Raw genomic sequence first — 72,088 nt, 5'->3', positions numbered from 1 at the left:
GGTCTGTCTAGTCAAGGCTATGGTTTTTCCTGTGGTCACGTATGGAAGTAAGAGTTGGACTGTGAAGAAAGCTGAGCGCTGAAGAATTGATACTTTTGAACTGTGGTGTTGGAGAAGACTCTTGAGAGTCCCTTGGACTGCAAGGAGATCCAACCAGTCCGTTCTGAAGGAGATCAGCCCTGGGATTTCTTTGGAAGGAATGATGCTAAAGCTGAAACTCCAGTACTCTGGCCACCTCATGTGAAGAGTTGACTCATTGGAAAAGACTCTGATTCTGGGAGGGATTGGATGCAGGAGGAGAAGGGGACGACAGAGGATGAGATGGCTGGATGGCATCACTGACTCGATGGACATGAGTCTGAGCATACTCTGGGAGTTTGTGATGGACAGGGAGGCCTGGCATGCTGCGATTCATGGGGTCGCAAAGAGTCAGATATGACTGAGCGACTGAACTGAACTGAACTGAAGAATCTTTAAGAAGACCAACCTTCTGTACTCTTCCCCTAACTTACAAAGTAAAACTGTGAACTATGGGTCATGATAATATTTTTCTGGTTCTTATGAATGCACTTGTTTGATGATCAGTCTAGAATGAGAAAAAAGAAGAATATAATCGTCCTTCTTTTCCCAGACAGCTGCTTGTGGATCTGGTTTGAGGCCTCTGATCTGTAGGAAACCTACTGTCTCCCTCAGATCTGCAAATGTGAATCCACATACTTAGGTCTAAGGAAAGAAAAAACACTTTTTGTATCATTGGATCTGAAAAATTTAGATTACTTGGGGTTACCTTTTATTTTCTTTTCTAGATTTTTTTTAATGATAATTTGAAATATTTATTTGAGTCTTGTTTCTTTTCTTATATAAAATCTTTGTATATTTCACATATGTATTGCTTGAGCTGAAAGTCATTCACTTTGATATATTTTATCCCTGAGTTTGAAATATGTTCTTATTTTTCTGTGCCTTTGTTAACTTCTATACTATTTAGAAAACAGTGCTTAATTAACATATATTTGGGATTTAAAGAGATATTTCTTTATCACATGTTATTTATTTCTGTTGTCAGAGATGATATATCTTATGATTTTAACTTTGAAATTTATTACAACTATGTTTATCCAGCTTTATTGATATATATTTGACATAAAAGATTGTATAAGCTTAAGATGAGATGCTTTGATATATGCATGTATTACAAAATGATTCTCATAATAATATTAGTTGTCACATCTATCATCTGATACAAGTACAATTTTTTGTTGTTATTATTTGATGGTGAAAACCTTTAACATCTACTCTCTTAGCACTTTCACATATACATCATATAGTTAAGTGTTGTCACTATGCTGTATATTAGATTCCCAGAATTTGTCTTATAACTGGAAGTTTGTTCCTTTGGCCAACTTCTTCCCATTTCCCTAACCTCCAGATCCTGATAATCATAGTTCGATTCTATACTTCTCTGAGTCTGATGTTGGAGATTCCACAAAAAGATCATGCTGTATTTAATACTTTTCTTTCTGTTTGTCTGACTTGTCACCCTTAATGTAATACCTTCAAGGCTCATTTATGTTGTAGCAAATAGCAGTTACCCTCTTTTATTTTGACTGAATAATATTCCATTGTATATGTGTTTATATATATATATAAACACACACATATATATATATGTATATATTCAGTTCAGTTCAGTCACTCAGTCATGTCTGACTCTTTGCGACCCCATGAACCACAGCACACCTGGCCTCCCTGCCCATCACCAACTCCCAGAGTTCACCCAAACCCATGTCCATTGAGTTGGTGATGCCATCCAGCCATCTCATCCTCTGTCCTCCTCTTCTCCTCCTGCCCCCAATCCCTCCCAGCATCAGAGTTTTTTCCAATGAGTCAACTTTTTGCATGAGGTGGCCAAAGTACTGGAGTTTCAGCTTTAGCATCATTCCTTCCAAAGAAATCCCAGGGCTGATCTCTTTCAGAATGGACTGGTTGGATCTCCTTGCAGTCCAAGGGACTCTCAAGAGTCCTCTCCAACACCACAGTTCAAAAGTATCAATTCTTCAGCGCTCAGCCTTCTTCACAGTCCAACTCTCACATCCATACATGGCCACTAGAAAAACCATAGCCTTGACTAGACGGACCTTTGTTGGCAAAGTAATGTCTCTGCTTTTTAATATGTTATCTGCTACTGCTAAGTCGCTTCAGTCATGTCCGACTCTGTGCGACCCCATAGACGGCAGCCCAACAGGCTCCCCCGTCCCTGGGATTCTTCAGGCAAGAATACTGGAGTGGGTTGCCGTTTCCTTCTCCAATGCATGAAAGTGAGAAGTGAAAGTGAAGTCACTCAGTCGTGTCCGACTCTAAGCGACCCAATGGACTGCAGGCTACCAGGCTCTTCCATCCATGGGATTTTCCAGGCAAGACTACTGGAGTGGGGTGCCATTGCCTTCTCCGAATATGTTATCTAGGTTGGTCATAACTTTCCTTCCAAGGAGTAAGCGTCTTTTATTTTCATGGCTGCAGTCACCATCTGCAGTGATTTTGGAGCCGAAAAAAATAAAGTCTGACACTGTTTCCACTATTTCCCCATCTATTTCCCATGAAGTGATGGGACCAGATGCCATGATCTTCGTTTTCTGAATGTTGAGCTTTAAGCCAACTTTTTCACTCTCCTCTTTCACTTTCCTCAAGAGGCTTTTTAGTCCCTTTTCACTTTCTGCCATAAGAGTGGTGTCATCTGTGTATCTGAGGTTATTGATATTTTTCCCAGCAATCTTGATTCCAGCTTGTGCTTCTTCCAGCCCAGCATTTCTCATAATGTACTCTGCATATAAGTTAAATAAGCAAGGTGACCATCTACAGCCTTGACATACTCCTTTTCCTATTTGGAACCAGTCTGTTGTTCCATATCCAGTTCTAACTGTTGCTTCCTGACCTGCATACAGATTTCTAAGGAGGCAGGTCAGGTGGTATGGTATTCCCACCTCTCTCAGAATTTTCCACAGTTTATTGTGATTCACACAGTCAAAGGCTTTGGCATAGTCAATAAAGCAGAAATAGATGTTTTTTCTGGAACTCTCTTGCTTTTTTGATGATCCATTGGATGTTGGCAATTTGGTCTCTGGTTCCTCTGCCTGTCCTAAAACCCACTTGAACATCTGGAAGTTCAGTGTTCATGTATTTCTGAAGCCTGGCTTGGAGAATTTTGAGCATTACTTTACTACCCTGTGAGATGAGTGCAATTGTGTGGTATATATATAATATAAACCATAGTAAGAGCTTTGATTTCAATATATCCTTCAGATGATATGTTCTACAGAAAGATTCACCTATCTCCAGATTTTCCAGTTAGACTAAGAACTTCTTAAGCACATGGTTTATACCATTTTTATTTTTGCATCTCTTGAGTAAGATAATTGAATACTTCGTAAATGAGAAGAAAATGCAGTCATGCTATCTTCACCTTTATCCTGTATATTTTCATTTGCGGTCAAATAAATAGCATTGCTAAATTACATGCTCACAAGGTTTCTATAAAATATTACTTTCCAACACCTGGACCTCACATTTTGCACTGACTTTATGACAACTCATTATGATATGTTGTCCAAGTGATTTTTCTCCCTGTGCCTTATAATTTAATCACTTTATTCTGGGTATTAAAGTCTTTTTGACAAGCATTCACTGAATAGTAATTTAGGGGGAAAGCACTTACAAAAACACCATTCAGACTGAAATGGTAACACAGAAACATCATAGTGTATGAATTATATAATCATTTTATACCTTTATTAATTGTTCTATTGACCCAATTGAAAAAAAAATGGTGATCCACAATGCAAAAATCTCTTGACAATCCAAAGCCATCAGTTCAAAATAACTCAAACTGATGAAACAGCATTGTGAAAATCCCAAGACTCTAATGAGTATAAATTCATATAAATTACTATTTCTCAGGAGATTTCTCTTGCAATAACATTGCAATTATTTTTTTCAGAGTGTGCTGAAAAATGCTTTAGGGATAAAAGCTCCAAATTATAAGGTGGGTATAAATCATTCTTAGCAAACACATCACTTGGGCTACTTAAATCTCTGAGAGAATCTTTCCTTCGGTCAGGTAGGAATGAAAATTCTGACTTCTGTACTTGCACTTTCTCTTACTGTTTCAGTTTTGGATCTTCAGCCAGTAGGAGTCAGATGACAACAAAAGCAGTTTTGAAACCTATCTTAATTTCTTAGCTAGTTAAAATGAGTCACTGTGCATAAATTTCTTATTTAGGTTGGTCTGTGTTTACACTCCTCATTCTACAAATAACATTATTTTCATTCATTCAGTAATTTAACACACATCAAATAACCATATTACAGTGAGCACTTGACAATCATATGTCTTTTTAGAATAATATCTGTTGAAAGAATATCCCACCACCCTCAAAAAAAAAAAAAAAAAAAACAAAACTGTATGAAATAATTTAAGAGAGAGACAGATTCAACAGGAATTATACTCATTGTAGCAAAAAAATAAAACTGATTTAAAAAATACATAGATAAAGTCTGATATTGAATAGGTGAGGACTCTGAAGTCCCTGGGAGAAAGTCATCTATAGCAAGATAAAAAGATTATTTTATAAATGAAGACTCAAGAGAGATTTACTGATATAGCATTGGGTAGTATGAAACCACTGTGTGTACTGTAATCAGATAATTCACTTTGCCCTTACATTGTGAGATATTGGACTGGAAAGACATAGGAGGGAGAAGAGCTGGGTTTATTATGGCACAGCAGACAAGGGCGGCTCCCCTTGGGAAGTTTATATTCACTTGAGATGCATGAGTCCATCAACTACATGACTCATCTGTCTTCTTCATTTACTATCTTAAAATAGCATTACTTGCTAAGCTATTCTTAGAGACTTATCTCTGTCTTTATGACAAGTTGAGATAGTTTCTAGACTGAAACTGAATTTCAGTAACTCACTTCCACTTTCTGTTGTCCTTTTCTGGGCTTCAGTATACCCTAGTCTCCTACTCATTTCATCTTAAATGGCCACAAAATTGTAGATTTGGGTACTTAAATTTTTTAGCAAATGTGACAACAGTTCAAAATTAGTCTGCTACACTATTTTCAATGGACCCGGAAGAGGGCAAACTTTTCTCCTATAAGCATTTCAATGAGTAGTATTCCAGGTAATAGTGTCACTTGAAGAGGTGAGTTTTGTACTTTCAGTGATTGATGTTTTTCTTGTTGTGATTTGTTTTTCTTGGAGAGGGAGAAGAGGAAATTCTTGGAACTCCAAGATTCTACCAAATATTTACTATGTTTATCAATTTACCATAAATAGCACCTCTGGTTTTTGGATCAATAATTCCTACTAAATTGCAAGTAAAGCTTTTTTTCTCACACCTGTGCATAGCAAAGTATAAACATATATGAATATCAATATCTTTGTGAATCAAGTTCATTAGGATAAACAAATCTATATTTTCTCTGTTACCTAGCTTATTCTGGTTTATTCCAATCCAGAGGAAAGCAGTTTGACATTATTGAGCCAGTGAAACCTAATGTGGAGTTTATTTCAGTTATATTTCTTGAGAAAAGAAAAGTAACCTAGACTTTCAAAAAATGATAACTATCTACCTTGACTACTAATGACCCAGAATTTCAAACTGGACATTAAAAAAAAAAAAGTATATCAATGTCCCATGAGAAAACCATTTTTAGAAGGGTGTCTAGTTCCTTGCCTTACCGAAGCTTACTTAATGTTTGTGTGTGATATTTCTCCAACAGAGAGCAAAATATTCATGGTTATTTTAAAACGAGTTCAGCAATGACTCCAATAATTTTTCCCCAAACTTTAAACTTTTCATTTTATATTGAAGTATAGCTGATACAATTATTTAATACAAATTACTTAGTATTCCATATCAGAAAAGGAGTTAAAAATGAGAGTTGTGGAGGATAAATTTAGTTACTACTTTGATAAGTATCAAATGAACAATATTTCTAACCATAGGAAATACCGGGTGCAGTAAAAATTAAATGGAAGGCTATCAAAAGTCATTCTCATAGCCATTGGACATGAGTCTTTGACATATCTCAAGCTCTATAACCATTTGCTTATGGAAACAGAACGAATCTTCAATTGAATTTCTATTAAAAGTTCAGATATTTTCAGTGGGAAAAAAAAACGCTTTAAATTTTCAGTGGGAAAAAAAAAGGCTTTAACTCTAAAGCAATGCCTGAATTTATCAAAAATCTTTAATACCATTTATATTTGCAAGATGCACATTTAGGTTTTCAAAGAATTTTTAACTAAGATGTTGAGAATTATGTTTTCCAGTTACCACAGGCCATTAAAGTGTGAGTTAGACCAAAAACGTAATTAGAGCTCTCTTGTGGAGAAGGCGATGGCATCCCACTCCAGTACTCTTGCCTGGAAAATCCCATGGATGGAGGAGCCTGGTAGGCTGTAGTCCAGAGGGGTCGCGAAGAGTCGGACACGACTGAGCGACTTCACTTTCACTTTTTACTTTCATGCATTGGAGAAGGATATGGCAACCCACTCCAGTGTTCTTGCCTGGAGAATCCCAGGGACGGGGGAGCCTGGTGGGTTGCTGAGCACTCTTGATAATAGTGTCATGGATGGCAAAATAGAGGTGAAAAAAGAGAAGCGGAGAAACTCAGGCAGATATGATTTAAAAAGAGCTTAATATTACTAATTTCAACACAATTTAAAATGTGTGAAAATTATAAATATTTGAAAGTCCTTAAAATATTTGCTTTCACAGTAGTTGTAGTGCACAGGCTTAGCTGTCCCTCAGCATGTGGGATCATCCTACCATGGATCAAACCCATCTCCACCGCGTTGACAGGTAGATTCCTTACCACTGAGCCACCAGGGAAGCCCTGCTGAATAGTTTTGAAAATAATAATATAAAAAATTCAGGTTATAGCAAACAATGTTTATCTCTGCCCCATTATCCTCATTATTAATACATCTTCTTTATATCAGTTGCAGGATTTTTTTAAAGGTAAAATAAAATAAAAAAGCATAATTGTTTTGTAAAATTGAAGCAACCATGTGCATGGGAGGAAGTACTACTTCAAAATATAGTCTCCCCCCCCCCCCTAAATTGTGGAGTGTGCTCATTGAATCTATTTAAAGGAAAGAATAAGAAGTAGTCAGATTAAATTCTCTCTTTTATTTTTGGTTATATCTATTTTTGTCTTTTTTTGTTTAGTTGCTAAGTCATGTACAACTCTTTGCAACCCCATGAAGTGTAGCATGCTAGTCTTCTCTGTCCATCATTAGCTCCAAGTTTGCTCAAACTCATGTCTATTGAGTCAGTGATGCCATTTAGCCATCTCATCCTCTGTTGCTCCCTTCTCTTGCCTTCAATTTTTCCCAGCATATGGGTCTTTTCCATTGAATCAGCTCTTTGCATCAGGTGGCCAAAGTAGTGGAGCTTCAGCTTCAGCATCAGTCCTTCCAATGGATATTCAGGATTGATTTCCTTTAGGATGGACTGGTTTGATCTCCTTGCTGTCCAAGGGACTCTCAAGAGTTTCCAGCACAGTAGTTCAAAAATGTCAGTTCTTCAGTGCTCAGCTTTCTTTGTGGTTGAAGTCTCACATCCATGCATGATTACTGGAAAAACCATAGCTTTGTCTATAGGCAACTTTGTCGTATTTTTGTCTTTATTAGTTGTTAAAGGTAATACAGTGACTAAACAGGTGCTGTTATTTAGGGCATAAGTGTAGAGATTTAAAGATTAGATAAGTATCTTTATGCCATGAAACAGAAGCTTTGTATATTCTAAACAAATATTTTCCAAATGGACTCATCATTCTGGTGAGTGAAAGAATTAGTTGCTCAGCTGTGCCTGACTCTTTGTGCCCCAGTGATTGCGTCCTCCATGGGATTTCCAGGCAAGAATACTGGAGTGGGCTGCCATTTCATACTCCAGGAGATCTTCCCCACCCAGGGACTGAACCCGGGTCTACCTACATTGCAAGCGAATTCTGTACCAATAAGCCAGAGAAACCCAAGTGCTCTGGTAAGAATACTCCTGCTATTTACATAAATTCTGATTCTCTAATTATTGTATTTTCCTCCCAAAGACCAAAGGTATAGATTTAAACCCAGCAAATTATTTATTTGACAAGTTAACAGAAAATATTGGATCTAATCCATCTCCATAATTTGGGTGTAATACATACTTTCCAGAAAAATTCAAAGATATGCTACCTTATAGCTTTCAAGGATATCTACACTTCTTAGCTTGTGATGGGGACTTCAGTTTATTTAACTGTTTTCCCTTTAAAATGTTTTCTTCTGTACTGTGAAAAATTCATCCTTGTAGAAAATTAATCCTTGAAAATATACCTATGGGTTTATTTGATTTCTCTTGAAAGCCTTTTGTCTCTTCATGTTCACTCTATCTGAAAGTACTCTTTACACTTGTCCTTGTAGAAAATTCTTAGTTTTCCTTCAAACTCTTGTTAAATGCTATTATTCTTCAATCCATATACTGATTCTAGAACACAGTTAATTACTCCATTCAAATCTTTATTATTGAACTAATCACGTCTGATGTTAATGTTCTCTTCATTTATCTCCTTTACCATGAAGACACCAAACAGATCTTTTGAGGCAAGCAGTGTTACCATTTACTTTTATTTCCCTGGGAAAATGACTCACATACATGTAGGGTTGACTGCTGTTTATGTACAAAGATTACCTTATTATAATGACTAACTCTTATGCTATCTTGGAAGTATCACAAAATTAAAGTAGCTAACTTCTGAGGGTACTTCATTCAACTGCTAGGAACAACTTAGATACTGTAAATACAGTCAATATATTGTTATCTGAATTTCAATATATCAAGCACACAGATTTGTTATGCTCTGGTTGAGAATAGGTTTATTTTTTTTTAATATAAATTTATTTATTTTAAATGGAGGTTAATTACTTTACAATATTGTATTGGTTTTGCCATACATCAACATGAATCCGCCACAGGTATACACGTGTTCCCCATCCCAAACCCCCCATCCTCCTCCCTCCCCGTATCATCCCTCTGGGTCATCCCAGTGCACCAGCCCCAAGCAACCAGTATCATGCATCGAACTTGGACTGGTGATTCATTTCATATATGATATTATACATGTTTCAATGCCATTCTCCCAAATCATCCCACCCTCTCCCTCTCCCACAGAGTCCAAAAGACTGTTTTATACTTCAGTGTCTCTTTTGCTGTCTCGCATACAGTGTTATCGTTATTAAAATTCAGATTATTTGCCAATGCTATATTTTGTAAGTTTTACATAAAAAAAAAAAACAATAAATTCTTATATCTCTTTAAATTTGGAAGCTCTTAAGGTCTTAGCTCTTAAGACTTCCCTGGTGGCTCAGACGGTAAAGCATCTGCCTACAATGTGGGAGACCTGGGTTCAATCCCTGGGCCGGGAAGATCCTCTGGTGAAGGAAATGACAACCCACTCCATTACTCTTGCCTGGAAAATCCCATGGATGGAGGCGCATGTTTGGCTATAGTCCATGGGGTCACAAAGAGTCGGACACGACTGAGTGACTTCACTTCACTTCACTTCACTTAAGATCTTGGACGGCTCATATGATAAATAATCTGTCTGCAATGTGGGAGACTCAGGTTCAATCTCTGAGTCAGAAATATCCCCTGGAGAAGGGAATGGCAACCCACTCCAGTATTCTTGCCTGGAGAACTCCATGGCAGAGGAGGATGGTGGGTAACAGTCCTTAGGGTTGCAAAGAGTGACACAACTGAGTTATTCACACACACACACACACACACACACACAAGATCTTAGAACACACAACTTGGAACGACCAGTTAAAATTAGACTATCGTGAGTGGCTGCTGGGTTAGTATCAGAAGCGCACCGGCTGTGATAGTGCAGAAGCATGGCCAAGAGGAGCTACCCCTCGCCCAAGGTCAGGAGCAGCGGCTGGCAGCTGAGAGGAGCTACCCCACGCCCGAGGTCAGGGGCGGCGGCTGAGAGGAGCAACCACAGGTCCAAGGAGCGGTGGCTGCACGGGCACAGGAGGGCCGAAAGGAGCTACTCCAGGTTCAAGGTCAGGAGGGGCGGCCATGAGAGGATACCCCTTGTCCAAGGTAAGGAGCAGTGGCTGCGCTTTGCTGAAGCAGCCATGAAGAGATATCCCATGTCCAAGGTAAGAGAAACCCAAGTAAGATGGTAGGTGTTGCAAGAGGACATCAGAGGTCAGACACCATGAAACCAAATCACAGACAACTAGTCAATCTAATCACAAGGACCACAGCCTTATCTAACTCAATGAAACTAAGCTATGCCATGTGGGGCCACCCAAGACAGGTAGGTCATGGTGGAGAGGTCTGACAGAATGTGGTCCACTGGAAAAAGGAATGGCAAACCACTTCAGTATTCTTGCCTTGAGAACCCCATGAACAGTGTGAAAAGATGAAATGAAAGGATACTGAAAGAGGAACTCCCCAGGTCAGTAGGTGCCCAATATGCCACTGGAGATCAGTGGAAAAATAACTGCAGAAAGAATGAAGGGATGGAGCCAAAGCAAAAACAATACCCAGTTGTGGATGTGACTGGTGATAGAACCAAGGTCTGATGCTGTAAAGAGCAATATTGCATAGGAACCTGGAATGTTAGGTCCATGAATCAAGGCAAATTCGAAGTGGTCAAACAGGAGATGGCAAGAGTGAACGTCGACATTCTAGGAATCAGCAAACTAAAATGGACTGGAATGGGGGAATTTAACTCAGATGACCATTATATCTACTACTGTGGACAGGAATCCCTTAGAAGAAATGGAGTAGCCATCATGGTCAACAAAAGAGTCCAAAATGCAGTATTTGGATGCAATCTCAAAAAGGCAGAATGATCTCTGTTCATTTCCAAGGCAAATCATTCAATATCACAGTAATCCAACTCTATGCCCCAACTAGTAATGCTGAAGAAGCTGAAGTTGAATGGTTCTATGAAGACCTACAAGACTTTTCAGAACTAACACCCCAAAAAGATGTCCTTTTCATTATAGGGGACTGGAATGCAAAAGCAGGAAGTCAAGAAACACCTGGGGTAACAGGCAAATTTGGCCTGGGAATACGGAATGAAGCAGGGCAAAGGCTAACAGAGTTTGACCAAGAGAACGCACTGGTCATAGCAAACACCCTCTTCCAACAGCACAAGAGAAGATTCTACACATGGACATCATCAGATGGTCCACACTAAAATCAGATTGCTTATATTCTTTGCATCCAAAGATGGAGAAGCTCTATACAGTCAGCAAAATCAAGACCAGGAGCTGACTGTGGCTCAGAACATGAACTCCTTATTGCCAAATTCAGACTAAAATTGAAGAAAGTAGGGAAAATCACTAGACCATTCAGGTATGACCTAAATCAAATCTCTTATGATTATACAGTGGAAGTGAGAAATAGATTTAAGAGACTAGATCTGACAGAGTGCCTGATGAACTATGAATGGAGGTTCGTGACATTGTACAGGAGACAGGGATCAAGACCATCCCCATGGAAAAGAAATGCAAACAAGCAAAATGGCTGTCTGGGGAGGCCTTACAAATAGCCATGAAAAGAAAAGAAGCAAAAAGCAAAGGAGAAAAGAAAAGATATAAGCATTTGAATTGCAGAGTTCCAAAGAATAGTAAGGAGAGATGAGAAAACCTTCCTCAGTGATCAATGCAAAGAAATGGAGGAAAACAACAGAATGGGAAAGACTACGGATCTCTTCAAGAAAATCAGAGATACCAAAGGAACATCTCATGCAAAGATGGGCTCGATAAAGGACAGAAATGGTATGGACCTAACAGAAGCAGAAGATATTAAGAAGAGATGGCAAGAATACGCAGAAGAACTGTACAAAAAAATCTTCACGATCCAGATAATCACGATGGTGTGATCACTCACCTAGAGCCAGACATCCTGGAATGTGAAGTCAAGTGGGCCTTAGAAAGCATCACTACCAACAAAGCTGGTGGAGGTGATGGAATTCCAGTTGAGCTATTCCAAATCCTGAAAGATGATGCTGTGAAAGTGCTGCACTCAATATGCCAGCAAATTTGGAAAACTCAGCAGTGGCCACAGGAATGGAAAAGGTCAGTTTTCCTTCCAATTCCAAAGAAAGGCAATGCCAAAGAATGCTCAGACTACCGCACAATTGCACTCATCTCACACGCTAGTAAAGTAATTCTGAAAATCTGCAAGCCAGGCTTCAGCAGTACATGAACCGTGAACTTCCAGATGCTCAAGCTAGTTTTAGAAAGGCAGAGGAACCAGACATCAAATTGCCACCATCTGCTGGATCATCGAAAAAGCAAGAGAGTTCCAGAAAACATCTATTTCTGCTTTATTGACTATGTCAAAGCCTTTGACTGTGTGGATCACAATAAACTGTGGAAAATTCTGAAAGACATGGGAATACCAGACCACCTGACCTGCCTCTTGAGAAGCCTATATGCAGGTCAGGAAGCAACAGTTAGAACTGGACATGGAACAACAGACTGGTTCCAAATAGGGAAAGGAGTATGTCAAGGCTGTATATTGTCACCCTGCTTATTTAACTTATATGCAGAGTACATCATGAGAAATGCTGGGCTGGAAGAAGCACAAGCTGGAATCAAGATTGCTGGGAGAAATATCAATAACCTCAGATATGCAGATGACACCACCCTTATGGCAGAAAGTGAAGAGGAGCTAAAAAGCCTCTTGATGAAAGTGAAAGAGGGGAGTGAAAAAGTTGGCTTAAAGCTCAACATTCAGAGAACTAAGATCATGGCATCTGGTCCTGTCACTTCATGGGAAATAGATGGGGAAACAGTGGAAACAGTGGTAGACTTTATTTGTTTGAGCTCCAAAATCACTGCAGATGGTGACTGCAGCCATGAAATTAAAAGACACTTGCTCCTTGGAAGGAAAGTTATGACAAACCTAGATAACATATTGAGAAGCAGAGACATTACTTTGCCAACAAAGGTGTGTCTAGTCAAGGCTATGGTTTTTCCTGTGGTCATGTATGGATGTGAGAGTTGGACTGTGAAGAAAACTGAGCGCCGAAGAATTGATGCTTTTGAACTGTGTTTTGCAGAAGACTCTTGAGAGTCCCCTGGACTGCAAGGAGATCCAACCAGTCCATCCTAAAGGAGATCAGTCCTGGGTGTTCTTTGGAAGGACTGATGCTAAAGCTGAAACTCCAATACTTTAGCCTCCTGATGTGAAGAGTTAACTTTTGGAAAAGACTCTGGTGCTGGGAGGGATTGGGGGCAGGAGAAGAAGGGGATGACAGAGGATTAGATGTCTGGATTTTATCACCAACTAGATGGACATGAATTTGAGTGAACTCGGGGTGTTGGTGATGGACAAGGAGGCCTGGCGTGCTGCGATTCATGGAGTCTTAAAGAGTCGGACATGACTGAGCAACTGAAGTGAACTGAATTGAACTGCAGTTCTGCATTAAGAATGATTCCTCCTCTGTTGATTAGGTTTATATATATATATATATATATATATATATATATATATATATATATATATAACTTCTGGACATTGCAATCTCTAAAGAAGATAATTGAACTATTTATTATATAAATTGACCTAAATTGAATTAATTGAACTATATGATGCTAGGAAGGTTAGAGTCAAATTTTTGTTCCCCTAGCAGCACAATGTTACCAAATTTTGTTATATGCTATGAACTCCTTAAGTGCTATCTTGGATAAATGGAAAATGAATACATAAATGGATAAGCAAACAAAACTATGATCTAAGTTTTTGCCACTTCTCTTTTTCCCTATCCAAGTCTCTCTTGCTTTATTCACATAAACTCTTCTGAATGAAAAATTCTTCCTCTAGTTCATCCAGGTATTTGTTATTTCTGAATCTGGAGTCTTTGCCTTTGGTCTATTCACAAAGAATGCTACATCATTCTGTATTGTGGGGACATAGTAGTAAAGTGGGACTTCCCCGGTGGCTGAGACTGTAAAGAATCTGGCTGCAATGTTGAAGACTCAGGTTTGATTCCTGGGATGGGAAGATCCCTTGTAGAGGAGAATGTCTACTCACAATAGTATGATTGCCTGGAGAATTCCATGAACAGAGGAGGCTGGTAGACTATAGTCCATGAGTTAGCACAGAGTTGGAGATGAGTGATCAGTAAAATAGGCCTCAGTAATTTTTCTTCAAATTCCTATAATGTGAGACTCTAATACTCAGTGGTAAAGAATCCACCTGCCAATGCAGGAGATGCGGGTTCAATCCCTGGGTCAGGAAGATCCCCTTAAGAAGGAAATGGCAACCCACTCCAGTATTCTTGCCTGGGAAATCCCATGGACAGAGAAGCCTGGTAGGCTGTAGCCCATTGGGTCACAAAAGAGTTGAGCATCACTTAGCAACTAAACAACAACAGCAATACAGTAAGTAGGAAATACAATTCTCTAAGTTTGAATTTCTAAGTATGCACATACTGGGAAGCTTCCATGGTGGTCCAGTGGTTAAGACTCTACTCCCACTGCAGGGGACACAGGCCAGGTCCCTGATCCCTGGTCAGGTGACTAAGATCCTGCATGTGACATGACTAATAAACAAATAAATATGCACATACTATTAAAGACTGCAAAAGTGTTTCCAAACATGTTCACCATTTTGTCCAGAATCGTCCCTGGGACCAATGATGAATCTACAGTTTTGTAGCAATCTGTAAGTAACAGTTGGTGGTTGAAGCCATTTTAAGCTAAACTTTGGGTTATATTTCCCTCATTCCAATGAGACTGCCCTGGTGGCTCAGATGGTAAAGCATCTGCTTGCAATGCAGGAGACCCAGGTTCAACCCCTGGGTTGGGAAGATCCCCTGGAGAAGGAAATGGCAACCCACTCGAGTACTCTCGCCTGGAAAATCCCATGGACAGAGGAGCCTGATAGTTACAGTCCATGGGGTCACAAAGAGTCGGACATGACTGAGTGACTTCACTTTCACTTTCCCTCATTTCAAAATAAGGTGGAGACACAAGAGCCATTCTACTTGGGAATCATCTGCACATTGTATACCTAGCTATTAGGGATTATGACCTTATTAAAAGTCTTACCTCCTTCAGTCTTAGACTATGTCTGGTAATAGCTATGTGTGAGGGTAACAGGGTCAAAGAAAAGAGAGAAAGGGAATACAAGAAAGAGAGAGAAGAAATGTATGATGGACTTCTCATTCACTTCTTTTTTTTTTTTTTTTTTTTAAAGTTCACGTACTTTATTTGCAGGAAAACAATTCAGGCCCTTGCTTTCAACCAATTTACTCTTTTTTTTAAATTTCTACTTTAATGGGCTACTTTATTTATCTAAGTGAATAATTTTAATTTACCTAAGTGAACTCGCAAAGAGTCAGACACAACTGAGCAACTGAACTGATTGACTGACTGAAGTGAACAATGCTGGCACCTAAGAAAATGGGCAGAGGAAATTCCACCTTGGTGACTGAATTTGTTCTGTTGGGATTAACAGATCGCCCAGATCTTCAGCCCATCCTCTTTGTGCTGTTCCTGGGGATCTCTCTGATCACTGTGGGAGGGAACCTTGGGATGTTGTTATTGATCAGGATAGATTCATGCCTCCACACCCCTATGTACTTTTTTCTTGCCAGTTTGTCCTGCTTGGATTTGTGGTATTCCACTAATGTGACTCCCAAGATGTTGGTGAACTTCTTATCAGAGAAAAAAACCATTTCCTACACTGCTTGTTTAATCCAGTGCTATTTTTTCATTGCCATGGTGATTACTGAATATTACATGCTAGCTGTAATGGCTTATGATAGGTATATGGCCATCTGTAATCCTTTGATTTATAGCAGCAAGATGTCCAAGTGGGTCTGCATTCGCCTGATTGCTGGTCCATATATCTACGGGCTCCTTAGTGGCCTGATGGAAACCATGTGGACATACCGCTTGACCTTCTGTGGCTCCAATGTCATTAATCACTTCTATTGCGCTGACCCACCCCTCATTCGACTCTCCTGCTCTGACACTTACATTAAGGAGACATCCATGTTTGTGGTGGCAGGATTTAACCTTTCCAGTTCTCTTCTCATAATCCTCATCTCCTACATCTTCATTCTCACTGCCGTCCTGAGGATGCGCTCTGCTGAAGGCAGGCACAAAGCTTTTTCCACCTGTGTGTCCCATCTGGTGGCAGTGACTGTGTTTTATGAGACCCTGTTCTGTATGTACCTTAGACCTCCCACAGACCAGTCAGTGGAGCAGTCCAAAATCATTGCTGTTTTCTACACTTTTGTAAGCCCTATGTTGAACCCCTTCATTTATAGTTTGAGGAACAAGGATGTGAAACAAGCTTTTTGGAAATTGATTAGAAGAAAGGTACTTTTGAAATAAAATTGCAGTGTCTTTTTCTTTATATATTAAATAAGTTATATTTATGAGAACCAGGCCAAGTTTAACTGCATTACAGAAATGTCAATTTTAAATCCATGACTAAAAGCTATAAGCTAATGACAGAAAAGCTAAAGACTCAGTTTATAGTTTTACAAGTGATATGGGAGTGTATTGTGTGTAAAAGGTTGGGCATTATATATGTAGGTATTTTATTTTTATGTTTATATCTGTATATATACATTAATTTTACATTAAAAAGTTATACATTCTCATAGTAAAACATTTAATCTCTAAAAGAATATAAAGTAAAATATTTCCTTTTCTTTGTCCCACTCTGATCTTCCAATCTCACTTCTCAAATTTACCATTACTAACATTTTTTTATATTTCTAGGATATTTCTCTATATCCACAAATCAATATAAGATATGGCCATATATGTACATATGTATACAAAATTGTTAATAACACATGTTCACTATGGTAAGCTAAGTTATAGTATTTTATAATTTTGTAGCATTTACCATGCAGGGGCTTTGATCTCATGGTTTAGAAGAATATGATCACAACTGCTGATAAGATTTGCTGTCACCTTGGGGAGACAATGTGTGATGGCACCCTCATGTCCATGAATGACACCCATTTATTTTTCTCCACCTGTGACAGTCATTTTCAATAAGACATTTTCTCCTTAGGCCATAACAGAAAACAAAAATTTCTAAACAATTTATTTTTATATATTAATTCCTAAAACAAAGAATGGTTCAAACAAACATTTAGGGTTTGCCTCCGGAGGAATTATATCATCTCTAGAGTTTATCAATGTCATTCCGACCTCTTAGGGTTTTCATGCTTTCTCTCCTCTCTAGTAATCTATTTTTTCAGAATGTGGCAGATATTTTTTGTCAATACCATAGTTCAAATTTTACCCACAATTGTCCTTTGTCACAATTAATTCTTATATATCCAAGTTGATGAATGTTTAGCAGGTATCTACAATGAGCCAAGAACTGCTTTATATACCGAGGAACCTGCAAGGAGCACTAGTGTTGCACAGTTTCATGAAACTGTAAATATACAAGTCAAAAAAATGTGTTAAGTGCTATAATAAAGAAAAGGAAAGGGCTAATGCTATAGAGGAGGGAATCAATTTATTCTGAGTAAATTGAAATGAGTCTTATAATTGCACAAAACAAAAACTTGTTCATCTTTTATGCACCTGCCAAAATATACCAGTAAGTCCCATTCAATATTATGTCAGACCAGGCAGTGTCTGAACAAAATCAGTGTTGGATGTTACTTTCAAAGGAAAAGGATGACACAGATATTATTATCCCCCCAACTGACACCTTTTTTTCTCATTTTATTTCAAAGCATCCTTTTCACCTTAGAACTTATTTTTGCTCAATATTTTTATAGTCATTAATTCTATGCTATCCCATACAATTATTTCTATCTTTCCATTATTAGATATTGTTATTGAAATAACTTTATTTTGAAAGTCAGATTGCTTATAAATTTTGTTAAAACATACATACAAATAGCTATTCTTTTAACTTGTAACATTCAATTTATAGTTTGTTGAATTCTACTTAAATATCTAGAGATCTGTTGTTTTTAAGAATACAAACATATTCAGTTATGTTAAACCAGCCCTTTAATTATTTTTCAAATGTTGTGATCCCAGGGTCCATGTCTCTATCTTTACAATCTAGATGGACTTGACACTAAATAAAGGTTCAGTACTGATTGCAGCATTAAAAAATGCCCATTTTGAAAGTGAACAAAGTGCCTCCCTTTTTACAAATATAAGAAAGTTTCTGGAAGGACCAAGTGACTCTGAGGAAGCATTATTTTTAAGCCAACAGTACTGTTCAGAAATTCAGGTGACCCACGCTGTCACTGATGTTTATAACTGACATTAGCAATATGGTGATAATAGTTATGCGCTAATGCACATACATTTGAGATATAAGAGGATTTCACCCACTGCTTTCATGAATTGACTAATTGGCCTCAAATAACCTTTTTTTTTTTTTTAGTTTCTATTGAACACCGTGTTGGCCATAGAATAAGTATGTGCTCATGAAATGCTTTTTGAAGTAGTGAAATACTTCAGTTCAGTTCATTTCAGTCCAGTCACTCAGTCGTGTCCGACTCTTTGCGACCCCATGAATTGCAGCACGCCAGGCATCCCTGTCCATCACCAACTCCCGGAGTTCACTCAGACTCATGTCCATCCTGGGTTTCCCTGGTAACTCAGATGGTAAAGAATCTGCCTGTAATGCAGGAGACCCGGGTTCAATCCCTGGGTTTGGAATATCCCCTGGAGATGGCAACCCACTCCAGTATTTTTGCCTGGAGAACCCCATGAACAGAGGACCTTGAATTTTTACCTAAAAATAAGGCAATCACTTTATTAATGATAAAGTCTCTCTTGAAAAATGTTTGAATTGTCCCTTAAATCACTGTCCTTCTCCTTTTAAAGTTAAATCTGACAGATCCTAGTTACTGAACAAATTGAGCAATGTGATGATTGATGCTTCCATGAGAAAATAGAGAATATTTAATGAACTTTCCCTGTTGTTGTTTGCTGTTCAGTCACTAAGTTGTATCCAACTCTTTGTGACCCCATGGACTACAGCATACCAGGCTTCCCTCTTCTCCACTGTCTCATGTCCATTGAGTCGGTTGTGCTATCTAATCATCTCATCCTCTGCCACTCTCTTCTCCTTCTGCCTTCAATCTTCCCCAGCATCAGGGTCTTTTCCTATGAGTCTGCTCTTTGCATCAGGTGGCCAAATTTTTGGAGCTTCAGCTTCAGCATCAGTCCTTCCAATGAATATTCAGGACTGATTTCCTTTAGGATTGACTGGTTGGATCTCCTTGCAGTCCAAGGAACTCTCAAGAATCTCCTCCAGTGTCACAGTTCAAAAGCATTAATTCTTCGACGTGCAGCCTTCTCTATGATCCAGCTCTCCCACCCATACATGACAACTGGAAAAGCCATAGCTTTGACTAGACGGACCTTCATCAGCAAAGTGATGTCTTTGCTTTTTAATATGCTATCTAGGTTGGTCACAGCTTTCCTTCCAAGGAGCAAATGTCATTTAATTTCAAGGATGCAGTCACCATCCACAGTGGTTTTGGATCCCAAAAATATGAAGTCTGTCACTTCAATTTCTATTTGCCACAAAGTGATGGGACTGGATACCATGATCTTAGTTCTTTGAATGTTGAGTTTCAAACCAGCTTTTTCATTCTCCTCTTTCACCCTCATCAAGAGGCTCTTTAGTTCCTCTTCACTTTCTGCCATTATAGTGGTATTATTTGCATATCTGATGCACTTTCCTAAGGAGCAATAACTGTTATAACATAGCTTCATTTTCCCTTCCACCTATCTGAAAGATCATCAGCTCTAACTCTAGTTTTGTTTGTGTTTTTTTTTTTTTTAAGTGAAAATCAGTCCTAGTGTATTTATACAAATAGTTGAGTATTTCAGGAAACAATAATGCTATAAGTCTAATATTTTTATTCATACATGTTTTCTTTGGAGTAGTGGATATTTGAAGAATGTTTAGACTTTCACACTCACACATATACATATGGAGGAGAGAAAAAGAAATAATAATTTTCAAAGATCAGGCACTGTTTTAATATTGGGTTGCCCGAAATGTTCATTTGACTTCTTCCATCAAATCTAGCAGAAAACCTGAACGAATCTTTCTGGCCAACTTAATACCTGTTGTTTCACTTAATGTTATCACCAATACTATTATTTCAGTATTATAGTTCCCATTTTAGAGATGAGCATACAGAGACTACAGATTACTAACATAAAATCACATAACTTAGAAAGTGAAAAGTGAAAGTGGCTCAGTTGTGTCAGACTTTGTGACCCCATGGACTGTATCCATGGAATTCTCCAGGCCAGAATACTGGAGTGGGTAGCCTTTCCTTTCTCCAGGGGATCTTCCCAATGCAGGGATAAAACCCAGGTCTCCCACATTGCAGGTGGATTCTTTACCAGCTGAGCCACAAGGGAAGCCCAAGAATACTGGAGTGGGTAGCCTAGCCCTTCTCCAGCGAATCTTCCTGACCCAGGAATTGAACCAGGATATCTTGCATTGCAGGCAGATTCTTTACCAACTGAACTATGAGGGAACCCCATGTTTGTATGAATATTGGAATGGGTATCTTTGAAGACTATTTCAAATATGTTTGACTTCCAAGTTTATTGTTTTTTTTTTTTTTTTTTTTTTACTATACCTTCCTTTTTGTCACTATAGTTTGTTGATGACAAAAACCACACAATGAATAAAGCTATAATTTTCTGTCTTCCAATAATGCTATTGACCAGGTATTTAACTGTTCCTGGACACTGAATGATATAATCCACCATGAGAAGACGTCCTATGTTATTATCTATAATAAATTCAACATGTTTAATAAAGTAAGATTTATAATCAGATCCTGACTCCATCATTTGTCAACTAAATTAAGAGTTAAAAGCATGAATTCTGGAATCAGATTCACTGAGCAGATTACTCAACCTCTCCCTGCCCCAGTTTTCTCATCTGTGAGATTAATATATGGTGCTTTCTCATAGGGAAGCTGTGTAGAGGAAATGGATTATTACCTAAAATATTTAGCACAGTACTTGTTACATATTTTTCACTCAATAAAATTAACTCATTTTATTATTAAATAGAAAATTACTCAGTTGTTTGAGACTCTTACTCCTCATAGTGTTATTTTTCCATTATTACATTTAGTACTGTTTAGATATAATACCCTTATAGATTTGGTTATTTAATTTAAACCAATGTTTCCCATGATACTATAAACACCTTAAAAAAAATTGAAAAGTGAAATCGCTCAGTTGTGTCTGACTCTTTGCAACCCCATGGACTGTAGCCTGCCAGGTTCCTCTGTCCATGGAATTTTTCAGGCAAGAGTACTGGAGTGGGTGGCCATTTCCTTCTCCAGGGGATCTTCCTAACCCAGGGATCAAACCTGGGTCTCCCACATTGCAGGCAGACTCCTTACCATTTAAGCCACCAAGAAATCCTTTTAAATAAACATCTTAAGGCCAGATATAACATTTGAAAGCAGTTATTTCTCTACTACTTAGCCTGGTACATAGTCAGTATTCCCTAAAACATAGGTATGTGATAGATAGAAGATAGATAGATGGATAGATAGACATATAGACAACTTTTACAAAGTGGAAATTGCAAGTCTTATAATGTGAAGAGAATTAGACACGATGTCAACATACTGATGGTATCATAAATGTATATAATTTATTCATGTGTAATAAATCTGTTTTTGTTTCCTTAAACAGGAGAATTCAACTGGAAATGTTCAGAATAAATCAGACAAGAAGAAGGATTTTAGCCTCCTGAAACTGACCAGTTGTTCAGCTTTGCAACTTGTCTTCTTCATCTTATTACTATTTCCCTGTATTCTCTTTCTTGTTGAAAACTTAGACCTAACTTTAAGATTCACACCCTCGTACTGCCACTTTGCCAATCTGCCAATCTCACACATTCTGGTTAATATTTTGTTTAAAAAAGTCATTTTCTTGTCCAACTTATTTGAAGAGTATAATATGATTACATTCCTGATAACTCAAGATTTCATTCCTGCTGCTCTCTATGATCATTACATCCATATGATTACCTACTTTTCATGTAGTTTCATGTACTCTTCATGTCGTTAAGTCCAAAATGTACACTTGTGGCTACCATTGCCTATACATGAGGTTTTGCATAGATTTGTATACTACATCACAGTTGTTTTCTGCAGAGCTGGTGATATGGAGCAACATTATGGTGTCTTGCCACTTTGTAACTACTAAGATCAAATGAAATTGTTATTTATCATAGATCATATTGGAACTCCAAAATATGATTAAGAGTATATGGTAATCTCAAAACTTTACATTTTTACAAATGAATTTTTCATCTTTTTAATCTTTGCAAGCCAGAAAAATATCCCTGCTTTGTAATCCTCTTATGAATACGGTACTTCCTTGGAAGAATGCAAAGCAAAATTGAAGTAGTGTCTCTCCTACATGTTTGTGATTCTTCATTTGAGCTGCCAAATATATAGAAAGTAAGAATATAAGGAATACCACATTTGAATTACTACATATTACTCTTTATCCATAAGGATGAAGAATCACTACCTGAAAAATTTGAACGGGTCATATTTGATTATCTTTTACTATGGGATATTGTAAACATGATTTTTTGTTTTATTTGAATAATAGAATAAATATTATATGTTTTAAGAATATTCAATCTAGAGCCAAGTAATATTTATTTCAGTGACTTACTTAAAATCCTTGGCTCTGAATCCTTGATTCCTTACTTAAAAAATCACCATCAAAAAATAAATAAATAAAATAAAACTCATCTCACATTCTACAAGTAGATGTTCAATGGAAAATTAATTGTTGAAAAAATTTTTCTGAGTTTTAAAGAAATAATATGACACTCATTATTGAACTTAGAAAATCAGAATGCATGTAAAATTAGTCATTGATTTGGAAATTACAGTACATTTTATTTATTTTTTATTTTTTTGCTATTAATATGATTGTTTATTTTTTATTATTTTTAATTAATTAATTTTTTTACTTTACAATATTGTATTGGTTTTGCCATACATCAACATGCCACAGGTGTACACGTGTTCCCCATCCTGCACCCCCCTCCCACCTCCCTCCCCATACCATCCCTCTGGGTCATCCCAGTGCACCAGGCCCAAGCTTCCTGTATCCCTCATCCAACCTGGACTGGTGATTTGTTTCTTATATGATATTCTACATGTTTTAATGCCATTCCCCCAAATCATATGTCCCTCCCTCTCCCACAGAGTCCAAAAGACTGTTCTATACATCTGTGTCTTTTTTGCTGTCTCGCATACAGAGTTGTCATTACCATCTTTCTAAATTCCATATATATGTGTTAGTATATTGTATTGGTGTTTTTCTTTCTGACTTACTTCACTCTGTATAATAGGCTCCAGTTTCATCCACCTCATTGGAACTGATTCAAATGTATTCTTTTTAATGGCTAAGTAATACTCCATTGTGTATATGTACCACAGCTTTCTTATCCATTCATCTGCTGATGGACAGCTAGGTTGCTTACATGTTCTGGCTATTATAAACAGTGCTGCAATGAACATTGGGGTACACGTGTCTTTTTCAATTCTGGTTTCCTTGGTGTGTATGCCCAGCAGTGGGATTGCTGGGTCGTATGGCAGTTCTATTTCCAGTTTTCTAAGGAATCTCCACACTGTTCTCCATAGTGGCTGTACTAGTTTGCATTCCCACCAATAGTGTGAGAGGGTTCCCTTTTCTCCACACCCTCTCCAGCGTTTATTGCTTGTAGACTTTTGGATTGCAGCCATTCTGACTGGCGTGAAATGGTACCACATTGTGGTTTTGATTTGCATTTCTCTGATAATGATTGATGTCGAGCATCTTTTCATGTATTTGTTAGCCACCTGTATGTCTTCTTTGGAGAAATGTCTATTTAGTTCTTTGGCCCATTTTTTGATTGGGTTGTTTATTTTTCTGGAATTGAGCTGCAGGAGTTGCTTGTATATTTTTGAGATTAGTTGTTTTTCAGTTGCTTCATTTGCTATTATTCTCTCCCATTCTGAAGGCTGTCTTTTTACCTTGCTTATAGTTTCTTTTGTTGGCAGAAGCTTTTGATTTTAATTAGATCCCATTTGTTTATTTTTGCTTTTATTTCCAGTATTCTGGGAGGTGGGTCATAGAGGATCCTGCTGTGATGTATGTCGGAGAGTGTTTTGCCTATGTTCTCCTCTAAGAGTTTTATATTTTCTGGTCTTATGTTTAGATCTTTAATCCATTTTGAGTTTATTTTTGTGTATGGTGTTAGAAAGTGTTCTAGTTTCATTCTTTTACAAGTGGTTGACCAGATTTCCCAGCACCACTTTTTAAAGAGATTGTCTTTTCTCCACTGTATATTCTTGCCTCTACATTCTTGGGTTTATCTCTGGGCTTTCTATTTTGTTCCATTGATCTATATTTCTGTCTTTGTGCCAGTACCATACTGTCTTGATGGCTGTGGCTTTGTAGTAGAGCCTGAAGTCAGGCAAGTTGATTCCTCCAGTTCCAGTCTTCTTTCTCAAGATTGCTTTGGCTATTGGAGGTTTTTTGTATTTCCATACAAATTTTGAAATTATTTGTTCTAGCTCTGTGAAGAATACTGTTGGTAGCTTGATAGGGATTGCATTGAATCTATAGATTGCTTTGGGTAGTATACTCATTTTCACTATACTGATTCTTCCAATCCATGAACATGATATATTTCTCCATCTATTAGTGTCTTCTTTGATTTCTTTAACCAGTGTTTTATAGTTTTCTATATATAGGTCTTTAGTTTCTTTAGGTAGATATATTCCTAAGTACTTTATTCTTTTCGTTGCAATGGTGAATGGAATTGTTTGCTTAATTTCTCTTTCTATTTTCTCATTATTAGTGTATAGGAATGCAAGGGATTTCTGTGTGTTGATTTTATATCCTGCAACTTTACTATATTTGTTGATTAGTTATAGTAATTTTCTGGTGGAATATTTAGGGTTTCTATGTAGAGGATCATGTCATCTGCAAACAGTGAGTTTTATTTCTTCTTTTCCAATTTGGATTCCTTTTATTTCTTTTTCTGTTCTGATTGCTGTGGCCAAAACTTCCAAAACTATATTGAATAGTAGTGGTTAGAGTGGGCACCCTTACCTTGTTCCTGACTTTAGAGGAAATGCTTTCAATTTTTCACCATTGAGGATAATGTTTGCTGTGGGTTTGTCATATATAGCTTTTATTATGTTGCAGTATGTTCCTTCTATTCCTGCTTTCTGGAGAGTTTTTATCATAAATGGATGTTGAATTTTATCAAAGGCTTTCTCTGCATCTATTGAGATAATCATATGGCTTTTATTTTTCAATTTGTTAATGTGGTGTATTACATTGATTGATTTGTGGATATTGAAGAATCCTCGCATCCCTGGGATAAAACCCACTTGGTCATGGTGTATGATCTTTTTAATGTGATGTTGGATTCTGATTGCTAGAATTTTGTTAAGGATTTTTGCATCTATGTTCATCAGTGATATTGGCCTGTAGTTTTCTTTTTTTTGTGGCATGTTTGTCAGGTTTTGGTATTAAGGTGATGGTGGCCTTGTGGAATGAGTTTTGAAGTTTACCTTCCTCTGCAATTTTCTGGAAGAGTTTGAGTATGATAGATGTCAGCTCTTCTCTAAATTTTTGGTAGAATTCAGCTGTGAAGCCATCTGGACCTGGGCTTTTATTTGCTGGAAGATTTCTGATTACAGTTTCAATTTCTGTGCTTGTGATGGGTCTGTTAAGATTTTCTATTTCTTCCTGGTTCAGTTTTGAAAAGTACTTTTCTAAAAATTTGTCCATTTCTTCCATATTGTCCATTTTATTGGCATATAATTGCTGATAGTAGTCTCTTATGATCCTTTGTATTTCTGTGTTGTCTGTCGTGATCTCTCCATTTTCATTTCTAATTTTATTGATTTGATTTTTCTCCCTTTGTTTCTTGATGAGTCTGGCTAATGGTTTGTCAATTTTATTTTTCCTGTCAAAGAACCAGCTTTTGGCTTTGTTGATTTTTGGTATGGTCTCTTTTGTTTCTTTTGCATTTATTTCTGCCTTAATTTTTAAGATATCTTTCCTTACAGTATATTTTATTTTTTATTTTTTTTAAAAATTTTTTTAGTATATTTTAAATTATTGTTTATTTTGATGATTTTGGGTTGAGAACTCTATTATAATAAAATGGACTTTTCCTAGAAGACTTTCTCTATTTAACAACCTTAATGGAAGTTTGCTTTAGCTAGGCAAGACTATGTTGAGGGAAAGTTTCCTTTTATTTCACACCTCAACTGATAGAGATTTTTTTTAAGAAATTATATGATAATATATCTGATAAAAATATATTAATGGTCATGTGTTAACTTAGCTCAACACAAGTAATTAAAGTTTGTCAAAGGTAGAAAACATAGGTTTTAAAAATGATTAAATGGACACCCACTGCCATGTTTATTTATGAATAAAATTCACATTTAGTTACCATACAACTTCCTAGGATAAGGGAAACAGTTGATGAATTTTTTTTTATAAAAATGTTTTATGAAGAGAAATAAAATATTAATTCTGGCTAAGATTTTCAGGATAGGGATAGGCTTTGGAAACTGAGTATAATTTAAAAAGGTAGAAGATGGGTGCAAAGGCATTTTCTAAAGAAAGAGGCAATAAGAGGCAATTGATGGAAGGAGAATAACTTGATCATGCCTGGGGCACCAATCATGGATAGAAAATTGAGAAATAGTACACAGGATCACATGAGGTGGGATGGAAATGCTTTGCTAACATATGTAGGATTAATTTGTTATAGATAGGAACCATAAATACTGTCAAACCTGAGTAGTGACAAGAAGGGTGTAAGACTTTGCCATTATTTGTTATGTTTCTGAGAGACAAGAACTCTGTGAAGAACAATGATTTATTTTACCCAAGGTAGACAGTGACTACAGGAGTGGCCACCATTGTTAGTCTGGCAAATGAGTCTCCTTCCCAGACCTTTTTTATTCCCCACCAAGATGTGTAGTTTTTTGCTTTCATCTAGGGATACACTTTAAAAAAAAAAAACACATATGAATTGGTTATTTGTATGTGTGCATGCTAAGTCTCTTCAATCATGTCCGACTTTCTGGACTGTAGCCAGCCAGACTCTTCTGTCCGTGAATCCTCCAGGCAAGAATGGTGGAGTGGGTTGCCAGTTCCTTCTCCAGGGGATCTTCTGACTTAAGGATTGAACCCGGGTCTCCCACATTGCAGGCAGATTCTTTACCATCTGAATGACCAGGGAAGCCCAATAAAAGTGAAGATGCAGCTGACTTGAGGGACAGTAACTGAGAAAGGAGGTGAGACGTGGATCTGAAGTAGTGTTAATCTTCTCCTTGCTTTAGAACTTGGGTCTTTTATAAGTTTGTTTACTGTGTTAAAAATTCATTAAGCTGTACATGTTTGTGTTGTGCACATTTTGTATGTGTGTGTTAACCTTCACTATAAATAGTAAAAATATATAAAAATGATACTAGTCTTCAAAGAAAAAAAAAAAAAGCTTCAATCCAATATCAACGCATTTTATTTGTCTGTAGAACACAGAGCATGTTGATTTTATAGGACTGCCATAACCAAGTACCACACACTGGTTGGCTTAAACTAGAGAGATGGATTTCCTCCCAGTTTGGAGGCTACGAATTCAAGATCAAAGTGTCAGTAGAGTTGGTTTCATTCTGAAGCCTCTCTCTGCCTTGTAGATGGCTGTAATTTCCCTGTGTCTGTAAGTACTCTATCCTCTGTGAGTTTGTGTACTGATCTCCTTTTTTTTTTTTTTTATAATAAAAACAGCAGTCATCTTTGGTTTAAACCAACTCATACGAACTTATTACACTTTAATTTCCTCTTTAAAGGCACTATCTCCAAATTAATTCATATTCTGAAGTACTGAAAGCAGAGATTTTGATATATGGATTATGAAGTGAAATGAAAGTCGCTCAGTCCATTCAATGGACTATACAGTCCATGGAATTCTACAGGCTAGAATACTGGAGTGGGTAGCCTTTACCTTTTCCAGGGGATCTTGCCAACCCAGGAGTTGAACCCAGGTCTCCCACACTGCAGGCGGATTCTTTACCACCTCAGCCACAAGAGAAGTCTGATATGGATTATGTGTGTGTGTGTGTGTGTGTATTAATCACTCAGTCGTGTCTGACTCTTTGTGGCCACATGGACTCCTCTATCCATAGGATTCTCAAGGCAAGAATACTGGAGTGTATTGCCATTTAAAGGAACACAATTCAACCCATAAGACTAAGTAAGGTGGTAACACATTGTGACACAAAGTTACAATAATGGTGTGGAAGAGATTGCATTAAGCTATTATGGCAAATATAATGTAGTATGAGCATCCATGGTAGACATCAACACTATGGTGTAGACTTCCCCATGTAAGAAAAAAATATTGAGACTGAAGGTTGGGTCGCATGGTAAATCTGCATTGTGCCCAACTGTTATTTCTCCAGAGAACTCATGTATTGAAAAATAATTATCTTAAAAAGTAATTATTTCACCCTCATTTGTTTGTGCAATCTCTTAGGAAAATGGTATCAACCTACAAATGACATAAATTGTGCCTTAATCATTCCTCAGAAGAGTCATTGATATTCTTTCTTAAGACAGCTCTTCCCCCATAGGTAGATTTCTTTATTCTACAAGTATTTATAACTATCAAAACTTTCTTATTTGTGCAATCATGTATGATACCAAAATTAGACCTATGATTTATAAATAACTATATGGAAAAAAATAAATGTCAATGAACATAAAAGTGCAGACATTTAGTGAATATAGATGAAGTCTACATAGAAAAGCAAACACATATTTTAGTTATTATTAGTTTGAGTATTTATTTATTTATTTTTATTTCTTGCCAAAACAGAAGTCAACTATAGCTTTCTCAAGCAAAAATAAACTGTTTTGGAAACACATGTAGTGTTGCAATCAATGTGTAGCCAGAAAGCCAGGCATAAAGAAAAAACCCAAGGAGTCTGGAGACCTGTCAGCTCAGACTTCATAGAGTCAGTCTTCCTTTGCAGGATCAGTCTGGCCTTTAAAGCACACTGCAATCTATTTAATGGAAATGTATACTGCATTACGGTGACCACCTTAAATCAGTGACTCATGTAAGATATCCAGGGATGAGAGTTTGATTTCTGCATATTCCTCTTTGAACAAAGAATCTTGGCCCTCAGATTTCACACTGAAACCAGAAGTGAGACCAGGAACTGAAGATTTTTATCACTGCCAACTCCATACAGTGGGAAATTCTCTATAAAATAACCTAATGGAAGATTAATGGATGGAGAATTTAAAACCTTGTCAACTGCCAGAATATAATTATGTATTTATGTTTGAAAAAGTGAAGGAAAATTTGTTATTCACCTAAAAAATCCTTATTCTATTGAGTCTGAAAAAGTTGCAAAGCATAAAACTTGCCCAATTTAATTATTTTGTATTCTCCAGTAAGGAATTGATTAGGTGAAAATTATCCAAAATGAATTAGGTCATTTGGGAAAATATTGTTCTCTGATATCATACTCTTTTCTCTTTCTAATCTCTTTCTCACATGTTTATATAATTAGATATAAACAAACCTGACTGTAATATTTGAGGATGACTATGCCACAGGACTGGAAAAGATCAGTTTTCATTCCAATCTCAAAGAAAGGCAATACCAAAGAATGCTCAAACTACTGCACAATTGCACTCATCTCAGACGCTAGTAAAGTAATGCTCAAAATTCTGCCAAGCCAGGCTTCAGCAATACGTGAACCATGAACTTCCAGATGTTCAAGCTGGTTTTAGAAAAGGCAGAGGAACCAGAAATCAAATTGCCAACATCTGCTGGATCATCAAAAAAGCAAGAGAGTTCCAGAAAAACATCTATTTCTGCTTTATTGACTATGCCAAAGCCTTTGACTGTGTGGATCACAATAAACTGTGGAAAATTCTTCAAGAGATGGGAATACCAGACCACCTGACCTGCTTCTTGAGAAACCTATATGCAGGTCAGGAAGCAACAGTTAGAACTGGACATGGAACAGCAGACTGGTTCCGAATAGGAAAAGGAGTACATCAAGGCTGTATATTGTCACCCTGCTTATTTAACTTCTATGCAGAGTGCATCATGAGAAACTCTGGGCTGGAAGAAGCACAAGCTGGAATCAGGATTGCTGGGAAAAATATCAATAACCTCAGATATGCAGATGACACCATCTTTATGGCAGAAAGTGAAGAGGAACTAAAAAGCCTCTTGATGAAAATGAAAGAAGAGAGTGAAAAAGTTGGTTTAAAGCTCAAAATTCAGAAAACGAAGATCGTGGCATGGTCCCATCACTTCATGGGAAATAGATGGGGAAACAGTGTCAGATTTTATTTTGGGGGGCTGAAAAATTACTGCAGATGGTGACTGCAGCCATGAAATTAAAAGACGCTTACACCTTGGAAGAAAAGTTATGACCAACTTAGATAGAATATTGAAAAGCAGAGACATTACTTTGCCAACAAAGTTCTGTCTAGTCAAGACTATGGTTTATCCAGTGGTCATGTATGGATGTGAGAGTTGACTGTGAAGAAAGCTGAGCACTGAAGAATTGATGCTTTTCAACTCTGGTGTTGGAGAAGAGTCTTGAGGGTCCCTTAGACTGCAAGGAGATCCAACCAGTCCATTCTGAAGGAGATCAGCCCTGGGATTTCTTTGGAGGGAATTATGCTAAAGCTGAAACTCCAGTACTTCGGCCACCTCATGCGAAGAGTTGACTCATTGGAAAAGATTCTGATGCTGGGAGGGATTGGGGGCAGGAGGAGAAGGGGATGATAGAGGATGAGATGGCTGGATGGCATCACTGAATCGATGGGCATGAGTCTGAGTGAACTCTGGGAGTTGGTGATGGACAGGGAGGCCTGGCGTGCTGCGATTCATGGAGTCGCAAAGATTTGGACACGACTGAGCAACTGAACTGAACTGATGCCCATAAAGCATATTTTTCAAACAAAGAGGTCAAGGCAGAGAAAGAAAAGGAGAGAGTAGATAAAGAAAAAAGTACGAGAAGCACAATTAGAAGGGAAATGAAAAATAAGGAAATAAAAAAAGGGGGGGAGGCATGTCAAAAATGAAAGAGATGCTTTGAATAACATAAGATTTCATTGCCATGTTGAGATTGTGCTTACTGAGAATGAACAAGAGTTGAAAAACAGTAATAAAAAAGAAAGAGAAAGAAAAGAAATTGGTGAAAAAGCCATTAGTGACATAGTAATATCAATTTTTCCACTTTATTGTAATCTAATATAAATGTAAAAGTCAATATCTCATGGAGGAAATTATGAGAAGAACTTCACATTAATGACTGAGTTAATTCTCCTTGGACTATCTGGTACCCAGGAATTGCAGATTATCTTCTTTGTGCTGTTTTTCACCATTTATATGGTCACAGTGGCAGGAAATCTTGGCATAATTGTCCTCATCAGGGTCAATGCCTGCCTCCACACCCCCATGTACTTTTTCCTGAGCCACTTATCCTTCGTGGATCTGTGTTTCTCTTCCAATGTGACTCCAGAGATGTTGGGAATTTTCTTATCAGAGCGGAAAACCATTTCTTATACAGCTTGCATGGTTCAGTGCTGCTTTTTTATTGCCTTGGTCCATGTAGGGATCTACATCCTGGCTGTCATGGCCTTTGATCAGTACATGGACATTTGCAACCCCTTGCTTCATGGCAGCAGAACGTCTAAAAGTGTGTGCACGTCCCTCATCATGGTGTCTTATGTATATGGATCTCTCACTGGCCTTATGGAAACCATGTGGACCTACAACCTAGCCTTTTGTGGTCGCAATGAAATTAATCACTTCTACTGTGCTGACCCACCACTGATTAAGCTGGCTTGTTCCAACACCTATAATAAAGAGTTGTCCATGTTTGTTGTGGCTGGTTTTAACTTCACTTGTTCTTTCTTCATCATCCTCATTTCTTACATCTACATTTTTCCTGCCACATTGAGGATTCATTCGACAGAAGGCAGGTGCAAAGCTTCTCCACCTGTGGCTCCATCTGAGAGCTGTCACTGTCTGCTATACAACTCTTTTCTTCATGTACCTTAGACCCCCTTCAGAAGACTCTGTGCAGCAGGGGAAAATGGTGGCTGTGTTTTATACCACAGTGATCCTCATGTTGAATCCCGTGATCTACAGTCTGAGGAGCAAGGATGTGAAAGAAGCTTTTATTAAAGAATTGTTCATCAGGAAACTGCTTTTTATTAATAAATAAATTCAATGTTACTGCTTTTAAGAATTTTTATTTTCTATAGACAATAACTTCCTCCTATTGCTTAGTTCAGTAATGTGTCCAAATACATATCCTTTCCTTAAGGAGATGGGGGAAATTTACATGGAGAAAATCTTACTAAAGTGTATTTGACATTCCATGTCAATAGACAGAAATTTTGAGTTCTCTGAGAAGACTTTGCCTGCCCAGACCCAAAATTAAGAACTTATACATTGAGGAATCAATGTCAGCCAAAAAGCTAATTTATATCTTGGAGAATAAAAAATATTAATGCTGGAATACTGTTTTTTTTTTGGGGGGGGAAGGAATTGGTCATTGTTTTAGACTATCTCTTAATGGGGTGATTTGTCAAAAAATGTAGCTGATAACTTTCAAAAAATTGTATGGTATGGACCTAACAGAAGCAGAAGATATTAAGAAGAGGTGGAAAGAATACACAGAAGAACTGTACAAAAAAGATCTTCACGACCAAGATAATCACGATGGTGTGATCACTCACCTAGAGCCCCAGGATGACTATCATCCTGGAATGTGAAGTCAAGTGGGCCTTAGGAAGTATCACTATGAACAAAGCTAGTGGAGGTGATGGAATTTCAGTTGAGCTATTCCAAATCCTGAAAGATGATGCTGCGAAAGTGCTGCACTCAATATGCCAGCAAATTTGGAAAACCCAGCAGTGGCCACAGCACTGGAAAAGGTCAGTTTTAATTCCAATCCCAAAGAAAGGCAGTGCCAAAGAATGCTCAAGCTATCACACAATTGCATTCATCTCACACACTAGAAAGTAATGCTCAAAATTCTGCAAGCCTGGCTTCAGCAGTACATGAACTGTGAACTTCCAGATGTTCAAGCTGGGTTTAGAAAAGGCAGAGGAACCAGAGATCAAATTGCCAACATCTGTTGGATCATGCAAAAAGCAAGAGAGTTCCAGAAAAAAAAAAAAAAAAAAAAAAAACATCTATTTCTGCTTTATTGACTATGCCAAAGCCTTTGACTGTGTGGATCACAATAAACTGTGGAAAATTCTGAAAGAGATAGGAATACCAGAACATCTGACCTGCAGATGGTGGTTGCAGCCATGAAATTAAAGACACTCCTTGGAAGGAAAGTTATGACCAACCTAGATAGCATATTGAAAAGCAGAGACATTACTTTGCCAACAAAGGTCCAACTAGTCAAGGCTATGGTTTTTCCAGTGGTCATGTATGGATGTGAGAGTTGGACTGTGAAGAAAGCTGAGTGCCAAAGAATTGATGCTTTTGAACTGTGGTGTTGGAGAAGACTCTTGAGAGTCCCTTGGACTGCAAGGAGATCCAACCAGTCCATTCTAAAGGAGATCAGTCCTGGGTGTTCATTGGAAGGACTGATGCTAAAGCTGAAACTCCAGTACTTTGGCCACCTCATGAGAAGTGTTGACTCATTGAGAAAGACTCTGATACTAGGTGTGATTGGGAGCAGGAGGATAAGGGGACGATAGAGGATGAGATGGCTGGATGGCATCACCGACTCGATGGACATGAGTTTGAGTGAGCTCTGGGAGTTGGTAATGGACAGGGAGGCCTGGCATGCTGTGATTCATGGGGTCGCAAAGAGTCGGACATGACTGAGTGACTCAACTGAACTGAACTTACTACATAAGCATGCCTTCCTTACCACTGAAAACAAACACTTGAACTTTCAAAGAGGGGAAACATTCCTCCTTACCTTGTTTGAGTTCTTTTGACTGGTCTATAAATAAGTTTACACAGATACATAAAGAGGAGAAAAAAAAAAACAAACAAAAAAACTCATATGTACAGAAGTCTCATAGAAAGAAATACCCAAAGTGACAAAACGAAGTTGTTTATGTGTCAGTTCCAGACAAAGACAATTATTTGTGAAGATTTTACAAAATAAAGGGACTTGTGCTTGGGGTTGTGATCTAATGAAAAAGTCGCAGTTGGTTTACAGTTTTCTTAACTTGACTTCTCTAACTCTGGTGATAAGGATGATTTCTATCTTCCTGGTGTTCAGAGGGTACCCTCACAGGTGAGATTTATTTTCCACCTTTGAGGAAAAGTGGAGGGCTAGAATGTGTTTTTTGAAATAATCAATGAGCCATTGCAGTTTATCTTGCTGTGACCTTTTTTGAGCCTCCACGAAATCATTCAGTCAGCAGTATGTCTCACTCCTTTATACTTACCCGTCAGCTCAGTTCCATACCCTGCTTCCATCAGCACTCTCTTTAGCCTGAAGCACAAGAGACATGGTCCTCAGCAAATCACACTTTTGTCCCAGGATCTACCTCTGGCTTTTTTTTTTTTTTTAACCTTGAGACTTTTGTTGAGGGGGTGGGGGGCAAGATTAATTGGTCAAATTCAGTGCTACCTAAAGGTCTATGTAAAGAAATATACATAGATATACATAGTTCCCTTGGACTTGAAACAGCCAATTCTACTTTCTCCTACAGGAGCCCTGGATAATAAAATGGAAACCCACTCCAGTATTTTGCCTGGAGAATTTCACAGACAGAGGACCCTGGTGAGGTACAGTCTATGGGATCACAAGGAGTTGGACACAACTGAGCAACTAACACAAACACATAAAGAGATAAAAAATGACTTGATAATCAGTTCAGTTCACTCGCTCAGTCATGTCCGACTCTTTGCAACTCCATGGACCTCAGCACGGGCTTCCCTGTCAATCACCAACTCCAGGAGCTTGCACAAACAACTCATGTCCATGGAGTCAGTAATGCCATCCAACCGTCTTATCCTCTGTCATCCCCTTCCCCTCCTGTCTTCAGTCTTCCCAGAATCAAGGTCTTTTCCAGTGAGACAGTTCTTCTCATTAGGTGGCCAAAGTATTGGAGTTTCAGCTTCAACATCAGTCCTTCCAATGAATATTAAGGACTGATTTTCTTAGGATTGATTAGTTTGATCCCTTGTAGTCCAAGGGACTCTCAAGCATCTTCTCCAACACCACAGTTCAAAAGCATAAATTCTTCAGTGCTCAGCTTTCTTGATAATACATGTGTCTAAAACTATTATGTCAATCCATATTGCTTAAAACACAGCTATAATAATATAGAATAATTCCATGTTATACTATATATAATATAATAATAGTAATACTTCACATTTGAATACCAATTTGCAAACCACACAGTCCTTTACCTTATCTCACTTTATTTCACAGAATATTAAGAGTAGAAAATACTTATTTTCAATGGAAACCCCGTGGAACTGAAATTATTTTTCCTGTTTAGAGACAAAGATACTGCAATTCAAATCTCAAAGTGATGAGAGATAGTCCAGTCCAGCACCACCTCTGCCAATCATGTAGACTTGTGTTTTATACATGCTGAGACCAATAGGTCATCTAAAGGTAACTCGGTCTTTAAGTATAATTATTTAATGGAATATGAGAGGCCAGTGATAAGGTTCACAAAAAGCAAGGAGCTAGAATAGACGTCTCTCATGAAATTAAGATTGTTGTAGGCCTATAACTTCAACAGAGGTATAGAGTCAACAATAACAGCAGTAACAACAAAATCAAAGTAATTTACTTAGGTTTTGATGAATGGACAAGTTAAAAATAATTTTTACTGAAAATCCAAAAAATAATACATCAATTTTTTTTGTCATTTTGGGTTTAGATTTACAGTGTTTTAATGAGCTGTCAAATTCATTTAAAGTGAATTTAAGGTGTTCCTACTTTAAAATAAGCTTTGTGGGACTGGAAAACCATAAATACAGAAATGAACTATCAACCACTCACACATGAAGGAACTTCCATAGATAAAGTCCTTGTTCATGCAAATTTCCAGAAAAATAGAAAAAAAAAAAAAAGGAAGGATACTGTTAACTTCAGATATTGAATTTATATTATGCAAATTATACATTTAATATTTGAAAGAAATAAAGGTTAATACTAAAGCCATGGGACTATAAAGAATAAAGTGGACAACTAGAACTTGTGAAGAAACTTTTCAATTAGGATGGAGTACAAGGAAAACAAGAGCTTCCCTGGTAACTCAGAAGGTAAAGAATCTGCTTATAATGTAGGAGACCCAGGTTCAATCCTTGGGTTGGGAAAATCCCCTGGAGAAAAAATGGCAACCCACTCCAGTATTCTTTCCTGGAGAATTCCATGGACAGAAGAGCCTGGCAAGCTACAGTCCATAGGGTCACAAAGAGTCAGACATGACTGAGGGATTAACACTTAACACAAAGAAAATAAAATCCATCAATGAGAACAAACTTGTGACTAAATATACATAAATACAGATCATATGGAACAACAGTATAAATTTGGGTAGTTCAAAAGACAGAACTAACTTACTGAAAAGAAACAAATTATAAAGAGAGAGGAAGAAATGGTAGCTAAAATGGTTTTTATTCTGCATTTTTAAAGCCAAAGAAAAAAACATTGGATGACTTCAGAATTTATTAAGCTTAGTGTGGATGTTAGAATAACAAGTGATACTAGTGAAAGACCAAACATAGAGTATAGTTTGCAAAAACATTAGAAGGCAGATTAATAGACAATCCATGTATAGTGTTGCTTATATGCCAAACAATAATCAGCACATATTTTACAGATCTTTTCCCCCAGATATTTACAGATATTATGTCAATGGCCATTGAAACAACTGAGACAGGTGATGTTACTGTCTCAGATTTGTACTTGGGAGAACCTGAAACAAAGAACCATTAAACAACTGCCACAGATTACAGGTATTAAGTGACAGAGCTGGAAATATTAATGTGATTTAAGTCTAATTCATTATAGAATGTTAGAATATTACCCAATTAATTCATGGAAATGAATGAAAAAAAGAAAAGCAAATCATGGAAATGTTCTCAACAAAGATATATTCAAAAAACTGAGTAATATGTGACATATCTTCAATTTCAATGGAAATTAGAGAAATGAAAATTAGAACTATAAAATATTTGTACCTACACACAAACCTAGCATACAAAAAAATTTGATAAACACCTTGTAATATTAATATTGGTGAGACCATGAAACAAAACTACTTAAATAGTGCTAATGGGAATGTAATTAATATAACCAGTTTGTGAAACTATTTGCCAGTTTAAGCAGACTATATACCTCATCTGTAAATCAGCAATTCTATCCAAAATTTTATCAAGCAGAAGTGCACGGATATATTCATATAGAGACAGGAGCAAGAATGCATTTTGTAATAGCCACATCAGGAAGCACTCTAGACATTTTTCAAAAATAAGAAGAATACATAAGTTTAGGTACAGTCATGTACCTAAATGGATACTATGCTGTTGCTGTTCAGCCACTCAGTCATGTCTGACTCTTTGTGACCCCCATGGATAGCAGCAGACCAGGCTTCCTTGTCTTTCACTATCTCCTGGAGTTTGCTCAAATTCATGTCTGTTAAGCTGGTGATGAGTTGGTGATGAGTGGCCAGTTGGAGTTTCAGCTTTAGCAACAGTCCTCTCAGTGAATATTCAGGGTTGATTTCCTCTAGGATTGACTGATTTGATCTCATTGCAGTCCAAAAGACTCTCAAGAGTCTTCTCCAGCACCACAATTTGAAAGCATCAGTTCTTGAGTGCTCAGCCTTCTTTACGGTCCAATTCTCACATCCATACATGGCTACTAAAAAAACAAACAAACAACAACAACAGAAAAAAACCACCCTCTGTCAGCCAAGTGATGTCTCTGCTTTTTAATATGCTATCTAGATTTGCCATAACTTTCTTTCCAAGGAGAAAGCCTCTTTTAAGTTCATGGCTTCAGTCACCATCCACAGTGATTTTGGAGCCCAAGAAAATATAATCTGTCACTGCTTCCAATTTTTCCCCTTCTATTGGCCATGAAGTGATAGGACATCCCATGTAGCACTAGTAGTAAAGTACCTGCCTAGAAATGCAGGAGACATAAAGGATACAAAATATTCTGGTTTGATCCCTGGGTAAGGAAGATCTCCTGGAGAAGGGCATGGCAATCTACTCCAGTATTCTTGCCAGGAGAATCCCCATAGACAGAGAAGTCTGGCATGTTACAGTCCATGGGGTCACAAAGCGTAGGACATGACTGAAGTAAGTGAACACGCATGAACAATGTGACTGATCTTAGAGTTTTGAATAATGAGTTTCAAGCCAGCTTTTTCAATCTCTTCTTTCACCCTAATCCTCTTTAGTTCCTCTTCACTTTCTGACATTAGAGAGGTATTATCTGCATATCTGAGGTTGTTGATAGTTCTTCTAGCAATCTTGATTCCAGCTTTTTATTCATTCAGCTCAGCATTTTTTACGATGTATTCTGCATATGTTAAATGAACAGGTTGACAACATATAGCCTTGACATACTCCTTTCCCAATTTTGAACCAGTCTGTTATTCCATGTCCAGTTTTAACTGTTGCTTCTTGACCAACATACAAGTTTCTCAGAAGACAGCTAAGGTGGTCTGGTACTCCCATCTCTTTAAGTTTCTCTACAGTTTGTTGTGATCCACACAGTCAAAGGTTTTAGTGTAATCAGTGAAGCAGAAGTAGATTTTTTTTTTTATTTTTTAGAACATTTTTGCTTTCTCTGTGATTCAGTGAATGCTGGCAATTTGATTTCTACACTTAAAGTAATAAAAGAACAATTGCTATTTAGATGTGAGGGCTTTAGGGAAGTGATTAGGTCATGGAGGCTTTGCTTTGCCCTCATGAACTGAATTAATACCTGCACATGCTTAGTCATGTCTGACTCTGTGACCCCATGGAAATTTATGTTTTGTGCACATTTTGAATGTGTACTATAATGGTTTAAAATATATTAAAAATGATACTCTTCAAAGAAACTAAATTTCCTTTGAATATGAAAGCAGTCTCTTTGTCAACAGAAGGCAGAGCATATTAGTTTGCAAGGGCTGCTATAATTAAGTACCACAGCCTGGGTGGCTTAAACAAAGGAGACTGATTTCTTTCCAGTTTGGAGGATACTAACTCAAGATCAAAGCATTAGTAGGGTTGGTTTCATGCTGAAACTTCTGTCTGCCTTATAGATGGCCATCACCTCGTGTCTGTCACAGTCTTTCCTGTGTGTACTTTTGTGCCCTAATCTCCTTGCTTAAATATGACACCAGTCATCTTGGGTTAGGATGCACTCATCTGAACTCATTACAACTTAATATCCTATTTAAAAACTATATCTACAGATTCAGTCGTATTCAGAAGTATTGGGAGTCAAGATTTTGATATATGGATATTAAAAAAACTATTCAACCCATAACCCAAAGTAAGATGGTAATAGGTTGTGGCACAAAGATATGATAATTGTTTGGAAGAAACTGCATTAAATTGGATTAAGCAAATATTACAGGTAACAGAATATGGTATGAGTATCGATGGCAGATATCAATATTATGATGTGGACTTCCCAACCTATGAAGAAAAATATTGACAATGAACCTAAAAAAGAAAATCACTAGAAAAGCAGTTGGGTCCCATGGCAAATCTGCATTGTACCCAGTTGTTATTTATCCAGAGAATTCATTTAGTGCAAAATACTATCTAACAAAGTAGTTACTTAATACTCACCTATATGTGTAATCTCTTAGGGAAATGTATCAATTGACAAATAATATAAATTCTGCCTGCATTATTCAGAAGAGCCATGAAATTGATATTCTTTCCAAAGATGGCTCTTTTTTAATAGATATGTAGACTTCTATATTATACATTTATTTATTTATAACCATAAAAATTCTGCTTTTTTATTTAGACAATCATGTGCATTACCAAAACTAAACTTATGATTCATAAATGACAAGATAGAAAAAGGAAATACCAATGACAAGAAAAGTGTGGATATTTACTATTTTAGGTACTGTTACTTATAAAATTCATTAAATCATTTAGGTGGATGATAAGGAAATTGAAATATATTGAATGCCATTGTCTAGGATTCTTTACTTAATGACTAATAGCTATGATTACTAAGAACTAGCCAGTCTATTGGTGTACAAAGTGTCAGAAATAACTAAGCATACACACATACAGACAGACATGTATGTAGAACAATATTTTCTGTATTGCATATTTCTACTGTATAATCCTCAAAATAACCCTATCCATATAAGGAATCCATTTTGAGTAGACAAAAAAATCATGAAGCCCAGAAATGTTAAGAAATATTGTCCAGAGTGCTTGGATCAAAATTGCTAAAGCCAGAATGAGAATTCCACAAGCTGACTTCATAGCTCATGTTTTCACAAGTAAATTCTCCTCAGTTCAGTTCAGTCACTCAGTCGTGTGTGATTCTTTGCGATCCCATGGACTGCTGCATGCCAGGCCTCCCTGTCCATCACCAATTCCCAGAGTCCACTCAAACTCATGTCCATTGAGTTGGTGATGCCATCCAATCATCTTATCCTCTTTTGTCCTCTTCTCTTCTCTACTTCAATCTTTCCCAGCTTAAGGGTCTTTTCCAATGAGTTAGTTCTTCTCATCAGGTGGCCTAAGTATTGGAGTTTCAGCTTCAGCATAATTCCTTCCAATAAATATTCAGGACCAATTTCCTTTAGGATGTACTGGTTGGATCTCCTTGCAGTCCAAGGGACTCTCAAAGTCTTTCCTGACACTACATCCAAAACCATCAGTTCTTCAGTAGTCAGCTTTCCTAATAGCCCAATTCTCAAATCCATACATGACTACTGGAAAAACCATAACCTTGACTAGATGGACCTTTCTCGGCAAAGTAATGTCTGCTTTTTAATATGCTGTCTAGGTTGGTCATAACTTTCCTTCCAAGGAGTAAGTGTCATTTAATTTCGTGGCTGCAATCACCATCTGCAGTGATTTTGGACACCCCCCAAAATAAAGTCAGCCATTGTTTCCCCATCTATTTGCCATGAAGCAATGGGACCAGATACCATGATCTTAGTTTTCTGAATGTTGAGCTTTAAGCCAACTTTTTCACTCTCCTCTTTCACTTTCATCAAGAGGCTCTTTAGTTCTTTTTCACTTTCTGCCATAAGGGTGGTGTCTACTGCATATCTGAAGTTATTGATATTTCTCCAAATAAACTTGATTCCAGCTTGTGCTTCATCCAGCCCAGCATTTCTCATGATGTACTCTGCATAGAAGTTAAATAAGCAGCGTGACAATATACAGCCTTGATGTACTTCTTTTCGTATTTGGAACCAGTCTGTTATTCCATGTCCAGTTCTAACTATTTCTTTCTGATCTGCATACAGATTTCTCAAGAGGCAGGTCAGGTGGTCTGGTATTCCCATCTCTTTCAGAATTGTCCACAATTTATTGTCATCCACACAGTCAAAGACATTGCTGTAGTCAAGAAAGCAGAAGTAGATGTTTTTTTTTTTTTTTTTATTCTGGAACTCTCTTGCTTTTTTAATGATCCAGTGGATGTCAGCAATTTGATCTCCTAATCCTCTGCCTTTTCTAAATCCAGGTTGAACATATGGAAGTACAAGATTCACATACTGTTGAATCCTGGCTTGGAGGATTTTGAGCATTACTTTGCTAGTGTGTGAGAGGAGTGCAATTGTGTGGTAGTTTGAACATTCTTTGACATTGCCTTTCTTTGGGATTGGAATGAAACTGACTTCCAGTCCTGTGGCCACTGCTGAGTTTTCCAAATTTGCTGGTATATTGAGTGCAGCACTTTCACAGCATTATCTTTGAGGATTTGAAGTAGCTCAACCAGAATTCCGTTGCCTCCACTAGCTTTGTTCATAGTGATGCTTCCTAAGGCCCACTTGACTTCACATTCCAGGAAGTCTGGCTCTAGGTGAGCGATCACTCCATCATGATTATCTGGGTCATGAAAATCTTTTAAGTATAGTTCTTCTCTGTATTCTTGCCATGTCTTCTTAATATCTTCTGCTTCTGTCAGGTTCATATAATTTCTGTCCTTTATTGAGCCCATCTTTTCATGAAATGTTCCCTTGGTATCTCTAATTTTCTTGAAGAGATCTCTAATCTTTCCCATTCTATTGTTTTTCTCTATTTCTTTGCAGTGATCACTGAGGAAACCTTTCTTATCTCTCCTTGCTATTTTCTCTGAAACTCTGCATCAAATGGGCATATCTTTCCTTTTCTCCTTTGCCTTTTTGTTTCTCTTCTTTTCTCAGCTCTTTGTAAGGCCTTGTCAGACAACCATTTTGCCTTTTTGCACTTCTTTTTCTTGGGTATCTTCTTGATCCCTGTCTCCTGTACTGTATCACGAACCTCTGTCCATAGTTCTTCAGGCACCGTGTCTATCATATCTAGTCCTTGACTCTATTTGTCACTTCCCCTGTATGATTGTAAGGGATTTGACTTAGGTCATACCTAAATAGTCTAGTGATTTTCACTACTTCAATTTAAGTCTGAATTTAGCAAGTGAATTTGGCAAATGGATTTGGGTAATCTATGTTACCTCTTTTTTTTTTTTTTTTTCCCAAAAGTGAACCACTTTCTATACTCTTTTCAGAGTTGTTTCAGTGTTGCATGAAGAATGATAATGTCAAGGTCATTGGTTATGTCATGTTCCTGGTTTTAGCTTCCAATATTCAAACTAATTTGTGTGTGACCTTGAACCACTCATTTTGTGTCATTCATCTAGTTAATTTTTAGGATGTAGTATCTGATCTCCAAGATCACTACTGGTTCATAATTTCCCCAAAATCTGGATTCTTTCTGTGAATTTCAAGCAATTTTGCCATTTACAGGAAATTCAGGATGGTTTTGTAACATACTTTTAAAAAATGGATCTCATTCATACATTTATTTATATATCTATCAACTTTGTTATAGTTAAGCATCTGTAGTATAAAATGTATTTAACCTTCACTCTCTTCCTTGCTCTCTCCTGCTTTAACACACACCATATACACACACACACAATGCTTTCTTATTTTAAATTTCATTTTTCTCTAGGGAGTGCAGGTTAAGTTATAATAATGTGGGCCAATGAGTTTGCCTGATGCTATTTCTTCATAAAAGGTGAGAAGGAACTAAGGAGTCTGGGGTCCTTGGGCACTGAAGAATACAGAGGAAAGCTTTGCCTGAGTATTATTCTGTGCATGATTTTCCAGCAAAGTTGAGGTAGTACAAATCAGAGTTTATGAGCAATTTTGTTTTCCATTCAGAGTTTTTAATCTGCTAGCTATCTTTAATGTCTGAGCCACTAGGGGAGCACCAACAATACTGGAGTGGATAGCCATTCCTTTCTCCAGAGGGTCTTCAGGACCCAGGGATCAAACATGAGTCTCCTGCATTGTAGGCAGACTCTTTTCCATCTGAGCCACAAGGGAAGCCCCTACTATCTATACTTTGTGGAAAAATTGAACCTCAGAATTATTTTACATATGCTTTTTTTTACCCTTCAACACAGAGATAATACTGATCACAATCACAAATAGGTGGTGAGACTGTACTTGTGAACTGTTAATAGGTGAAACTACACAGGTCATTTAAATTTTTTGACGGCTTCATCAGAGACAGGCATTGTACTAAGAATTTCCCAATGTTATCTGTGATCCCCACACCTCACTGTGAGACAGCAGTTTCCTTTTTCTACACATAAGCTTTGGAACTGAAAATCCTTACTTTTCCAAAGACAGGTAGTTGACTATGGTGCAGACTTACGATGTTATTTCTGATCTGACTGACATTGAAGTTGATGCTCTACTGACTCCCAAAAGAGCCTCAGTGCACTGATAAATTGTTCTACTACAATCAACTTCTCCACCAATGACCTCTACTTGTACTCATTCTCCCTGGATGTTTCCATGTGATCTGTACTTTTGAGGCACCCGGGATCTCTTCAACAGCCATGAGATGCATAAAATGTGCATTGCTGTGTTTGGCCTGAAAGATAATGATTACTAGAACTAAAGCACAATAGAAAAGAAAGTTACTGAGGAACATTTTATAATGCAAACCAAGAATGCTTTCCTGAGGTGCAAGGTGTTTTCCTGAGGCAGATATTATACCATGTGAAGATGGGAGAGATTATATCATGATATTAAGGATATTGGTCACTAATGTTATCAGAAGACATTCTTCTGATTCATCCTCCTTAACTTCCCTTACTCCTGAGACGTTTCTATAATTTTAATTATAATTTGTTTCATCATTATCTGGATAGTTCCTTGGGGAAATGCTCTCAATGTGTGCAGTGTTCAAGACTCTATTATAAATAGTGAGGAATTATCATTGTTTTTTTGTTGCTGCCGAAAGTAGGTCTGCAAATTTTATACTCTGCAATGCAGATTAATGCAATCACATTTTTAATTTTTTTCCTCTTTTTGAAGAGGAGACTAAGACCTTACTTGTGGACCTATTTGTTATCACAGTGTTTGATTGTCTGGAATTATATACTTGGGGAATATTAATATTTATATTAATAGTTGATATAAAAATTCATAAGAATATCTTGCTACCATAGGGACTGACAAGAATTTTTGCTCTTCAGGTTTTGACTTTTATGTCTTCTCTACAAAAACCAGTGATTTTCACATTGTGTTTTAAAATGTATCTGAGTGGAATTGAAGGTATTGCGTCATTGGGAATTATTGTTATTGTTCAGTCACTAAGTTGTGTCCTACTGTTTGCCATCCCATGGACTGTAGCATGCCACACATCCCTGTCTTTCACTATATTGGACAAAAATTATACTTTTGCTGTATTGTGTGTTTGTATAAAATTCCTAAAAAGTTAATGAAAGTGATTTTTTTAATTTGTAAATTATATATTCTATAGGCTTAATTGCTTTAAAAGATGATGCACAGTTATTTAACAAAGTGGCTCTCTATAAGAAATTACTTCAGTCATCTGGCCCTAGGACTATAGGATCACCAAACCTTGAGAGGCTTAGATAATGGTGGTCCAAGAACTCTGGTTTTAGGGCTCTAGGGCATTGCCAAGCTCTTCTGGTTCATCAAGCATGAATTATCAAAAGGATAAAATTTCCCCTTTTTTGGAGGATAATCAAACTGAATTTTAAATGTAGAGAAATAGAATATTAGAAAAAGTTATCAAAGAGGCAGCAGTGATATAAAGTTATTAAGAGTGTACCCTTAGAGTCCAATTAATTGGTTTGCATTTCCATCTGGCCAATTTGCACATGTCTGATCCAAGGAAAGCCTCTTAGTCTGTCAGTGCTTCAGTTTTCTCATTGTTTAGAAAGATACACTAATTTGAACCTCTCTCATGAGACCTTTGCTTACAAAAGATTTTGTAAGGATTCAACAAAAGTTAGCTATTATCTTACCTTAAAGCTGAGACTGCTGCCACTAGAACAATTTTTAATAGAAATTTTATTAGTTATGAACACAGTAATACATTCTATGAAGCTGATCTGGAGATCAGGATGCTTAAAAATCATGTGTGACTATCCATGAATGTCTACAATATATAACAACTAATGTAGTCAGTTTGAAGTGTTCTAAAATGAATGAGACAAACTCTACTATTACAGAGCTAGTGATTATGACAAGTGGAAGAAAACCCACATATCACACAGGAAGGGAAATTGGAGAAGTAGTATTATTACTTTATGTTTCTTAGGTGCCTTGATGATTTTTTATATTTTCTATATTTAGTTGCTGTTGTTGTTCAGTCACTAAGTTGTATTCAGCTATTTGAGACTCCATGCACTGCAGCATGCCAGGCTCCTCTGTCCTTCACTATGTCCCAGAGTTTGCTAAGGCTCATGTCCATTGTGTTGGTGATGCTATCTAACCATCTCATCCTCTTATAATTAGTAGTACCAATAATCCAAATCGAACTCTGTTAATTAGTTAATTATGGCTTCACCAAGAAGAGTCAAGAGTTTTTATATATGAAAATTCTTGGTCTTAGCTCTATCTCCCAGTCAAAATCATCAACTCATATCTGGCTTAGTATATCCACACTTAGCAGCCAGAAGATCTACAGTCATGAAAATATAGGGTACAGGTGAATCCAGACCAGAACTGAAATATGAGTGCCTATGTTATGTGCCCAAATCATTTTCTCTGTGGTGCATTTAATACCCATATGAATGATTTCAGAGGTAGGAAAATAGTTCACAGATATTAATCAAATTACAAATTGTGAGTTGCTACCCTTTTCCAACAACACAAGAGAAGACTCTACACTTGTACATCACCAGACGGTCAACACTGAAATCAGATTGATTATATTCTTTGCAGGCAAGGATGGAGAAGCTCTATACAGTCAGCAAAAACAAGACCAGGAGCTGACTGTGGCTCAGAACATGAACTCCTTATTGCCAAGTTCAGACTTAAATTGAAGAAAGTGGGGAAAACCACTACACCATTCAGGTATGGCCTAAATCAAATTCCTTATTATACAGTGGAAACGAGAAATAGATTTAAAGGACTAGATCTAATAGACAGAGTGTCTGATGAACTATGGATGGAGGTTTGTGACATTGCAAAGGAGACAGGGATCAAGACCATCCACAAGAAAAGAAATGCAAAAAAGCAAAATGGCTGTCTGAGGAGGCCTTACAAATATCTGTGAAAAGAAGAGAAGCAAAAGGCAAAGGAAAAAATGAAAGATATACCCATTTGAATGCAGAGTTCCAAAGAAGAGCAAGGAGAGATAAGAAAGCCTTCCTCAGTGATCAATGCAAAGAAATAGAGGAAAACAATACAATAGGAAAGACTAGAGATCTCTTCAAGAAAATTAGAGATACCAAGGAATATTTCATGCAAAGATGGGCTCAATAAAGGACAGAAATGGTATGGACCTAACAGAAGCAGAAGATATTAAGAAGAGGTGGCAAGAATACAGAGAAAAACTATGCAAAAAAGATCTTCATGACCCAGATAATCATGATGGTGTGATCACACACCTAGAGCCAGACATCCTGGAATATGAAGTCAAGTGGGCCTTAGGAAGTATCACTATGAACAAAGTGGAAGTGATGGAATTCCAGTTGAGCTATTTCAAATCCTGAAAGATGATGCTGTGAAAGTATTGCATTAAATATGCCAGCAAATTTGGAAAACTCAGCAGTGGCCACAGGACTGGAAACGGTCAGTTTTCATTTCAATGCCAAAGAAAAGCAATGCCAAAGAATGCTCAAACTACCACACAATTGCATTCATCTCACATGCTAGTAAAGTAATGCTCAAAATTCTCCAAGCCAGGCTTTAGCAATATATGAACCGTGAACTTCCAGATGTTCAAACTGGTTTTAGAAAAGGCAGAGGAACCAGAGATCAAATAGCCAACATCCACTGGATTATCAAAAAAGCAAGAGAGTTCCAGAAAAACATCTATTTTTGCTTTATTGACTATACCAGAAATTTTGACTGTGTGGTTCACAATAAACTGTGGACAATTCTGAAAGAAATGGGAATACCAGACCACCTGACCTGCCTCTTGTGAAACCTGTATGCCGTTCAGGAAGCAACATTTAGAACTGGACATGGAACAACAGACTGGTTCCAAATAGTAAAAGGAGTACAGCAAACCTGTATATTGTCACCCTGCTTATTTAACTTCTATGCAGAGTACATATCATGAGAAACACTGAGCTGGAAGAAGCAGAAGCTGGAATAAAAATTGCCAGGAGAAATATCAATAACCTCAGATATGCAAATGACACCACCCGTATGGCAGAAAGTGAAGAACTAAAGAGCCTCTTGATGAAAGTGAAAGAAGAGAGTGAAAACATTGGCTTAAAGCTCAACATTCATAAAACTAACTTCATGGCATCCGGTCCCATCACTTCATGGAAAATAGATGGAGAAACAGTGGAAACAGTGGCTAAATTTATTTTGGGGGGCTTCAAAATCACTGCAGACGGTGATTGCAGCCAAGAAATTAAAAGATACTCCTCCAAAGGAAGGTCATGACCAACCTAGACAGCATATTAAAAAGCAGAGACATTACTTTGCCAACAAAGGTCTGTCTAGTCAAGGCTATGATTTTACCAGTGGTCATGTATGGTTGTGAGAGTTGGACTATAAAGAAAGCTGAGCACCAAAGAATTGATGCTTTTGAACTATGTTGTTGGAGAAGACTCTTGAGAGTCCCTTGGACTGCAAGGAGATCCAACCAGTCCATCCTAAAGGAGATTAGTGTGGGTGTTCATTGGAAGGACTGATGTTGAAGCTGAAACTCTGGTATTTTGGCCACCTGATGCAAAGAGCTGATTTATCTGAAAAGACCCTGATGTTAGGAATGACTGAAGTTAGGAGGAGAAGGGGATGACAGAGGATGTGGTGGTTGGATGGCATCACCGACACAATGGACATGAGTTTGGGTAAACTCCAGGATTGGTGATGGACAGGGAGGCTTGGTGCACTGCGGTTCATGGGATCGCAAAGAGTCTGACACTACTGAGTGAACTAAACTGAACTGAACTTATTGGAGGGAGCCATGATACAATCATAGAGTTTATACACTTTTTAAAATAGTTCCTCTTCTAACTTTTTGTATATTTATTTTCCTCAATATTTTTATATAACTGGCTACTTGCCCATAACTGAAAAGTCAATCCTCAAAGAGATCTTTGACTACTCTGTGTGCATCCTGCTTCTGCTTATTTCTCTGTTTATCAGCATGCTCCATTTTTGTCTCACAGTAGTTCCATTCCCTAAATTGTCTCATTTGTATGCTTTTCATTCACTCATTTTCAAAAAGAATCAATAATGATACAAACCAGAATCTCACATAGCTTGTTCAATTTCATACTATAAAACTTAAGCTACTTCTAGATACTTCTAAAATACCTCTTAGATATAATGTAATACATAATAAATATAACATAGCAAATATATTTGGCATAAAATTGGTTTTAATGTCTGTAAATTAATTATTATAAGCAATTATAACTACAGCCCATTTTATGTCATAATATTCTCTTCAAGCAATATTATTATGAGGATCTTAAATTCCCAAGATGATGTTAATCCTACAGATGCATCCCTAAGTACTCAGAGCAGTTTACTTCTCAGAAGACTTATCTGGGGAAGTATATTAAACAGAGAAAACATTCCTTGTGGACATTTTCCTTGTAATGGCATTGAATTTGAAAATAAATAATTGGACATATAATGGATTGTTGCTTAAAAGCAGTAGAATCTGAAATAGGACAGTAATTTTAAAAACATGGCACCTGAATTTTATATGTAAATAGAATTTATCAATTGATATAATTTTGATATGGTGATTGAACCACTTGCAGTTTACTTTTCTAAGATAGCTGTTAAATTGATACAGTCTGTGTCGTTAAATACCTGTTACCTCATCCTGCAAGGAGCAGTAATCAAGCAAGTGAAATATATAGCTAAATAAAATAAAACATGACTAGGATTTTCATAAGATGAAAGCTTTTTATATCCTATGCTGGCATAGTGTAGAAAGGTATGCCAAGGTATGACTAGATTGTAAGACCAAGATTTAAGACAATCATCCCATAAAATTGTGTAGATAAGAAGATATCTTCTGGACTTCCTTGGTGGCTCAGTGGATAAGAATATGCCTAACAATGTAGGGGACACAAGTTCAATCCCTGGTGGAAGGAAGATTCCACATGCCATGGAGCAACTAAGCCCAAGAGCCACAGCTACTGAGCCTGCACTCTAGAACCTGTGATCCACAGCTATTTAAGCCTGCTCATCTAGAGTCAGTGCTCCACAACAAGAGAAGCCACTGCAGTGAGAAGCCCACACACCCCAACCAAGAGGAGCCCAAGGGCAGCCAAAAATAAATACACAAATACATTTTTTAAAAAGGATATCTTTCAAGTCATAGGGAAATTAGTAAGTTAATATTACATGTATTTGTATTAATATTGACAATGAGAGGCAACCATCATACACAAAAATAGTATTCAATGGAATTTCAATGATTCACTCTTACTACTTCCCTATTCAGCACAAAGTGGTTGTCTGACCTTGGTTGAATATTTATGAGTCTCAAGTCTTTTCCTATAAGACAATATGTTGAAATGGATTTGGTCATTCTCTGATGACTCTCGGTCTACCTTTACTTCTATTAACACTCTATGATGTTAACATCATTGTAATAATTTAGCAAAAACAAGTGTCTGATACTAGTAGTACATGAATGTAATTGTTTTATAGTTAAGAAATTAATAAATATTGCAATAATTACCTATAAGGCCTATTAAAGGAAATAAATGTTATTATATAGTCTTATATTAGACTGTGCAAAGTCTACATTGACTTTTATATTATTTGAACTAGGATACTGATAAACATGACTCAAAATTTTCAAGAATAAAATAAATCTATTTGTTTCTTTTAATTTGTCCATAGGCAATGCAGACTGGGTCTAAATGAAGGCAATGCCAAATTTCACAGATGTGACAGAATTTATTCTTCTGGGGTTGACCAGTCATCAGGAGCTTCAAGTTCTCTTTTTTGTGGTGTTTCTAGTAGTTTACATGATCACTCTGATAGGGAACATTGGTATGATTATTTTGGTCAGCATCAGCCCCCAGCTTCAGAGCCCCATGTACTTTTTCTTGAGTCATTTGTCTTTTGTGGATGTGTGGTTCTTTTCCAATGTCACTCCAAAGATGCTGGAAAACATACTATCAGAGACAAAAACCATTTCCTATGTGGGGTGTTTGGTGCAGTGTTACTTCTTCATAGCCCTTGTCCATGTGGAAGTATATATCTTGGCTGTGATGGCCTTTGATCGCTACATGGCCATCTGCAACCCTCTCCCTTATGGCAGTAAAATGTCCAGGACTGTCTGTGCTCGTCTCATCTCTGTGCCATACATCTATGGATTCTCTGTTAGCCTTATCTGCACACTGTGGACATATGGCCTGTACTTCTGTGGAAACTTTAAAATCAACCATTTCTATTGTGCTGACCCTCCTCTTATCAAGATTGCCTGTGGAGGGGTCCACATTAAAGAATACACCATGATTGTTATTGCTGGGATTAATTTCACTTATTCCCTCTCTGTGGTTCTCGTTTCCTATACCCTCATCATAGCAGCCGTGCTGTGCATGCGCTCTGCTGATGGCAGGAGGAAGGCATTCTCCACCTGTGGGTCCCACCTGACAGCTGTTACCATGTTTTATGGGACTCTCATCTTCATGTATCTCAGGAGGCCCACTCAAGAGTCTGTGGAGCAGGGGAAGATGGTGGCTGTATTTTACACCACAGTGATTCCCATGCTGAATCCCATGATCTACAGTTTGAGGAACAAAGATGTGAAAGAGGCGGTTAACAAAGCAATCATCAAGGCAAACTTGAGGCAGTGAACCTGCAGTACATAATTCTATGTATGCAGCTTCCTGTTATAAATGTCCAGGCATATAAATTCCCTGTTTAAAATAGACTGTATATGGGCAACACTTAAATATACTAAGAGGTCCAGTCTAACACAGTGATGGTTTACTCCATGAATGGACTCTCAGGACTAAGCCTCCTTTATCTACATATGCAAACATACTAACCCTGACCTATTACTGTTAGTCCCAGTGTATGCAAAATTGTGCTAAGTGTAGTCATCGGATAACTCATAAATACATTTGGATAAGCACATGTTAATTTGGAGGTATCTTTGTAAGAGTTGAATATGATTTCTTAGGATATTTTGCATATATAATTACTCTTCACTTGTTTTATAAATAATATATAATTTCATGAGAAAAAATTAAGACTTCATCACTTTTCCATGAATATAAAAGTTGGTGGATCCTCATTTACCAAAAGAGCTTTCCATAACATTCATACATACATGGGCTTTGAAAACAAAAATGTATTCACAATCTTCAACTAGTGTCATGAATCAATCATAAGGTTAATTCTCAGTATGTATTGCTCTATAATTAACACTATTTGTGTTTCAAGCAATCTGTTGACTCACCATAATTCTACTCTTTGGTTTGGATTTTGGCTAGTTTTTCTCTTTATTAATTTAAATAGGTGAAAAATTTAGACTAAAGCCTATCATGTCCTTCTCATAGTTTAAAAAGATGAAGCAATATGGATTTTTTTTTTCATTTAAAATCTAACTTTTGATCAGAAGAATGTCCTATTAAACATTTGATTGCTATGATGAAGCTATTGTTTGATTCCAAATTCTTGTCACTAACATTACATTCTTAGGTCTGTGTTTAGCTGCTTAAGTCAAGGTTTTAATAACTAGAATGGATCAACCAGATAAGAATCTCTGTAAAACTGAATGCCATTGCACTCAACATGTGTTAAAATGTGATCAGCACAGCTCAGACTGGTATCCATTGGGATCTGATTACAAGTTCACTATTCAACTTATGTTGATTGGTGTCAACTTAATCTACCTTCATTCTTAATATAAGTGGAATAAAATTTTTGTCCTTGTTGACTCTTGCTAATATTACCAGCATAAAAGCAAGTCAGAAGCAGAAGTAATTTCTCATGAATGAGTTTATTCTTGTTTAAGGGCTAATGCAATTAAAAGGGGTGCACAACTGAACATGTGTAGAAAGACTCTGAGAAGTAACATTTACTTGTGATAATATCACTGGAAAGATGGATTCATTTAAGCACAGAAAGTATTGTTACTCAGGCTAATTTACTAATTTCTCACAAGACACATTCCCTCAGATTGGTTCTGAGAAAAGGCAGCCAGTGGCAGGAGAGTTCTTTTTCATAACTTTAGGTTCTGAACAGGAAGAAAGAGTACCATTTGATTAGCATTGGAAACTACATTAACAAAGTTTTTTTTTTTTTTTTAATGTTTTCAAATCACCCAAGTTTGCTTCTAACAAGTTGGTTTCAAGTATGAAACAATAGGCTGCTCAAGAAATAATCATATTGACAGAGATCATTGTAAGAGATCATTGTAACTTGTCTGTCCTTATGGCAGACATATTCCTCAGTGTCCAGTATTTTATATTTTATTTTATAAGTAAAACATTTGTCATCCAGCTGTTAACCACCGTTCCCATTGCCCCTTGTCAGTGGGATACATAATGTTGTCAAGTCTTGGCAATGAGCCATCAGTAGAAAGTGGTGCCTGAAACCTAAAGATCACCTTCTCTATGTTAAAGCCATTAGATATGGACTTTTTTCTCTTCCTTCCCACTTGAAAATGTTGTCACTGAAATGATCACTTTTTAGACAAAGATGGCAACCCCATATTGAGGGTCTAATTCCCCTTCCCAAACCTCTTAACTCATACTGCTGCCTGAGAAAAAAATAAATTACTTTATTAAGTCACTGCATCTTGGGAGTTCACTTAGCTATAGTGTTATATTTGCTCTTATAATACTTTCCATAAACATATCTTTGGCACTTCACCTCTGCATCTTATCACTCACTAGGATGATTTTTACCAGAGAATGATCAAGTCTTTACAGAAACTATTCTGGTATTGAGAGAAGGGCATCTTGTCTTCTGTCTTAACCAGAAGGAGAAAAACTCAAGCTTCTGATCTATATTAGATATTAGGTTATATATCCCTTTGTCCTAACTACTTGATGAGTTCTTGGGCTTGTTATGATCTTTAAGACTCCAGTTGTCACATTAACTGGTTTTGGATCCCTTTTGACCAGTCATCTAGGCCATTTCGCTAGCCTTTTTAGGTACTTGCAGGTCTCTTTCTTAAGCTAGGAAATCTCAGCTATTTTTTTTTTTTTTTCTGCACTATGCCTGCAGGTGCAGATAAGGTGTGTTTTCACCAGACATTTGAGCCAGCACATCTTTAACTGTCCTTACTTATTAGTGGGGCTTCTGCAATGGCTCAGCAGCAAAGAATCATCTGCAAGGCAAGAGACATGATTTCAATCCCTGGGGGAACATCCCCTGGTGAAGGAAATGGCAACCCACTCCAGTATTCTTGCCTGGAAAATCCCATGGACAGAGGAGCCTGGTGGGTTACAGTCCATAGGGTCACACAGAGTCGAACACAACTGAGTATGCACACACTTACAAGCACTTATTATGAGTGAAATTGTCCCCCCATAAGATGTGTTAAGTTCCTAACCTGAAGAACTGCAGAGTTTGGTTATACGGTCATTGGGTTACAAAGTCATTATTTGAATATAGGGTCACTGAAGATGAAATTGTTAATATGAAGTCATACTGAAGTAAGGTGGACCGTTAATTCAGTGTGAGTGATGTCCTTACAAGAATAAAGAAAATTGGACCCAGATGTAGGGGGAAGAAGACCATGTGAAGACAGCAGAGACTGGAGTGATGTTTACAAGCCAAGGAATGCCTGGGACCATGAGCAGCTGGAAAAAACAAGGAAGGAACCTCCCCTAGAGCTTCATAGAGAGCCTGGTTCCACCAATACCTTGACTTCAGACTTGTAGGCTCCAGAACCATGAAGAAATAAATTTTTGTTGTTTTAAGTCAATGAGTGTGTTTACTTTGTTAACACAGACTGATGAAACTAATATATTTCTTTAGAGTTTTGTTTCAATGTTAGAACTTTGTTTTTTTTTTTTTTTTTTTTTTTTTTATTCTTCCAATTTTATTTTATTTTTTAAACTTTACATAATTGTATTAGTTTTGCCAAATATCAAAATGAATCCGCCACAGGTATACATGTGTTCCCCATCCCGAACCCTCCTCCCTCCTCCCTCCCCATACCATCCCTCTGGGCCGTCCCAGTGCACCAGCCCCAAGCATCCAGCATCATGCATCGAACCTGGACTGGCAACTCGTTTCCTACATGATATTTTACATGTTTCATTGCCATTCTCCCAAATCTTCCCACTCTCTCCCTCTCCCACAGAGTCCATAAGACTGTTCTATACATCAGTGTCTCTTTTGCTGTCTCGTACACCGGGTTATTGTTACCATCTTTCTAAATTCCATATATATGCGTTAGAATACTGTATTTATGTTTTTCCTTCTGGCTTACTTCACTCTGTATAATAGGCTCCAGTTTCAGCTGTGGTACATATACACAATGGAGTATTACTCAGCCATTAAAAAGAATACATTTGAATCAGTTCTAATGAGGTGGATAGAACTTTGTTTTTTCTTTAGTTTTTTTTAGTCTTCCAGGCTATCACCCTTTCTTCTCTGGGAGCTCTTCAAATGTATCTGAACTATCTTTGGTAAATGGGTGGTTTTGCAGCAACCTCCCCTGAATCCCCCAGAAGGGGCGCCAGATTCCTTTTGAAAGATTCACTAACCTTTAAACCCTTCTCACATTGCCAATCTCAGGTTCACCCTTTACTCTACAGTTTACTATATAGGCTTGCTGCTGTGCTTTTAACTATTTAAATTATACTTTTGGAATTATTTTTTTTAAGCTACAACAAAGATGTTCTATTTTCTTGAGTTTTATCTTTGGCAATTGACAGTCATGATTTCCAAGATTAATTTCTCTGCAACTGTGCTCCCTGACCCTGAAAGAAGTTGATATAAGAACTTGAAAATCAGGATTGTAAGTCATTGTTTCTCTTCAGAATTTGTACAATTTACATCCACTTAGAACACCTCATTGCTGCTTTAATAATGGTGTTGAGGTTAGGTGAGGCATATATTAAAATAAAGTTTAATATAAATAATTTAATAGGGCAATATTGATGTCTCCACATAAATCTGAAAGCTAACTTGACAATGAAATGTGTCCTAAGATAACTTGGATAAAATAAGCTAAAATGTTTCTGAATAACTTATACAATCATTTCTTTTGCCAATATTTCCCAAAATAGCAGACTGTTCAGCATATTCAGGAATGTTTTTGATTTTGCTCTACAAGAATAGTTCACAATATCACCCACATGGTAGACACCAAACATTTGAATCTGAATAAAAGAAAACAAATACATTCCAGTTTAATTGGGTTTTAGATTACATCACTTTACAACCACCCCAACATAGAACTATATTCCTGACATCTGACAACAACCACATTTATAATTTGGTTTTAAACTACCCCTTTCTGTCCCCTCAACCCATTACAATTTCTTCAAATCCCTAAAATATAAAAGGATCTGAAGCTTTGCAGGGGGAATATAGGAGTATGTCTGCATTTTTGTTTTGATACAGAAAAAGAGAGTATGACTTTCCAAAAGCTGACCCTGATTCCCAGATCTGCATGGTGAAAAATGACATAATTTTGAACAACATGCTGCTGCTGCTGCATCGCTTCAGTCGTGTCTGACTCCGTGCGACCCCATAGATGGAAGCCCACCAGGCTTCCCGTCCCCGGGATTCTCCAGGCAAGAACATTGGAGTGGGTTGCCATTTCCTTCTCCAGTGCATGCAAGTGAAAAGTAAAAGTGAAGTTGCTCAGTCGTGTCCAACTCTAGCGACCCCATGGACTGCAGCCTACCAGGCTCCTCCGTCCCTGGGATGAACAACATGAGAACCATGGAATTACAGAGAGAAACCAACAGTAAATCTAGTGGGGATCACAAGCAGAGAGGAATGCTTTTTAGTAGACAGGGTACAGTTGAGGAAAGGCTACTGCATGAAATGACGTGGGGATGGACAGGAAACTTACTTTATCACTTCCCTTTTTCTGTCTCCACAATGTATAAAATAGAAACATTTTTGAAAGCAGTGGCTAAATCTTATTATCAGTTAAATAGAAACTATCCAGGTTAAAACTGTCAGGTGTCACATATGCAAATAGTAGCGATTTGTTAAAAATGTGCATTATAATTTTTATTTATTTTTTTATAATCTTTATGTTTTAGTTTATTATCCCCCTCTTGTGAAGCATAAGCACTTTAAAATATATTTTCTTTCAAGTTGGACAAAAGCAATTAACATAACCTCACCCACTTCTTACCGCGTGAACTTAATTACAATCTCAGTTTCAAGAAGATATTTTTCCTTCTTGCTTTTCACTCAATCTGAGGTGCCCCTGCTCAAATATGACGTATACTCTTAGCATATTTAATACACTCTACTGTGACTGCTAAAAACCTTTTTTATCCTTCTTTTTTTTTGAAATATAAAAAAGATTCATCTTATTTATAAATTTTATAAAAAATAGAACACATGTGCAAAGTCATTTTGCTTACATAAAAATGGTGAAAATAAAATTAATCTATCAAAGATAATAAAAACAACATATCTGCATGAAGCATAGTTCCAAGACAGTCAGTGTTACAAGCTACATTTTAATGTTTATTAGAGACAGGAAATAACATTTTTCAAAGGCTTTCCTCAAGGCATTTTTTACCTCTTGGTTCCTCAGGCTGTAGATCATGGGATTCAACATAGGAATGACTATTGTGTAGTAGACAAGAGGCCATTTTGTCTGTGTCAAGGGAATGGTTTGATTTGGGCTGCAAATACATGAAGATCAGAGTCCCATAGAATATAGTGACAGCAGTCAGACGAGAACCACAGGATGAGAATGCTTTGTGCCTCCGTTCTGCAGATTGGATTCTCAGGATGGCAGCTACAATGTATAGGTAAGAAATAAGGACTGTGGTCAAAGAGCTGATCATGTTGAATCCAGCTAAGATAAAAATCAAGATCTCTTTGAGGCTGGTGTCTGTGCAGGCAAAAGCCAGCAAAGGGACATCATCACAATAGAAGTAATTAATAACACTGGGGCCTCAGTAGATCAATCAAAAAGTAACAACTGTGTGGAGGAAAGCAACAGAAAAGCTGTATAAGTAAGGGCCTGCTACCAGTTGCATGCACACCTTTTGGGACATGATCACCATGTAGAGAAGAGGGCTGCAGATGGCCACATAGAGGTCATAAGCCATTACTGCAAGAAGGAATGTCTCCAAAATCAAGAACTTCAGGGAAAAGCCCAGCTGTGTACACATGCATAGAGAGAGATGGACCTGTGCTTGGTCAGGAGGGTCTCCAGGGACTTTGGAGCTATTGATGAGGAGTAACAAAAGTCTACAAAGGCCAGATTACTGAGAAAAAAGTACATCGGTGTGTGAAAGTGAGGATCCAACTGGATTAAAGAAATCATGCCAATGTTTCCTACCAAAGTTAGGGAAGATACCACTAAAATGAGAAGAAAGAGAAAAATTTCAATCTGTCTCTGGACTGATAAACCCAAAAGAATGAATTCCATCACCCTGGTAATATTCTCTTCAATCATTTGTTCTAGTCTCTGAACTGCTGAAAAGGGACAAGGTAAAGACAGCTAAGTTATCAGGAGTAAGGAATTGTCATCAGATGCCAAAACGTGTGTGTTTTAACTTGAGAAATTATTGCTCATTGAAGCAGAATATCAGAAGAAATAAATATACCCCCCCTCAAACTCTCCTGTTTGACTATTTATAATTTTCTGAAGCAAAAAATTGAGGTTTAATAAAAATAATGTTTATAAAAATATGTAACATTTTAGGTTTAGATTATTTTAGTTATATTTAATAATAGAGAGAATTAAGATATTTTTAAATATCCTGCTCCCATATTTACTTCTCAGTGGAATAAAACTTAAATATGTAACATTTTATCTGTTTTAATAGACATTTATTTTAACAAATATACATTATGCTAAATATAATAAAAGCTAAACAGGATATTTAATAGATAGAAAAGTGGAGGCAACAAAATATTTCTATTTGTGAATTAGGCAAATTTTGGCTTCATATGTAATTTGTTCATTTTCAAATACTACTTTATAAAAGTGAAAAAGTACACTTGTAGTTAGAGTTAGAATACACATATATTAAAAAGTACAGCTCTTTACAATCATTTACTCAATGAACATGAGTTTGAGCAATCTCCAGGTGGGTAGTGAAGGACAGGGAAGGCTGGAATGTTGCAGCCCATGGGGTCACAAAGAGCCAGACACTACTGAGTGAGTGAACAGCAACAAATAGTTTTACATAAATTATTTTCAACACTTATAATTAGGAATTCTTTCTAAATTATCTGGTAAATATTTAGTGTAACAGTAGCCTTCACTCCTGCTTTTAAATGGTAGCCATCTGTTGACAAGAGAAATAGCAATTATACGGAAGTGGTACTCCTATCACGATGTTCAACTTGCATGATGTGGTTTTTGAGAGTTCTATGCTTCTTTCCACTTTTAAGGCTAAGGAAGATAACTAGCTAATTTTAATTTCAGGAGTAAAGTTGAAAAGAAAAAGAAAAAAATCTCACCATAGCAAATTAAAATTAAGTGTGTGAAATAGAAAGAATAACCCCTTACTTTTCCCCTAAACATTTTACCCAAAGGGAAGCTTCATTTTTTGCTGCTGTTTTTTAAAAAGGTACTGTGAGTAGTCAGAAAATGTGTCCTTTTAGTTTTTCCTCCTCTTTCTATTGACTCAGCTCAATGTGATGACTTGTACCTAATGTGTTTTCCAGAAAAAAAAAATTACACATGCAACTATGTATATATATGTATGTGTGTGTTAAGTCACTTCAATTATGTCTCACTCTCTGTAACACTATGGATTGTAGTCTGCAAGGGTCCTCTGTCCACAGGATTCTCCAGGCAAGAATACTTCAGTGGGTTTCTGCCCTCCTCCAGGGAATCTTCCCAACCCAGGAACTGAACCTGCATCTCCTTTGGCTCCTGCACTGTAGACAGATTCTTTTACCACTGAGCCACTGGAAAAGTATATATATATATATGAACACCCAGAACTTATCCCAATATGCATATATACAAACACATGCATACTTATACATAAGTACATACATAAAATGTGACGTGAAAACTGTTTTCCCCCATTCATTTATTTTCCTCTTGCTAGAGGCAAAACCCAGCTTGTGAAAGGTGTGTTTCAACTAACTTATCTTCCTGAACAGACATCTTAGAAGAGCTATTGGCACTACAGCTCACCATTCTGGCAAAAGAATGGGAAAAAAAAAAGATAAAATATTGATCTGAACATCATTTGCCCATTTCCATGATGGTAATACAATAACTCTAGATGCTTTCAAACTGTGGTGTTGGAGAAGACTCTTGAGAGTTCCTTGGACTGCAAGGAGATCCAACCAGTCCATCCTAAAGGAGATCAGTCCTGGGTGTTCGTTGGAAGGACTGATGTTGAAGCTGAAACTCCAATACTTTGGCCACCTGATGTGAAGAGCTGATTCATTTGAAAAGACCCTGATGCTGGGAAAGATTGAGGGCAGGAGGAAAAGGGGACGACAGAGGATGAGATGGTTGGATGGCATCACCGACTCGATAGACATGGTTTTGGGTAGACTCTGGGTTGGACATAGAGGCCTGGCGTGCTGCAGTTCATGGGGTCACAAAGAGTCGGACAAAACTGAGCAACTGAACTGAACTGAGTCTCACTTTGGTCTTCTATGATAAATATCAATTTGGATATTTTAGAGGTAATTAGCAGAAATTTTGATACTGAGTTACTTTTCTTTGATCATACATTGAAATCAGGCTTATTTTCTTATATTTGTTCTTTGTAATAAAAGGAAAAAGAAGCCAAATCCACACAGCCTCATCAATTTTGGGAAAAAAAAAAAAAAACTCCCTACTTTGTGAATTACTTTCAGCCACAAATGTCTCTTTTGATATTTTTTTTATTTTAATTTTATTTATTTTTTAATTTATTTTTGCTTTGCCATACATCAACATGCATCCACCATGGGTGTACACATGTTCCCCATCCTGAACCCCTCTCCCACCTCCCTCCCCATACCATCCCTCTGGGTCATCCCAGTGCACCAGCCCATCAGCAGATGAATAGATAAGAAAGCTGTGGTACATATACACAATGGAGTATTACTCAGCCATTAAAAATAATACATTTGAATCAGTTCTAATGAAGTGGATGAAACTGGAGCCTATTATACAGAGTGAAGTAAACAAGAAAGAAAAACACCAATACAGTATACTAGTGCATACATATGGAATTTAGAAAGATGGTAATCACATTTTTTTTTTAAAGATCAAAAGTTTCCCTTGAGAGAAAGACAACATTCATACATACAAATGCTCTTCTTCCTTAGGAATTGGCTTCCACAGTTTCATCAACAATGTGTTTTCCTCTAAAGGAAACCCAAGTCTTGGGCAGAAGTCAAAGAGGATATTTTATTTTGTGTGGGCTAAGAAAGTATTTCATTACTGTGTATACATGTCAGCTTCATCCAGTTGGAGCAGAGTTAGACAGGGTCCTCTGCTGCTGCTGCTGCTGCTGCTGCTGCTGCTAAGTCGCTTCAGTCATGTCCGACTCTGCGACCCCAAAGACAGCAGCCCACCAGGCTCCCCTGTCCCTGGGATTCTCCAGGCAAGAACACTGGAGTGGGTTGCCATTTCCTTCTCCAATTCATCAGGGTCTTCTACTTTCCTTTAAATTGTGAAAAGTGTAGAGGCTTGGAAAAAGAGGGTTATGGAAATGATCAACAGTATCTCTTAACCTACTTCGTTGTAGAAGAAATCTTCCCCTGAAAGTTGGAAGACCCAGACTACCTGAATGTGTGAAGTAGGCCTTTGTAAAGTGCAGTATCTGTTCCTTGGGGAGTTAATTTCTAATATTCCCCAGACATGACTGCACTAGGTTCACTGACTCTCCATGGTGCAACTGTGATTAGAAAGCTTCAATTAGGGAAAAAAAAAAATAGCCTATAAAGACAAAGGTAACAATAGGTCTTATTTTAAACTAGAATGTTGTGAAGTAATTAGCCTTCAATTAAAATAAATAAATTAATTTTAAAAAATAAGCAAAAATAAACTATAATGATGTCATCATGAAATCACTAATGCTTGATTCAGTTCAGCTCAGTCACTCAGTCGTGTCCAGCTCTTTGCAGCCCCATGGACTGCAGGATTCCAGGCTTCTCCTATCTATCACCAACTCCTGGAGCTTACTCAAACTCATGTCCATCAAGTGGGTAATACCATCCAACCATCTGATACTCTGTCGGTCCCTTCTCCCCCTGCCTTCAATTTTTCCCACCACATCAGTGTCTTTTCTAGTGAGTCAGGTCTTAGCATCAAGTGGCCAAAGTATTGGAGTTTCAGCTTCACCATCGGTCCTTCCAATGAATATTCAGGACTGATTTAATTTAGGATAGACTGATTGGATCTCCTTGCTGTCCAAGGGATTCTCAAGAGTCTTCTCCAACACCACAGTTCAAAAGCATCAATTCTTCAGCTCTCAGCCTTCTTTATACTTCAACTCTCACATCCATACATGACCACTGGAAAAACCATAGCTTTGACTAGAAGGACTTTTGTTGGCAAAGTAATGTCTCTGCTTTTGAATATGCTGTCTAGATTGATAATAGCTTTTCTTCCAAGGAGCAAGGATCTTTTAATTTAATGGCTACAGTCACCATCTGCAGTGATTTTGGAGCCCCCTCAAAAGTGATTTTGGAGGCCTTTGTAAGGCCTTCTCAGACAGCCATTTTGCTTTTTTGCATTGGGTTTTCTCATGGATGGTCTTGTTCACTGCCCCTGTACAATGTTATGGATATCCACCCACAGTTCTTCAGGCACTCTGTCTATCAGATCTAACCCTTTAAATCTATTTGTCACTTCTGCTCTATAATTGTAAGGGATTTGACTTAGGTCATACCTGAATGGTCTGGTGGTTTTCCCTACTTTCTTCAACTTAAGTCTGAATTTACCAGTAAGAAGTTCACGATCTGAGCCACAGTCAGCTCCCAGTTTTTTTTTTTGTTTTTTTTGTTTTTTTTTTTGCTAACTGTATAGAGCTTCTCCATCTTCCACTACAAAGAATATAATCAGTCTGATTTCAGTATTGACCATCTGGTTATGTCCATGTGTAGAGTCTTCTCTTGTGTAGTTGGAAGAAGATGTTTGCTATGACCAGTGTGTTCTCTTGGCAAAACTCTATTAGCCTTTGCCCGGCTTCATTCTGTACTGCAAGGCCAAATTTGCCTGTTACTCCAGGTATCTCTTGACTTCCTACTTTTGCATCCCAGACTCCTATAATGAAAAGGACATCTTTTTTGGGTGCTAGTTCTAGAAGTTCTTGTAGGTCTTCATCAGTTCAGTTCAGTCACTCAGTTGTGTCCGACTCTTTATGACCCCATGAATTGCAGTACGCCAGGCCTGCCTGTCGAACAACAACTCCCAGAGTCCATCCAAACTCATGTCCATTGAGTTGGTGACACCATCCAACCATCTCATCCTCTGTCGTCATGTTCTCCTCCTGCCCCCAGTCTTTCCCAGCATCAGGGTCTTTTCAAATGAGGCAGTTCTTCACATCAGATGGCCGAAGCATTTGGAGTTTCAGTTTCAGCATCAATCCTTCCAATGAACACCCAGGACTGATCTCCTTTAGGATGGACTTGTTGGATCTCCCTTCAGTCCAAGGGACTCAAGAGTCTTCTCAAACACCACAGTTCAAAAGCATCGATTCTTTGGTGCTCAGCTTTCTTCACAGTCCAACTCTCACATCCATACATGACCACTCAAAAAACCATAGCCTTGACTAGACGGACCTTTGTTGACAAAGTAATGTCTCTGCTTTTAAAAATGCTGTCTAGGTTGGTCATAGCTTTCCTTCCAGGGAATAAGCATCTTTTAATTTCATAGCTGTAGTCACCATCTTCAGTGATTTTGGAGCCCAGAAAAATAAAGTCATCCACTGTTTCCCCATCTATTTGCCATGAAGTGATGGGACCAGATGCCATGATCTTAGTTTTCTGAATGTTGAGCTTTAAGCCTCCATAGAGCCATTCAACTTCAGCTTCTTCAGCGTGACTGTTCGGGGCATAGACTTGGTGTTTTGTTTTGTTTTGTGATATTGAATCGTTTGCCTTGGAAACAAACAGAGATCATTCTGTCATTTTTTTGAGATTGCATCAAATACTGCATTTTGGACTCTTGTGGAATATGATGGCTACTCCATTTCTTCTAAGGGATTCTTGCCCACAGTAGTAGATATAATGGTCATCTGAGTTAAATTCACCCATTCCAGTCCATTTTAGTTCACTGGTTCCTAAAATGTTGATGTTCACTCTTGCCATCTCCTGTTTGACCACTTTCAATTTGCCTTGATTCATGGACCTAACATTCCAGGTTCCAATGCAATATTGCTCTCTACAGAATTGGACTTGACTTCCATCACCAGTTACATCCACAACTGGGTGTTGTTTTTGCTTTGGCTCCATATCTTCATTCTTTCTGGAGTTATTTCTCTATCAATCTCCAGTAGCACACTGAGCACCTTCCAACCTCAGGAGTTCATCTTTTAGTGTCCTATCTGTTTGCCTTTTCATACTATTTATGCGATTCTAAAGGCAAAAATACTGAAGTGGTTATCCTTGATTGTGCATGTCCAATTCAGTTGCTTGAAACAAAACAAGCAAAAGCAAAAAAAAAAAAAAAAGTGGTAAACTTTAAATATCCCAACTGCTTCTGATGCATTGTCATCATTTGTTTACATCTGTCTCTTCCATTCCCTGTGACCTTCCTAGTTGATGGGATTCTGATTCAAATTATTTGCTTTATAACTACTACCTGTGTTTTTCACCTAGATGTTATAAACCGTCAGTTGTTTTCTCTATTCTTTGTGACATGTAGACCTAAGAACAATAAATACCTGCTGTCTACATCATATATCATTAAAGTTCAACTTTTAAATTACATAGCATTAATTTGTTGTGTGACCTGCAGCAAGAATGTAAGCTATTGTTTTTCCACACAGCGAACTAATTTCCTTAATATTATTAATTAAATAATCCATTCCTTTATATTAATTTATAATTTGCTAAGTTGTTAAATCATTTCAGTTGTGTCCGACTCTGTGTGACCCCCATAGATGGCAGCCCACCAGGCTCCCCTGTCCCTTGGATCCTCCAGGCAAGACATTGGAGTGGGTTGCCATTTCCTTCTCCAATGCATGAAAGCAAAAGGTGAAAGTGAAGTCCCTCAGTCATGTCCGATTTAGTGACCCCATGGACTGCAGCCTACCAAGCTCCCCCATCCATGGGATTTTCCAGGCAAGAGTACTGGAGTGGGATGCCATTACCTTCTTCAATTTATAATTAAAAAGACTTTTAAAAATATCACCTCATTTACTAAAATAACTCAAGAAAATCCATGAGTTTAGAGTTTTAGAAAACTTGATAGGTATAGGGCATTTTTATATATGATTTACTGTATGAAAATATAATTCTTTAGAACATAAATAAAGTATAGTTGACACCTGAACACTAGTAAAGTAATGCTCAAAATTCTCCAAGCCAGGCTTCAGTAATACATGAACCATGAACTTCCAGAAGTTCAAGCTGGTTTTAGAAAAGTCAGCGGAACCAGAAATCAAATTGCCAACATTTGCTGGATCATCAAAAAAGCAAGAGAGTTCCAGAAAAACATCTATTTCTGCTTTATTGACTATGCCAAAGCCTTTGACTATGTGGATCACAATAAACTGTGGAAAATTCTGAAAGCGATGGGAATACCAGACAACCTGACCTGCCTCTTGAGAAACCTATATGCAGGTTAGGAAGCAACAGTTAGAACTGGACATGGAACAACAGATTGGTTCCAAATAGAAAAAGGAGTACATCAAGGCTGTATATTGTCATCCTGCTTATTTAACTTCTATGCAGAGTACATCATGAGAAACGCTGGGCTGGAAGAAGCACAATCTGGAATCAAGGTTGCCGGGAGAAATATCAATAACCTCAGATATGCAGATGACACCACCTTTATGGCAGAAAGTGAAGAGGAACTAAAAAGCCTCTTTATGAAGGTGAAAGTGGACAGTGAAAAAGTTGGCTTAAAGCTCAACATTCAGAAAACTAAGATCATGGCATCTGGTCCTTTCACTTCATGGGAAATAGATGGGGAAACAGTGGAAACAGTGGCAGACTTTATTTTGGGGGGTTCCAAAATCACTGCAGATGGTGATTGCAGCCATGAAATTAAAAGACACTTGCTCCTTGGAAGGAAAGTTATGACCAACCTAGATAGCATATTGAAAAGCAGAGACATTACTTTGCCAACAAAGGTCCGTCTAGTCAAGGCTATGGTTTTTCCAGTTGTCATGTATGGATGTGAAAGTTGGACTGTGAAGAAAGCTGAGCACTGAAGAATTGATGCTTTTGAACTGTGGTGTTGGAGAAGACTCTTGAGAGTGCTTTGGACTGCAAGGAGATCCAACCAGTCCAGTCTAAAGTAGATCAGTCTTGGGTGTTCTTTGGAAGGAATGATGCTAAAGTTGAAACTCCAATACTTTGGCCACCTCATGCAAAGAGTTGACTTTTTGGAAAAGACTCTGATGCTGGGAGGGATTGGGGGCAGGAGAAGAAGAGGATGACAGAGGATGAGATGGCTGGATGGCATCAGCAACTTGATAGACATGAGTTTGGGTGAACTCCGGGAGTTGGTGATGGACAGGTAAGCCTGGCATGCTGCGATTTATGGGGTCACAAAGAGTCGGACACGACTGAGTGAATGAACTGAACTGAACTGACACCTGAACAACATGGTTTTGAACTGCATGGATCCACTCATATGCCATTTTCTTTTCAATAAATACTACTACAGTCCTACTCTCTCCAAAGTTGGTTGACTCTTCAGATGAAGAACTGCATATTTAATGCAAAGTTAAGGCAAATTCTACAGTCAGTGGGGTTTATGTTCCCAATCCTACATAGCTCAAGGGTCAAATGTAAATGTTCAGTTCAGTTCAGTCGCTCAGTCGTGTCCGACTCTTCGCAACCCCATGAATCACAGCAGGCCAGGCCTCCCTGTCCGTCACCAACTCTCAGAGTTCACTCAGACTCACGTCCATTGAGTCAGTGATGACATCCAACCATCTCATCCTCTGTCATCCCCTTCTCCTCCTGCCCCCAATCCCTCCCAGAATCAGAGTCTTTTCCAATGAGTCAACTCTTCGCATGAGGTGGCCAAAGTACTGGAGTTTTAGTTTCAGCATCATTCCCTCCAAAGAAATCCCAGGGCTGATCTCCTTCAGAATGGACTGGTTGGATCTCCTTGCACTCCAAGGGACTCTCAAGAGTCTTCTCCAACATGACAGTTCAAAAGCATCTATTCTTCGGTGCTCAGCCTTCTTCACAGTCCAACTTTCACATCCATACATGACAACTGGAAAAACCATAGCCTTGACTAGACGGACCTTTGTTGGCAAAGTAATGTCTCTCTTTTTAATATGCTATCTAGGTTGGTCATAATTTTCCTTCCAAGGAGTAAGCGTCTTTTACTTTTATGGCTGCAGTCACCATCTGCAGTGATTTTGGAGCCCCAAAAAACAAAGTCTGCCATTGTTTCCCCATCTATTTGACAGGAAGTGATGGGACCGGTTGCCATGATCTTCATTTTCTGAATGTTGAGCTTTAAGCCAACTTTTTCACTCTCCACTTTCACTTTCATCAAGAGGCTTTTTAGTTCCTCTTCACTTTCTGCCATAAGGGTGGTGTCATCTGCATATCTGAGGTTATTGATATTTCTCCTGGCAATCTTGATTTCAGCTTGTGTTTCTTCTAGTCCAGCGTTTCTCATGATGTACTCTGCAAATAAGTTAAATAAGCAGGGTGATAAGATACAGCCTTGATGTACTTGTTTTCCTATGTATATGAATGCATCATAATAAAATGTGATATACAGAAAAATATGAAAAATATATAGTATAAGTCAGTCACTACAGGTAAGTACTCTTTAAACTTGAAGACAATTCATTGTCCTTCATATTTTATGTACTTTATTAAAATATGCTCTTAGAGTATATGATGATTTACTTCTTATACTGGGACTTCCCTGGTGGCCTCTTTTCCCCAGCAAGTCAGTAGTTCATCAATATCTTGGGGGTGGGGGATGGTTCTAGGACACCTCTCCTTCCTCCCCACCAAACGCAGGGGTGATAAATTCCCTTATACAAAACAGCATAGCATAGCACAATTGCCCCTCCAATTCAGAGGTTCTGCATCAGTGGATTCACAAACCATGGCTCCTGGGTGAATTGCCAAATTCAGGCTCCACAAATATAAAAGTCTGATGATATATCAGGATTCTGGGCCTCCCTGGTGGCTCAGATGGTAAAGAATCTGCCTGTAATGCAGAAGACTTGGTTCAATCCCTGGGTCGGGAAGATCCCATGGAGAATGGAATAGCAACCCATTCTAGTATTCTTGCTTGGTGAACCCCATGGGCAGAGTAACGTGGCAGACTATAATTCACAGAGTTGCAAAGAGTTGGACACCAGTGATTATCAGGATTTAATACACTATGTAAGATTATTTCCAAAATATGTTTATAATACTCTATAATACATCCAATTTTAATATTTTGTCACTTTTTCTAATTAGTAAAATTCTTCTCTGGTAGCTCAGTAGTAAAGATTCCACCAGCTAATACAGGAGACACGAGTTCTATCCCTGGGATAGATCCCAAGGAGAAGGAAATGGCAGGAAAATCCACTGGAGAAGGTAATGGCAACCCACTCCGGTATTCTTGCCTGGAAAATTCCATGGACAGAAGTTGCTAGCTGACTACAGTCCATGGACATGACTTTTGAGCAGAAGAGTTGGACATGACATAGTGACTAAACAACAACAAATTAGAAAATACTAATCCTATAATAAATTATCTTACTCAAGATTGGTTTAGAATGATCCAATATTTTTAAGATTAAATACTGAAAAATAGAAATGTTGAGTAAGACAATAAGTCTACTTTAACATTTTTGCTGTTGTTGTTCAGTAACTAAGTTGTGTCTGACTCTTTTCAACCCCATGGACAGCAGTATGCCAGTCTTCCTTGTCCTTCACTATCTCTGAGATTTTACTCAAGCTCATGTACATTCAGTCAGTGATGCCATCCAACCATCTCATCCTCTGTCACCTCCTTCTCCTCCTGTCCTCAAACTTTCTCAGCATCAAGGTCTTTTCCAGTGAGTTGGCTCTTCACATCAGGTGGCCAAAGTATTGGAGCTTCAGATTCAGCATCCGTTCTTCCAAGGAATATTCAGGGTTAATATCCTTTAGGATTAACTGGTTTGATCTCCTTGCAGCCCAAGGACTCTCAAGAATCTTCTCCAGCATTGCAATTTGAAAGAACAAATTCTTTGACCCTCAGTCTTCTTTATAGTCCAACCTTCTCATCTGTACATGACTACTGGAAAAACAAACAAACAAACATAGCCTTGTACTTACTTTACTGCAAAATTATCTTTTTTGCAGCACTGTTCTTTGCAAAGTTGTTTGTGTTTGTATGCTGCCTCCAGTGTATGTCCTCCCACTCCTCATGAAATCATTCCAGTCATCCTTTTATTCCCATTATTCAATATAAAGTCCACTTAACAAGATCATCCTATTTAATCTATTACCATATTTGGCATAGTTTTTCCTTTCTTGATGAATTTTCTCACATTTCAATTTTCATGCCCCCCTGAATTTCTTCCTGAATGTTCATCCTCAGTTTCATTGCTGGTTTCTCTTCATTGCCTTGACCTCTAAATGTTGGACAGACACAAGTTCAAGTCCTTGTCAATTTCATCTGATTATATCTACACATTTTCCTTTACTTGTTAATTTCATTCAGTCTTATTCCATTTAACAGTGTACATATGCAAATTGTTCCCAATGTAATTCTTCACCTTAGTACATTCTGAATTTTAAACTCTCATATTCAATTTCAGATTGATGTCTTTACTTGATAGTGCACTAAGCATCTTAGATTTAGTGTCCAAAACTGAGTTTCTAATACCATTCCCTTTCTTCTCTCAAGTCCATTCCTCTCAAATGCCTCTGAATCCTATGGTTGCTCCACGCAAATACCTTGAATCACTCTTGACTTGGAGGAATTCAGATTGGTGCTTTCTTCCAATTTATCTGGCATCCAACTTATTTTGCCAGCTAGAATGCTATTCCATGTTTTTATCCATCATCCTTTCAGCTAGGTTCTCTGTTTCCTTCCTTTCTATCTTCAGTTGATTGTAAAGCAGAGTAATTTGTTTAAAGAGTAAATTAGGTTATCTTACTCCCTGGCACAGAATCTTCCAGTAGTTGCCCATTTCACCCAGTATAGAAATCAGATTCTTTTTTATGGTTTTTTCAAATTTATTTTGAATTGGAATATAATTGCTTTACAATGTTGTGTTGATTTCTGCTGTACAAAATGTGAATCAGCTTTAAGTAGACATGTATCTCTTTCTCTTGAGTTTCCCTCCCAGTTCCCCCCTCCATCCCATCCCTTTAGGTCATCAGAGAATACCAAATGAGCTCATTGTCCTCTACAGCAATTTCCCACTAGCTATCTATTATACACAGGTGGTATATACATGTCAATGCTACACTCTCAATGTGCCCCACTCTCTCAGATATGCAGATGACACTTCTAATGGAGGAAAGCAAAGAGAAGCTAAAGAACCTTCTGAAGATGAAAGAGGAGAGTGAAAAAGCTGGCTTAATACTCAACATTCAAAAAACTAAGGTCATGGCATCCAATCTCATCACTTCATGGCAAATAGATAGGAAAAAAGTAGAAACAGTGCTAGATTTTATTTTCTTGGGCACCAAAATTTCTGCAGAATGTGACTGTAGCCACAAAATTAAAAGATATTTGCTCCTTGGAAGAAAAGATAATAAATCTAGACAACTTCTTAAAAAGCAGAGATGTTACTCTGCTGACAAAGATCCGTATAATCAAAGCTATGTTTTTTTTTCAGTAGTCATGTAAGGATGTGACAGTTGAACCATAAAGAAGGCTGAGTGCTGAAGAATAGATGCCTTCAAATTTTGGGGCTGTAGAAGACTCTTGAGAGTCCGTTTGACTGCAAGAATGTCAAACTGGTCAATCCTAAAGGAAATCAACACTGAGTATTCATTGGAAGGACTAAGAAAGAAGCTCTAATGATTTGGCCCCCTGATATGAAGAACTGACTCATTGGAAAAGACCATGATGCTGGGAAAGATTTAGGGCAGGAAGAGAAAGGGGTGACAGAGAATGAGATGACTGGTGGCATTACTGACTCAATGGACATGAGTTTGAGAAAACTCCAAGAGATAGTGAAAGACAGGGAAGCCTGGCATGCTGCAGTCCATGGGTTTGAAAAGAGCCGGACATGCTTAGGAGCTGATCAAAAACTCCTTCTCCTCCTGTGTCCACAAGTCCCTTCTCCATGTCTGTGTCTCTATTCCTGTCCTGCAGATAGGTTAATCAGCACCATTTTTCTAGGTTCTATATATATGCAGTAATATATGATATTTATTTTTCTTTTTCTGTCTTACTTTTTGTATAACAGGCTCTAGGTTAATCAACATCACTTCAAAAAGTTTACAGGGGTCCACAGAACTGGGAATGATTAGGCTATTTATGGTTTTCTGACTACATTTATCTTAATTCTTCCCCCTCCCCCCATTCCCTTCTTTCTATCCATATATATATATATATATATATATATATATATATATATATATATAAAATATTTAAGGCATGCCAGCTTGTGTGTGTATGTTCTAGGCTCCTCTGTCCATTGGATAATCCAGGCAAGAATACTGGAGTGAGTTGTCATGCCCTCCCTCAGGGGGATCTTCCCAACCCAGGAATCAAACCCATGTCTCTTATATCTCCTGCATTGGCAAACTTGTTCTTTACCACTAGAGCCACCTGGGAGACCCCAGGTTTGCATTCATTCCCTCTGCCTAGGATACCTTTCTTTGATATCTCACTCTTTCACCTCCTGGACACTTTCACAGTGTGAAATGTGAGAACACTAGAGTTAGATTATCTAGGCCCAAATTCTGGCTTTGTTGGTATGAGCCATGACAATACTTATTCACATAACACCCTGTATTTTATTTTCAACATCTTTGAAACAAAAATGGACATAGTAACTGCTTCTGGTGTGACTTTGAGGATTAAATGTGTGTGT

At 37.6% G+C, this 72,088-nt stretch overlaps 3 protein-coding genes and 1 pseudogene across 3 annotated transcripts; 3 read left to right on the top strand and 1 right to left on the bottom strand.

The window, feature by feature from the left end:
• Positions 1 to 15,467: 15,467 nt before the first annotated feature.
• On the top strand, positions 15,468 to 16,424 carry LOC147357202 (olfactory receptor 5M5). Its single transcript, XM_086341942.1, has one exon. It carries the CDS (start codon positions 15,468 to 15,470, stop codon positions 16,422 to 16,424), a length of 957 nt encoding a protein of 318 aa, XP_086198068.1.
• Positions 16,425 to 31,449: 15,025 nt separating this feature from the next.
• On the top strand, positions 31,450 to 32,380 carry LOC147357201 (olfactory receptor 5M8-like). The gene is given in 2 exon segments (XM_086341928.1): positions 31,450 to 32,159; positions 32,161 to 32,380. Coding segments are annotated over 2 exon segments (921 nt in total). The 5' UTR covers positions 31,450 to 31,458.
• Positions 32,381 to 50,667: 18,287 nt separating this feature from the next.
• On the top strand, positions 50,668 to 51,628 carry LOC147357200 (olfactory receptor 5M9). Its single transcript, XM_086341941.1, has one exon. The coding sequence runs from the start codon at positions 50,687 to 50,689 to the stop codon at positions 51,626 to 51,628; it is 942 nt and encodes a 313-aa protein (XP_086198067.1). The 5' UTR covers positions 50,668 to 50,686.
• Positions 51,629 to 57,438: 5,810 nt separating this feature from the next.
• Positions 57,439 to 58,395, bottom strand: LOC147357199 (olfactory receptor 8U3-like; annotated as a pseudogene).
• Positions 58,396 to 72,088: the final 13,693 nt, after the last annotated feature.

The sequence above is a fragment of the Bos grunniens genome, chromosome 15 (assembly GCF_055505025.1).
Source record: "Bos grunniens cultivar Pamir isolate PY7600 chromosome 15, Bosgru_T2T1.0, whole genome shotgun sequence".
Taxonomy (NCBI): domain Eukaryota; kingdom Metazoa; phylum Chordata; class Mammalia; order Artiodactyla; family Bovidae; genus Bos; species Bos grunniens.
Note: the sequence above shows the minus strand (reverse complement) of the source record. Positions and strands in the feature narration are given on the sequence as shown.

Bases quoted from the DNA above. Each gene is read 5' to 3' on its own strand.
- LOC147357202 (XM_086341942.1), top strand. From the start codon at position 15,468: ATGCTGGCACCTAAGAAAATGGGCAGAGGAAATTCCACCTTGGTGACT.
- LOC147357200 (XM_086341941.1), top strand. From the start codon at position 50,687: ATGAAGGCAATGCCAAATTTCACAGATGTGACAGAATTTATTCTTCTG.